The 69,151-nt window shown below is 37.6% G+C and overlaps 1 protein-coding gene and 1 long non-coding RNA gene across 2 annotated transcripts; both read right to left on the reverse strand.

Moving 5' to 3' along the window:
* Positions 1-9,023: 9,023 nt before the first annotated feature.
* LOC148780415 (uncharacterized) lies at positions 9,024-13,898 on the reverse strand. Its single transcript, XR_016041527.1, has 3 exons — positions 13,576-13,898; positions 10,219-10,771; positions 9,024-10,128 (listed from the first exon to the last, which is right to left on the reverse strand). It is a non-coding gene; the product is annotated as an uncharacterized LOC148780415 (long non-coding RNA).
* A 1,674-nt stretch (positions 13,899-15,572) lies between these two features.
* On the reverse strand, positions 15,573-17,179 carry LOC18424465 (uncharacterized). The gene has a single exon (XM_006829052.4). It carries the CDS (start codon positions 16,691-16,693, stop codon positions 15,815-15,817), a length of 879 nt encoding a protein of 292 aa, XP_006829115.1. The 5' UTR covers positions 16,694-17,179; the 3' UTR covers positions 15,573-15,814.
* Positions 17,180-69,151: the final 51,972 nt, after the last annotated feature.

The following is a 69,151-nucleotide window of genomic DNA, read 5'->3' on the forward strand; positions in this document are numbered from 1 at the left end:
AATATATGGGATTTGAAGCATTTGCTTCGGGGTAGGTTATTTGATGCATAGGAGAGTGTGAAGGTGAACGGATTGCCAAAGGCGAAGGTTCTCCTTCGAATGGTATTATATTGGTCATTGAGCATTTGTTGTGGCGAGAATTGCTACGAGAACCCATTATAGGTGTAGGTGAAAATGTAACAATATTATTATTTCTATTTTCTTCGAATAGCTGTAGTGCAAGGGACACGGGTGACTCTTCGTCGTTGCTGTCAGTGTTGCCCCCCTGCAAAAATTCACGGGTTAAGAAATCAGGTAAGGCATTGGAAGACCCGGGAAGGTGTTCGATGGTAAAATCAAAGGCGGATAGTATAGCCTGCCAGCGAGCAAATTTTTGTTTGGAAACTAAATTTTGAACATCTTTTTGTAAAATATCTTTGGCTGCTTTGCATTCAGTTCGTATAAGAAATGATTGATTAAGAATGTCACTCTGAAATTTTGTGACACAATGAACAATGGCTAATAATTCTTTTTTAACCATTGAATAATTTTTCTGTGTAGGATTCCAAGCTTTATAAGTATACCTGAGTAGTTGTTCTTTGTTCTCAATTCGTTGTTTGAGAATACCACCCAAGCCTATATCAGAGGCGTCGCATTCTATAATTTTGAACGCAGTAGGATGAGGAAGAGAAAGGCAAACAAGAGTTTTTACCTTTTGTTTGATTATTTGTACTGCTCGAGTATGGATATTTGTCCATGGTGGAGGATTCTTTTTGAGTCTATCATATAAAGGTTTAGAATCGATGGCAAGATTAGGATAAAAATCACTAACATAATTTAAACATCCTTAGAACCGTTGAAGGTTTTTCTTATCAAGTATTTGATCAGGAAATTTATCAGCAAATTGAATTAATTTATCAATGGCAATAATTGTTCCATGGTGGATCATGTGTCCTAGAAACCTAATATTGGTTTTGAAATAAAGTAATCTTTTTAGCTGATACAACCAATCCAGCATTTTGGACTGCATTGATAAAAGTATGAATATGTTTAATATGTTGATCTATAGATTCAGAGAAGATCAAACATCATCAATATAAACAATCATGAAATGATGATAAGTATTGAAAACATCATTCATTATTTTCTGAAATTCTGATGGAGCATTTTTTAAACCGAAAGGTATGACATTCCATTCGTATTGACCAAATGGGACATTAAAGGCTGTTTTATATTTATCTTGTTCTTGAATCTGTATTTGCCAATATCCAGACTTCATAGCAAATTTAGAGAAGAAACAATCATTAGCAACTCTATCTAATAGATCTTTTTTATTAGGAATAGGATATCTAGTCCATCTTAAAACTTTATTAAGAGGTTTATAATTGATAACTAGTCGAGGAACTCCTCGTTTTTTTTCAGCATTTTTATTAACATAAAAGGCTGCACAGCTCCAAGGTGAGGAGCTTGGTCTTATTAACTTTTTTATTTGAAGATCCTTGATTTCTTTGCGACACATATCATGTAGGATAGTATTCATCTGTATGAGTCTAGCTTTTGTAGGTATTTGGCTTTCATCAAAACCTGGTGCATATGGTAGACTAATACTATGCTTTTTTCTTTCCCAAAAAGTATTGGGATGCTCACTGCATATAGAAGTTTCTATTTGTTTTTGTATGCTTTCAATTTTTTGTTGAATCAGAGGATTGTTTATTTGTTCTTCGATATGCTTATATTTCATTTCTTGCTTTAATGTACAAAGGAATTTTTCTTTATTTTGTAATTGGCTTTTAACATTATTTATTTCCTTTAATTTGGGTTTATGTATAAAGTCAAAGTGTATTGGTACATTTTGATAATTAGAAGATATTCTTGCTTGATCTATTGTCAATGGATATAAAAGGGTAAGGAATAGGACTCTAAGTATAAGCGATTGGCTTAACCCTTTAACCATAATAAAAGGTGTATTAATACATTGATGATTATTACAAATAGAAGCATTTGATAATTTATAATTTATAAACAATCTACTTCCATCGGCTGTATTCAATATTTGAGTTGTCTTATCAAAATATTTTGAAGGTACTAGACATTCATTAATACAATTAAGGTCAGCGCCTGAGTCTATTAAGGCTGAAATTTCAAAACTATAATCTTTTATAACTATAATTTTGACTTGGACAAACCATTTTTGAATTATGATTTTATCTATTAAATTGACTGAAGGAATAGTTACCAGATAAGGTTTCTTTTCTGATGTTTCTGGAATTTCTTCTGGTTCTTCTATTATGATTTGATCAAAATCTATTTCATCTGTATCTGTATCTCTTGGAGATACTTGTTGTAATTCTAAAATTTTAATTTTATTTTTTAATTGACATATTTCTTTCTTAATTTCTTTGATTTCTTGTTTTAAATCAGAAATTGAAGGTTCTTTTTGTTGAGAAGTATGTTGTTCACTTACTCTCTTCATTATTGAAGCAAAATTGTATTCATCAGGAGATTTATTGATGAGAAGTGTTTTTGCTTTATTTTTGGTTATCGAAATGAATTGAGTAATTACAGATCTTTTTTCATCTGGATCAGTAATTTTTTCAATATTATCTAAGATGAAATTAGCTTCTTGGGTAAGTGTATGAAGATTATGTGAAGGTATGGGACAAGTACAATCATTATCTTTTATTGGAATGGATGATTCTGAGTCTGTTGATGTATTGGAAGAGTCAGATGAGTCTGTCCATAACAGACCATTATCATGTATATTGTCTATATGAGAATCGGAGGAAGAATCTGAAGATGTGTCATCATAATTGATTATATTGTATAATTTCGTTTTTACTGTATCATCCAAATGTAATGATTCTATTTTCTTTTTTAATTTACATTGATGTTTATAATGACCAACCTTGCCACACTTATAACATACTAGAAGTTTTCTTTTATGTTTTGTGTTGGGAGAGAATTTATTTAAAAGTTTTCTTTTAGATTTTTTGTATTGTTTATGGACTTTATTAGATTTGGATTTATATTTGTCATGTTTATATTTTTTCTGTTTCTTATAGAGTTTTTCAGGCATATTTTTTCTATCAAGGTAATATCCAAATTGTTCACAAAAATCACTAAGTTCTTTAGGCTTCGTGATTTGTTGTTTATCCAATTGTTTTTTAAGTTTCATATCTGTGCATAAGGCTAAGCCTTCAGCACATATTTCTGCTGAAAGTTCTCCAAGTGTATAAGATGAATATATAATGATTCCATTATGTTTTTTCCTAAGTCTTTCCTTGACTTTTTCAGCAAATATTTTGAACAATTTGGATATTACCTTAATAGAAAAAATATGCCTGAAAAACTCTATAAGAAAAAGAAAAAATATAAACATGACAAATATAAATCCAAATCTAATAAAGTCCATAAAAAATACAAAAAATCTAAAAGAAAACTTATAAATAAATTCTCTCCCAACAGAAAACATAAAAGAAAATTTCCAGTATGTTATAAGTGTGGCAAGGTTGGTCATTATAAACATCAATGTAAATTAAAAAAGAAAATAGAATCATTACATTTGGATGATACAGTAAAAACGAAATTATACAATATAATCAATTATGATGATACATCTTCAGATTCTTCCTCCGATTCTCATATAGACAATATACAAGATAATGATCTGTTATGGACAGATTCATCTGACTCTTCCAATACATCAACAGACTCGGAATCATCCATTCCAATAAAAGATAATGATTGTAGCTGTCCCATACCTTCACATAATCTTCATGCACTTACACAAGAAGATAATTTCATCTTAGATATTATTGAAAAAATTACTGATCAAGATGAAAAAAGATCTGTAATTACTCAATTCATTTCGATAACAAAAAATAAAGCAAAAACACCTCCCATCAAGGAAAACAGGCAGAAAGAATAGAAAGACTAGTGTCTAAGGAAAAAATAACTCCTTCTCCTCCTAAAGCAGTTTTGTTCAAACCACCTCCAGAATTAAATAAAAATAAGTTTCCTATTGGAGACAATAATAAATCCTTAATGGATCAATTAATAGCCAAACTAGCTCAGCTAGATATTAAAGGAATACCATCTCCCAAACTTACTATTCCTACACCAAATATACCTGAATCTTCAGACAAAGGCAAAGCTAAAATCCCAGAGCATGAGACAATGATGCTCCAAGAAGAACAAATAATAGAAGATACTATCCAAAATCAAGAAAATGCATTTATTGATACCACTCCTATGAATCTGGACAGAATAACTTATGGAAAAAATTGGAAACCAATTACTGCCCTTCCATATCATAAAAGATCTACACCTGTTGATATCCAACTTGAAGAAGATGCTATACAACACGTAGTATCATACTCAGGAAGGTCAATAGTCAATTGGACAATAGATGGTTTATCTGAATTGAAGATTTTAGATGTCATGAGACATATGACAATGTTTGCCTCTGCAAATAAAATGGCAGGCAACCCAGATCAAGAGGTTGCAAAAGCAATAGTTAATGGATTCACTGGCTGGTTAAGAGGATGGTGGGATTTCTATGTAGATGATGAAACAAAAAATAGAATCCTCACCAATACTAGACAATGGACCGCCAGAAATGAACAAAATCAAGAAATAATTTATACGAAAAGTGATGCCGTAAATACTTTAATATATACCATTACACTTCACTTTGTAGGCAGTACAACACTGTTAGCAGCAAGATCAGAGGATCTGCTCTCCAATCTTCGCTGTCCTACATTATCTCATTATAAATGGTATAAAGATGTATTTTTCTCACGATTATTAATACGAGAAGACTGTCAACTAGACCACTGGAAAGAGAAATTCATAGCTGGTCTACCATATTTATTTGCTGAAAAAGTCAAGGAAAGACTTAGGAAAAAACATAATGGAATCATTATATATTCATCTTATACACTTGGAGAATTTTCTGCTTATTCTGTTGGTGGTGACAGTGCCGCTGATATTTGTCAAGGTCTCTGGCTAAATTCATCTGGATCATCTTTTTCTGGATCTGTTTCATCATCCGGATCTGTTGTAGGAAGGTGCAAGTACTGATTGGTGTGTAAGGGTGAAGATTGTACAGTTTCTTCAGAAGAAACTGGTTTTCTTCCAGCTTCAGCAAATATTTCTCTCATTTGTTGCTCTAAGGCTTCCTTTGAGGCATTGGGGTTGGACTGGAGCATATTTTTCAAATAGGTTGGGAAATCAAAAGAGGTGTTGGCAGTATTTGAGCTTGATTGGTATATAGGTGTTTGCGGAGGTATCCTTTTGGGTGTGATTGTTATGGGATCCATATTGAATATGTCCCACCATTTTACAGAGATAGTTTTTCCCAATCGAGGAATATAGGTATAGTCAGAAGTATTATTGACTGAGATAGTATACTCCCATTTCATAATCCATGGGATTTTATACAAGGCCATGAAGTATAGGTGAATATCAATGGTATTATCAATATTATTGTATTCCACGAATTGTTCCTGCACTGTTTTGAAAGCAGGAGGTAAGATTGAAGATGTTGAGCCCCACACTAAGAACCAGCTTTTAAACCATGTGAGGAATCTTTCAAAAATAGGTAGCCGGAACTGTATGTATCAGCTGTGTGTGTTATTTGGATTTTGGTAGTAAAAGAACTTATGTCAGGCTTCAATATATTCGGCATACTTATAGTATTTATAAGAGAAATCTGGGTTGTGCAGTTTCTTTCCTTGCGCGGGATTACAACCCCACTCATCATAGGAAAGTAGTTTTTTGATTTGAACCTTTGAGTACGCAATGACTCTGGTGTTTTGCTGGTAATAATGGACAACGGAATGGGATCCCGTTTCCATAAGGATGGCTTCATAGTACTCTCTGGTTTTTACACCATTGGTTGGATTTAGGTGATTGAGCAAATATAATGGAGCAACTTTTATCGGATCTGTATTGATGTGTTGTTCATCAATAGTAATGTCCATGAGATAAGCTCGTTCAATATATGAGGATCTGGGTATATTAGGTCTTGAAGCAGACTTAGACTGGGCTGGAGAATATATGGGAGTTGAAGCATTTTCTTCGGGATAGGTTATTTGATGCATAGGAGAGTGTGAAGGTGAAGGTTCTCCTTCGAATGGTATTATATTAGTCATTGGGCGTTTGTCGTGGCGAGAATTGCTATGAGAACCCATTATAGGTGTAGGTGAAAATGTAACAATATTATTATTTCTATTTTCTTCGAACAGTTGTAGTGCAAGGGACACGGGTGACTCTTCGTCGTTGCTGTCAGTGTTGCCCCCCCTGCATTTTGAACACAGTAGGATGAGGAAGAGAAAGGCAAACAAGAGTTTTTACCTTTTCTTTGATTATTTGTACTGCTCGAGTATGGATATTTGTCCATGGTGGAGGATTCTTTTTGAGTCTATCATATAAAGATTTAGAATCGATGGCTTCAAAACCAATATTAGGTTTCTAGAACACATGATCCACCATGGCACAATTATTCCCATTGATAGATCAATTCAATTTGCTGATAAATTTTCTGATCAAATACTTGATTATATATATATATATATATATATATATATATATTGTATACAATGAGACCATTGACCTTTTATACAAGGTGGTTACAATTATGTACAACCATCCGATATGAAATTTGAATGCTTTCGTGTGTCACAAATTTCGAGAAAATTTCCTTTGAAGTTTCGAACTTGGTCAATGGACTGGATGTAGCCATCTAATTTCACATTGAATGGTCAAGATTAATTATGACCACCTTTTCTATATATATATGGAAAACTCTTCCCAACGCCTATAGGCCGAAACGAATAGTAATTTCGCTTGCCCTCACCATCCAAACTTCATAGCACGGTCCCAGTTGTTTGGTAATATTTCAATTTTCATATTTTTTCTAAAAATTCAAATTACGTAAAATTTGGAACTTGTGTACATCTTAGTGAGGCGCACCTAATAAAAATATAAAAAAGAATTCATAAAATATAAATTGACCAAAATACCCCCGAAAATTTACGGGGGTATTTTGGTCAATTTATATTTTACGAATTATTTTTTTTCATAGTTTTATTAGGTGCACCTCACTAAGATGTATACACACGCCAAAATTTAAATCATTCCAGTTAGTAAAAAAAATAAAAATTGAAACACTACCGGATAACTGTGACAGTACGACGAAGTTTAGATGGTGATGAGGGTAGGCAAAATCACTGTTCATTTTTGTCTCTCGAGCATATTGTATACTTATTACTTCAAGCGACAGAGCTACTTAGAAGTATTTTCTTATTAAATTTTTTGGGATCCACCTAATAATCAGTGGACACTTATTTTCAAAATGAAAGTTCAGATTGTTTCTTCCTAAAATACTTAGATCTAACTATCAAAATATTAGAGAGTCTCTATTCAACCTTAAGGCATCATTTTTCCTGGCACATAGTTCATTTTATTTTATTTGAAGTTTCATGACTAGATTGAAGAAGTTATATCGGGGGACGAAAATATTATTACCATGTTAGAGTTTTACCCATGGGAGTGAATGGAGAAAATGCTACTGAGGGACCATGGTAAATTTTGGCTAAGAGAAACGAAAACACAAATGAAGCTCTAGATTTTCCACTCACCGATCTTATCATTTAAATTTTTTATTTTAAAGGATTTCGAATTTTCTTTATACAATAATAAAAACCTAGAGAGCACATATACTTTACTCCCGCATGAGTATACTATACGCCTACTCCCTCAGGCAGAAGACCTGATTGGGATTTTTTTTTTCTAATCCAAAATTTTTGGATCTATCTGAGTATCATAAAATGATTATTTTCATTGAAAGTTTTTTGAATTTTGTGTTCTTAAACACCTAGATCTTGCACTCTGAATATTAGACGGTTCTTGTTCGATCTTTCTATTTAATATTTTTTCTTCTTCGTTATTAGGTTCTAGCGGTTATGTTTCCAAATTTTGGGTCCAAAAAAGGAACACTAAGTTGCGCTTTACCCTTAGGGAGCCAACTCACAATATTCTCCCCCAGGAGCCCTAAATCTTTTAGCAAATCTAAATAATATAATATTGAATACTCGATATTTCTTTCAGTAGGTACTCGATTCACACCAAAGGCAAGAGCTAAATAAGGGGCCCATTTGATTTGTGCCCGGTAACTTGGAACTCAATTTTTGATTGATTAAGACAGGAGAGCCCTCCAAAACATCTGCAAATCAATTTAGCAAATCAATTTATGGACTTTGAACTCCTACAAAGCTGCAATATCTCATTGACCTGACCTCATTATTTAAATGAATGGTTCGTCTTTATGCTTAAGATGGGATGTAGTTGTGCAATTAGGGGCTCCAAATCCATATTAGTTTTTAGCTTTTAAAAATTAATGATATTGTAGAGTAACAAGATAGTTTATAGGAGAATGGGTGTAAAGATTGGAAAGAAAATCATTGATTTCATTGACCCAAAGTGAACATTATATACAACAATTACATGCCAAATATGATCCCTTGATTAAGGGGATTTTACAGAATATGATATATGCTAAATATATTTGACTGATGCAATCCCTGAATTGTAGGGATTTACAATTTCAAATGAAACCGTCTAACATTCCCCCTCAAGTTGGAGTATGAATATCGAGAACACCAAACTTGCGAATCAAAGAATTGTGTGCAAGGGCTTTAGTGAATACATCGGCAAGCTGTCGTGATGTGTGAATGTAAGAGGTTCGAAGAATTCCATTTTGGATCTTTTCTCGAATATAGTGATAATCAAGCTCGATGTGTTGTGTCCATTCATGAAACACTGAGTTGGCAGCAATGTATAATGCAGCTTGATTGTCACAATAGAGAACGACAGGTTGTGAGTGAGGAACTCCTAAGTCATGTAGGAGGTAACTAAGTGATCTCACAGCTTGCAGTAGCCATAGCTCAATATTCGGCCTCGACTGAAGATCAACTAACAATATATTGCTTCATGGTTTTCCAAGAGATAAGAGAAAGATCAAGAAGAGTGCAATATCCCGTGGTAGAGAGGTGGGTATCAGGGCAACTTGCCCAATTAGAGTCACAAAAAAACTCAAAAGTGAAGAGGGTTGTCGGAGGGAAAAAATAAACCTTGTCTTGGTGCAAGTTTTAAGTAGCGAACAAGGCGTAGGGCTACTTCATAATGCGGCTGTTGTGGTGCACTCATATACTGACTAAGGATATGAACAAATTAAACGATGTCTAGTCTAGTGAGATTCAGATAAATGAGACGACCCACAAGGCGACGATACATGGTGGGATCAGAAAGGAGTTCTCCATGATCATGATAAAGTTTGAGATGTTGCTCCATGGGGAGGTGAACAAGTCGGGCACCAAGGAGACTCATTTCTTCAATTATCTCAAGAGTATATTTATGTTGTGAGATACATAAACCTTTTTTAGACTGTGCCACTTAAAGACCAAGAAAATATTTGGGAGGGCCAAGATCTTTTAGGTGAAAACGGCGATGTAATAAGGATTTGAGAGACTATATGGCTTGGGAATTGGTGCCTGTAACAATGATATCATCGACATAAATCAGGATAATAAAAAAACCATCATGGTGATTGTGAGTAAACAAGAAATAATCCACTTTGAGGAAAACCAGCATCAATAAGGGCTGAGGAGAACTTGCTAAACCACTGACAGGATGCCTGCTTGAGTCCATATATAGATTTGTGTAACCAGCAAACCCTTGTCTGCCCCTGTTGAGAAAGTCCCGGAGGAAGACTCATGTATACCTCTTCTTCCAAGTCACCGTGAAGAAATGCGCTCTGCACATTTAATTGGTGCAAAGTCCAATGACGAACCGAAACAATGGCTAATAAACAACAAATAGTGACCAACTTTACAATTGGTGTAAAGGTCTTATGGTAATCCAATCCTGTACGTTGGGTGTAACCCTTGGCAACAAGCTGAACCTTGTAGCGTTCAATTGTACCATCAAATTGGTACTTGACTTTATATACCCACTTACATCCAATGGACATTTTCCCTGGAGGTAAAGTTGTAAGGGTCTAGGTATGATTCTCAAGTGCCTAAAGCTCACATTGTATGGTCTCTTGTCATTTGGGGTTTTGCACAGCTTGAAAATAGGAGGTAGGCTCTGAAATAGAAGAGACGGCTAAAGTAAAATTATGATGAGAGGGAGACAAGTTGTGATAATAAATAAAATGAGACAGGAGATGATGTGTACCTTTGGTGGAACCAGTGCCAAAGGAAGATGTGGAAGTAGCTCCAAGCTTGCCGTGAGAGCAGTGAAAGTCTTTCAAATAGGAAGGTCGTTGAGAAGCTCGTTGAGAACATCAAATGGGTGGTAGAGCGATTGGTGTTAGTACACAATGGGAAGGGGTGCCATGAGATTGGTCTTGATGAGGGGAAATAGCATAATTGGGTAGGACAGTGATGGGATCTGGTGCAGTGGTGTTTGGGGCATCGTGTGAATCAAGGGGTGGGGAATCATCGGGTATTTGCAAGGGTAAAATGATAGAGGAATCAACAGTAGGTAATCTTATTTGTTTCGCAAAAGGACAAACATCACAATGACTAGGATTGAGAACATAGATCCCATCAACAGTCTTAGCTGTCAAATTCAAACGAGTAGAAGAAACATGACCTAAACGTCTATGCCATAAATCAAAATCAATTGAAATGGATGAAAGAGCAGGACGAGTCAGTGGAGGGGCGTCAAAATAGTAGAGACCACCAAGCTGCTTTGCTGTTCCAATCATCGTCTTCTAGTACTGGTCCTAAAAAATGTACATATCATGAGAAAAAGTCATTGAGCAGGGATAGCACAAAGACATTTCATGAGACTAATGGATCTTTTCTGGACACATAAAAATAAATGCCCGGTGCAAAGTCTATAAAAAGGCTAACTGTCTCCAAGCCAATAGAGATGGATGGATACATAAACATCTAGAGGTATATACAGAGATTGAGAGACACACAGATATATATATATATATATATATATATATAGACATGTAGACATGTAAATCAACAGATTCCACAAGGCTGAAGGCCGTTCTTATGTGAAGGAAGTATCATGTATCTTACTTTTCAAACTACTACCGTTTGTAATCGATTAAATAGAGGTATCTTTCCCCTCCAATGGTTGATGAGTGAATGTAATTAACATAGTATCTGAGGAGCCTTAGAATCTTTTACCCAATTTTTTTTTTTTTAAAAAAAGCCTTGTTTAAGGCTAATCACCAAAACTGGGTGGGGTGTTTGTGCATTTTTTGAGTAACATTAGCCTATCCACGCACCGTACTCCAGAAATTTCCCTACAAATATCTCATGATATGTAAGAGTTAAGGAATTCGAAATGCCATGGAAGGACTTCTGTGGATACGCTATGTTAAAACATGGCCTTAAACCGGTCCATTTTATCTTTTAAAAAATATATTCATACATATGTTTCCGGATCTCCCTTCCCAAGAAACTTGTTGTGGAGTTTAGGTAGGGTGAATTTGAGTGAGAGGTCTTCTATGTCACAAGAGTTTCCTCCTCATATTTTTTATGGGAGTCTGTCATGTATTCTCATCCTAGCCAGAGCACTGGATAAGGTTTTCCCGTGTCCCTTTATGTTGGCCAACTTGCCCGTAGGCATTAAGTTGAGGCCTTCGCCTGACTAATCAGCAGATTTTAATAGGTGAGTCTACAACTGAGGCATTGTAAGTTGTTAGCGAGTACTTGATTCGTTGGCCCTAGTCATAGGCTAGAGTGGGGGTGACTCTCCAGGTTGGGATATGCAATTGGGCTTGTTGTGCTATAGATGTTGGCTGACTCACACTAAGATTTCGAGCGAGCTAACTTAGGCCTCTAAGCTAGGCTTGGATTTGACCCTGTATTGTAGGCTGGAGACTATACCATTGACTAGCTAAAGCATACAAGAGGACTTGAACTAAGGGGTTATCTAGGGGTTCGGCCATACCTTGACCTACCCCTCTTGTGGTGTTGTACTAGGGATAAAGGTTCCCTCCTTTGCACTATGACGCCTAGGAATATGACTAGGGGTCCTAGACCTAGACCCATACCTTTTCGTTTTGTGGTTTATCAACCCTTAGCCCTCGTAGTCCTTGAGGTTATGGAGATTCAAATGGTATGATTGTTCGATGTTGTGGATATTGTTCTCCACACGACTTTTACGCCTAGACTGGGTATTAATCACTAGTTGTTTGATAATTATTCCAGGCCTAATACCATGGCCGCTGAGGGTGGTTCTAGCAGCGCGCACCCCTTGGCTAGTGGTTCCCCACGAAGGGTTGACGGGTCACCTACCTAATATTCAGGTTTGCTAATTATGGACCCACCTACAATAGAGCCAGATTGGCTACAGGTTTAGTAGGTTCGAGGGACCCTAGACTATATCGCTTCTAGGCAGTTAGGGTGTTTGACTTATGGTTAAGGCTTAAATGAGGTGGTTGACTCTAACTAAGACTCACCACATGATGAGATTCGACTATGAGAAATTTTCTAACCTATTTAATGATAATAACACAATAAAAAACTGTTTGAAATAATTTACCCTATGTCTCTAGAGTGAAGGCTAATATGTGGGAACCTTGCTAAGAAAATTTGAAGAAGTGGCTATGTTCACAATATGCCTACATAAGTCTGAACGTACAACTTAAGAGAGAGCATCGATCTCACTATTATGGAGTGCTCTTAAGGCTGAGGATTACAGAGAGGTGCTCACCTTAAGGTTGTGCAGGTCCCAGCCGCCCTCTCCTAAAGGCTAGGTGTCCCCGCATGACTATAACACCAGTTTTCTGAAATGGTATTCTAGACAAAGCCGGCAGTTGTGTGCAATTAGTGTGGAAAAGAGCACTCATTGGTGGGTGTAAATTAATGTGGCTAAACAAGTAAATTTCACACTAGAAAGCGGGGTGGGTGTAAATTAATGTGGCTAAACAAGTAAATTTCACACTAGAAAGCGGTAAAAGATACTAGGAATGGGAATTGTAAATAGAAATCTAAACTACGATGCAAATGGAATCGAATAGATAAAGCATGAAAATGTGGACTAACAAGGAGTTAAAAGGTGAAGTAGAGAGCACCAGTGGCAAGATACATGCCTTGGAAGGGTTTTTGGGGCATGTGTTTACTACGAGAGGAAGTGCGGTGCTGAAAGAAAGACTCCTATTGCCCACCTCGTGATGCACATGACTCCCGAACCCTAATAGGATCTAGAGTGCGCTAGGGTGATTCCTAATTAATCCAAGGACTTTTCAGACATGAATCTAATGTGTCGACAGCTCAACATGCCCCGCAGTGGGTACTAAATTGTCTATAGCTGAATATTTGATGAACTGAAAGCAGATTGAACCCTGATTTTCTCAAATCTTTGTTAAGGTGTGGGGTCCTTATGAATTCCAGTCCTAATACAATTTAACCTCATAAAGAGATCAATTTTTCTATGGATCATCGGTATTGTCGGCTGTGAATCACATCTAAATAAGAAAGGAAATCAAAGCAACTGATCTAAACTAAAGAAAATGCAAAAATACTTAAAATATGCAACAAAAATAAAATATGGGTTACTTACTGACTGCCGGGATTGTTTGCTCAGAACCTGGATTAGGAACCTCAACCAAGTCAAGGTTAATAATTGAATCCATATGTTCTTTAAAGAAATGCTTCCTCCAACTTTAGATTGTATTATGAGATGAAGATTCCTATAAATTTAAGGTTTAAAGCCATGAAGAGATATAAAAGATTTTATGCTCTAATAACCATGGACTGCCAGGAAATTAGGGTACTAGGGTTAGGGTTTCTAGGGTTCCTACGGAAAACTAGGGTTTAAATGGTGAAAATGAATTTGTGCTTTCTAAACATCGCTCCTAAGTTTTCAAATGTCTAATCCCTAAAAACGTTGAAGAAAAGCTCTATTTAATGAAAAATGCTTCCAAAATGGGAGGGACCAATCTTGAGCTGACGCATGGCAGCGACACATCTTGCAGCGATAATATTTTCTTTCAAGTGATGCACTCTGCATTGCAACAGCCAATCAGATCCGGTTGACATAGATTTTCTCTCGATTTTGATTTTCCAATATTTTCTTGACATTTCTGATCAGGAATCTCGAATTTGATAGATCTTACGGTATTTTTTGCCTATTTTAGGGGATTTGGCTTTCTACACTATAGATTTTACGGTTTAGGGGATATTCGCTTGACTATCGATTTGGTATGGGCTATGTACGACACTAATGTGGTCTCTATCGATTGAATTAGGTAATGTTCCTATGCCTTAGTAAGGAACACCCATTAATGCTAGGTCATGATTTAATCGAAATAATTAAAATATTTAAAATCACAAATACATAATTTCGAAATCTTCCACTGGTTATACATTTGGAGGTTTGAAAATCAAAAGTAAGAATTAACCCATTGAGAAATCAGAAATTAATAAATAAAGAAATTAAAAATGATGAACTAATAAAAAAAAAATTAGGAAGCTGAAATTATGAATCAAGAAGTTAATAATTAATATATTATGAATTAAAAAATAAAAGAGGATAATTTTGAAGAGGGACGAGATTTTTTAAAATAAAATAATCAACACTTCTCCCTAAACAGTTTAGTGTCATGCAGTTCAGCATCCTGCAAAGGACAATAACATACAGTTTTATGTCTTGCCGAAGACAATTGAATGAGGTATGCCTTTCCTTTTAAAATAATACGGTCTTAGACATGATATACCAAACCTTTTACATCATAGATAAGAGTGGAAAGGAGTGGTAAGCCCAGCTCATCTGCAACAACGGTAGTGATTCTACTTACTCACTCAGGAGTGGGATTGAGAGAGAGAGAGCTAGGGCACATTGCTAGAGGAATGAGCTCTAGGCTGCGAAGCCCGAGAGGTTTAAGGTAGCGATTTACTCGGATGACACAATCGAGTCCACGAGTATATAGGAGACTCTTTGAAGGTTTTCTTGATTTTATTTCTTTGGTTTCTTCTGCTTCGCCGGTGTGGGAAAATGTACTATTTCTATAAACAACTTTGTAAATAAGTCATTAATCTTGACTACTACAATCATGACTTTGGAAAAAATATATTAGATTTTTAGTAATAAATGGCTTAGAATTTTATTTTTTAATTATTTTTACCATTCATTTTGACTCTTTTAAATAATAAATTTTACTTTTTAAGTCCCATTTTTTGTATATTCATGGTAGTGGCTAGTGGCATTATAGACCAGTGGAATTTTGCTGCAAACTCCATGCCTAATATGGAAATTTGGAGGACACCATAGTTCAATAAAAAAACACCAAATTTTCTTTCCAAAGCCTAAAAAATGTCCGAGACTGTCTAGGGTTTGAGTATCCTTTCCAGGTAAAACTGACGGGTTTGTTCATGTTCCAAAAAAAAGGATGCATTGCAAAAGGCTAAAAGCCGTCACAGCTACAAAAAGGTCGACTTTTACTGCAACTCTATCGAAACCCATGACCAAGCTTACTTGGGGTCAGTTCTCAACGCCACATCTGTGATTTCTGAAAGCTATTGCAGAAACAGAGCAACTGTTAGCAAGCAACCAATCGATTAGAAGGACCAAAAATTTTCCTTTGCACTATAATAAATTAAATCTCAGCCAAAGAGAATTGCCCCAAAATCCTTTCAAAAGCCCCAAAGAAAGAATGGGAAAAACATCTACAATTTAAACAATCAATCTGTGCAAACAACGAGGAGCAATCAATCTGTGCATGTGGATGGGTGAGTTTTATGCATCGGATTCTTGTTCTTCCTTCCGAGTGTCACGGGAAATGCAGTTCCAGTGCTGTTCCTCAATTCTGAGGGACATAGTCATTCTCAATGGTGGGCATTGTGCGAGTAACCGTTGCGGTGGGTGCGCGCAGATGCCCCACCATTGACACATTGAGTGCCTCCTCTTCGTATGCCCGCCTCTCCATCTCTGCGATCATCGACCGCTTCTTGAATTTCAGGAGCGCAACCAGAAGAAACCCCAGAAGGACGGTCCCCAACAACCCCCCCACGCTTGACCCAACCACCACCTTCCAAGTGCTCGACCACCCTCGTCCCCTGCTCGGCGATGGCGGTGCCATGACAACAAGCCCAACATGCCCTTCCCTCAATGTGAGGCACTCGCCTCCCCGGCTCCTGTTCAAGAACCTCATCACTCCTTGAGAGTCAAAAAACACACACATAGCAGCTTCGGCTTCTCCACCAAAGGTCACAGAGATCGGCTCCCCGGTGGCTTCCAGCTCGAGCGCTCTTGGATTGGTGGCATTGAGATCGGACGCGTCGTAGACTAAGAGGCCAACAATGGGGCTAACCAGAGTGAACCCAGTGAGGTTGAAGAATTGCGGGGAGCGGTCGCCCAGGTTTTGGCGGACAAGGACGATGCGGCGCACATAGGGTCGGATAACACCACCACGGCGGATTGAGAATTCAGAAAGATTGGCACCGTAGCGGCGCAGGCTCCCACTACGGAAGCGCACAGCAGAAGCGTCTATGCCCGACATGTTTGCAGGGAGAGGCACCGGGTGGATCAAAGCCGTCTTGGGGTGTCGGCCAAAGGCTCGGAAGGCGTAGCGTTGGAGGAGTTCATCGATGCTGGGTTGCTCCTCCTCTGCAACTAAATGGCGGAGGAATAGCACGAACACGAGGGCCCAACAGAGGAGGGCGTTGGTGGGCTTGGCCATGGATTCAGCGCTCCTCCATGAGAGCAATTCAATCAAAGGTTTTGGAATCTAATAAGTCAAGAACGAAGAAACAGAGGAATGGATAGGGAACATTTGTGGCCTCTGGTTCAGATTGAATTGAAAAAATTGGAAGAAGTGTAAGGAGAACAGAGGCAAGTCTTCACAGGAGGTCACAATTGGATAGACCGATGACGATTTCCCTTCTCTTTCTTCCTTCTTTTTTCTGCCTTTTTGCCTTTCCCTTTCTTTTCTAAGTTTTTTTGGGAAGCCAGCGGTTTGTCCTTGCAATTTTCTTCGCCTTTTTTTCCCTTTGGTTTTCACACCCTTCCGACAGGATTCAAGGACGCATTGCCCAATTATGTTTGCGCCATAGTAGTTGCGAAGAAAATATGTTCCACAAATGACATGTAATTTTCGAATAAGGATGTCACTATTTAAAAGTGAATAGTCAGTCTTCCAGTATAGAATCCTGATGGGAGAAAGAGTCTCTAATAAGGATGCGGTTTCTATAGACCCTAGCTCTAAACAATCAAAGTGGACCCTACCTTCGAATAATGTCGAGAAACATGGTTTCAATATTGTAAATCTTTGTGATAGCCTTAACATAAATTTTTACCTTTATTTATTAAGTTTAAATCTTCAAAAATAATGTAGATTGAGCAGATCCATGAAAAGTTGAAAATTTTAAAAATTGACTGTCCAAAAATGCGTTACAAATTAGACTATTTCTAAAACTTGAGATCTATTTTTTTTTTCATGTCCATGCATCTTGATGTCAAGATGATCAATTTGAAGATATTTAGACATCAAAATGATCTTTTCTAGTGAAATTTTTTATATTGGTTCTAATTTGATTGTTTAGAGCCTCGAGTCTATCTAAACTGTTGCCCTCTAATAATCACCTAACTCTCTCTCTCTAAGTTGATGAGTTAGAGAAATAAATCTAAAGTCATCAAGACTAGGTCATCTATCATCAAACAATTTTTTAGAACGGGCAGTCAATGGATGCGGTATATTACATACCGGCCGTGTATAAAAAAGTCTCCTATTTAGATAGGATGAAGTTTCTATAAGTCTTAGGTTCTAGGAAAACAAAATAAAGCCTCAACTCAAATCCTCATTTAGAAAGCACTTTCTGCCTTATAAATCTTCATGATGGCTCTAAAATCAATTTTCAATATCGATAATAATTTTTGAAACTCAAATAATCATATAGATCTTTAACATTTATTTTTAGGGCGCAATAAACAGTCTACATGATTTGTTAAAGGGTGCAGTTGGCATACAGATGCATCCGTAGCTGTAGACGCAAGGTGCACCTTTAAACTTTATCACGGTATATAATTTTGATGTAAGATGTTTTTTGGATCATCTCAAAATCTATTTTTATAGTTAATTATAAAATTTTAAATTTAAAAAATAGTTAAAATCAAGTAGATCTATAAACATATGAAAATCTTGAAAATGGATGGTATAGATAATATGTTGTAAATTGAACTATTTCTGAGACTTAAAATCTTTTTATTTTTCATGGTCATACATCTGGATGTTGAGATGATCAATCAAAGGATTTTTCAACATTAAAACAACCTTTTCCGATGGATTTTGAGGTGCATCCGTAGTTCTACATTATAAAATTGCATCCTTATATAAATTTTTTCCTTTGCTAAAATATATGCTATTTTTTAGAGTTTAAAATCCTAATTTTTTTCACAATCATAATGTTGAACTTCAAGTCCAGATGATCAATATAGAGGTATCGTAATAGGTGATATTCTTTTCCAAATGAATAATGGCCAATTTCGTTTTTTTTATTCATCGATTTTTTTGTACTTTTGGTAGGTAGAAATGATTAGCAGCGGGGCAGAAGATTGCTTTAATTGAAAGGAAGCGTGCTTAGTTGTTTGGAATGAGGGGAGGGCCCTTGCACAAAGAATCATCACCCAAAAAAGAAAAAAAAAAATATATATATATATATATATATATATATATATTTTTTTTTTTTTTTTTTTTTCCTCTTACAACATGATACCCACTAGAGTTCCTTAGGGGCTGACATGAGAGAGAGAGCATGTGAAGTGTTTCATTTAATGTGGGTCCACACCATTCAAAGGGCTTCGAGTGATGCTTGATAGCACATCAATGAAGAGGTAGAGAGAGAGAGGGGTTTTGTGAGCTCAAATGTGCCAAGCAATTGACCGTGATTTTTGGATTTGGGCTTGGACTTAAGTGGTTAGTAGTTGATGACGGTGGTAATGGGGTTGAGGTTGCGGTGGTTGCTACTACTCAAGTTTTAGCTATCAATCTGGGTTTTTATTACCACTAACACATTAAAAACTTAATTTTAAAATTTACCCAAAAAAAAATTTGTTGACGATAGTAATGCTATATTCCATGTTCAATTCCCACCGCCAAATAACTCCCAAAAATCAAAAAATAGAAAATAAAAAATAATAAAAAGGGTAACTGCCCATTTAAGCTCTAAGAGCTTCTCTCGAGCCCAGCGGTCTCACCAACACGGACATGCGTAAAAATCACAGCAAACCTTGGTAATGTCCATTGTACCCGTCGTGAAGGGCCCCTCATTTTGGTTAGGAAAGGGCAATTTGAAAGTGAAAAATTTAAAGAAATATTTAACTCTCGGCTTTTTTTAGTTACTATTAACATATGGGGTGAGGTTTGTATAAGGGGCCCCTATTTTGGTTGGGAAAGGGCAATTAGAAAATGACAAATTTAAAGAAATATTTAACTCTCGGCTTTTTTTAGTTACTATTAACATATGGGGTGAGGTTTGTATAAAGTTGCCCGTAGAAGTCATGTGCACCCATAAAATTTACTTAGAGATAGTCGTTTGGGCATTGACAATTTTATGGTGGCTTCAAAATCTTTTTTTATCTTCAGTTAGAAAATTTAAAATTTAAAATATGGTATAGATTGAACAGATCTTGAAAATCTTAATAACAGGACTATCCAGATGACTTTTTACAAGATGTATTATTTTTTGTACTTGGAATTCTTTTTTTTCTTCATGTCCATTCATCTCAAGGTCAAGATGATAAGTTGGAGGGTTTTCCGATGTAGAAACACTCTCCACTGTAGGATTTTTGAGATGCACCTTTCCTCATTAGTATAAAGTTGTTACCTTATACAAACTTTTTCCTAACATATGTGTACTTTTTAAACATTCGAGTATTGCATTATTAGGGTTGTTTTTATGGACAGTGTTGCTTAAAGGAAAATACTTAAAAACAGTCATGAGTGAAAGTTCTATGGGACGCTACTCACCTACCATCACCATTTAAAGTCTATCAAACGATTATGATTGTTTGATAGTATTTGAATTTTAATAATTTTTTTACAAATTTGATGAACTTTGAATTTTGTGAGTGTACCAAGGCACATATAAATAAAATTTAAAAATAATTTAATTTTTTTTATTATATTATCCCTATAATTATTTCAAAGCTATTTTTGTCGTTTATTTTTAATAATTATTTTTTAATATTTTAATTAGGTACAAGTTGGTTATATATATATATATATATATATATATATATATATATATATATATATATATATATACACACACACAATCCCAAATTTTAGAGAAATTAAAATTTTAAAAATATTAAAATTCAAATACTATCAGACAAACATGACCGTACAATAGACTTAGGTTGGTGATGAGCCATGAGTGAAATACTATAAAAATTCACTCATGAGCGTTAATAAATGTTTGTTCTTTATTTAAATGGTCCAAATAAATGATAAAATCATCTCATTATGGTTACTTTGAGTTTTGTCCAGCTATGTACCTTCACAAAAATATGAATGGTGAAAGAATTTCTTATTTAGAAATTGGAAACTTAAACAAATACGAGAATTTTGGTAATTTAGCACCACTTAAGTGACCCAAACCAAATAACAGTTAGAACTCGTGTTGTTTAAGTTTAGAAAAACCAAACTAAGGGTTTCCAATAAAAAGTCATGTCGATCTCTAGACAACCAAGGGCATTATTATGATTTGGTGGTATTTTGCGTTGCACCCTGATGAAACAAGGTTGTCATCCTTATTAGGCATGGGCCATTGAAGTGATGTTGAATTACCAAAATATTTTTCCTTATTCTTGAATTGGGCCAAATTTGGCCATTTTTTAACATATGTTGTAAATAGGTACTTGAGTGAAATAAAACTTAAAAACAATTCATATTAGCATAAAATGGATGATTTCATTCATTTGACTATTTATATGATATTTTCCTAGTCCTTAGTAGAGGTTGTTTTAATAAATTTTGAATATGTCAAGGGAATTTTTGTTGTAATTGATGTTGATATATTAAAATATGGAAAAAAATATTGTATAAGGTGTCGACCTTATACTATAGAAGTAAGGTGCACCTAAAAAATCCACCTGAAAATGTTGTTCCGATATTGAAAACCCTATAATTAATCATCTCAACCTTGATATATGTTTATATGAAAAGAAAAGGGATTTTCAGTAATAAAATAGTGCACCATACCACACACTATCTTGATCATCCATTTTCCAAAAATTTGAGGGTTTATAGATCTATTAGATCTAGAAATCAAACTTTTTTACTAGAACAAATGAGATATACAAAATTGTACAAACTATCGGGAGATCAAACTTATGAACTACACTATGAAGGAGTGAGAGAGGATGATTGAGTAATGACTAAGGCATGAAATGAGTGTATCAAAAAATCAATTCGGTTTTATACCAGGAAAGTCAACAATGAGGCTATTTTTGTACTTAGACAACTGATTGAGAAGTTTAGGGGATGAAAGCAAAAAGACATCCACATGGTCTTTATTTATCTAGAAAAAATATATGATAGACTACCACGAGATTTAATTTGGTTGGAAAAGAAAGGAGTCTCCATATATTATATCGACTTGTTTAGGGATATGTACAAGGAATGCGAACTAGTGTACGAAGACTAGCAAGTTTTTGGTGACAATACTTCTACATTTAGGATCAATATTGAGCTTATATCTCTTTGTCTTAGTAATAAACGACTTAACTAGGCAACTACGAGATGAGATATTGTGGTGTATGTTGTTAGGGATGACAAAGTTGTGATCAATGACATATGTAGCAGTGTCAACATAAAGTTATAACTTTGGAATATTGCTCAAGAATCTAAAGGTTTTAAAATTAGATGAAGTAAAACAGAGTATGTGGAATACAAGTTTAATAATAATAGGAGTAGAAATGAGGAAGTAGATAAGATTGACGACCAAGAGATACAAAAAAGAGAACACTTTCAATACCTGGGTCGATAATCCAAGAAAATGGAGAGATTGAGGATAATGTCTCACATAAAATTAGATTTAGGTATGTGAAGTGGAGAATGTAACAGGAGTTTTTTGTGATCGTCGCATACTAATGAAGTTGAACAGGAAGTTCTATTAGATAGTTGTAAGACCAACTTTTCTCTATGGGGCGAAATGTTGGGTGGTTAAGAAACAATATCTCATAGGATGAGTATAGCGGAGATGAGGATATTGAGATGGATGAGTGACAAGACAAGCAGGGAGAGAATTTGAAATAAATACATTTAGAAAAACTTAGGTGTGGCTCCAATAAGCATAAGATGAGAGAAAGTAGACTTAGATAGGCTGACCATGTGTAGTGTAGACACCAGTACAATACCTATTAAGAGGTAATTAAATGGAAGGCAAAAAAATGACTAGTGATATGCCTTAAAGAACATGGTTGGAAGTAGTGAGAAAAACATGCAGACGTAGGGCCTCATTGAGGATATGGCATTTGATAGAGTAGAATAACAAACCATGATTCGTGTAGCCAACTCCAAATAGTTTGAAAAATACTATGATGATGATGATAGATCTATTTGATCGATACTATGTTTTATCATTAAATTTCATATAAGGGTGAAGATAGATTTCTAGGTCATCTTAAAGATTTTTAGCACCAAATTGAACCTTTTAGCATGAATTAGAGGTGTGCTTACTTTGATTATTTAAGGTTGATACCTTATACAAACAATACTTTTAAAATATTATTGGGAAGCAATTTACTTGGAAAAGATTCGGCTGATGTTGCAAGGAATTTGATTACACATTATGTCAACATATTTCTCAAGTTTCCAAATGTTTTTTGAAATAAGAGGTAAGAAATTAGGATTGGATAATGATAAAATTCACTTAAATAATTTCCCCTTTATGACTATTTATTTTTGGTATAAGATGATCACAATTAATTTTGACCATCATATGTCAAATTGGGTGGTTGTATTCATTTCATTGGCCAAGCTCAAAATTCAAAAGAATTTTCTCGTACTTTTGTAACACATCCAAGCTATCAAAGTTCACATTAGATGGTTATAAGTAATTGTGACCGTACAAATATTAAATGAACAACATTTTTATAAGTATTGGAACTCGTATGTATATGCGTCCCCCAATCATGATCCATTTTTAGATAGATTTTGGACAATTTTTCTTGATATATATAATCTTTGATATGGGGACTTTATGACCTCACTGAGGATATGACCTTTAATAGAGTAGGATGGAGAACCAGGATTTATGCAGCCGACCCCATTAATTGGGAAACGGTTAAAATGATGATATAATCTCTAATATGGAGAGTATGGATGTGTGAAAATAAATAAATTTTCAAACCAAAAATAATTATTTTTTTAAAATTTTTTCAAACCATTGATTTTTCCATTTCTTAGAGAGACCACAATTCTACATCTAGGGGTGGCAATGGACCCATACCTGCCGGTTATACCTGACACAGGTCCGAGTATGGGTCCAAGTTTTCAACTCGTGGGTAGGGTCCGGGTCTAATAAAGGATACCTGGATAGTCCTGGATTCGGGTAGTACCCAACCCGGTGGGTACCCAGGCTCGAATTTCTAGTTTACCCAAAGGCCAAAACCCCAACCCTAAAATTATTTCAATACTTTTCGTCTTACCCTAGTTTGCCACACGACCAAACCCCATCGCCATCCTCCCTCCCTGCAATTCTCCTTCTTTGAGTTTCTTGGAGACATAGCTCTCTCTTTGGATATCGAATGTCTATCTCTCTCTTTCTCTCTAATCACCCACCCCTCAAAAATTAGTTCTTTGTTGTTCACCATTGTAGGTGACAAAAAAGGAAGCGCCGAATGAGGGTGGCAATGGACCTGACCAGACCCGAGACCCGATGGGATAGACCCGATATCCGATGGGTACGGGTATGGGTCCAACTTTTGGACCTGACGGGTCAAGACCGGGTCCGCGTCCAAAACCTGGACCCAAATACATTTGGGTCTGGATTCGGGTCCGAGTCCAGCAGGACCCGACCCATTGCCATCCCTATCCACATCATCTTTAAGACGGATGTGGGATGCCTCAAGGAACACAAATTTAGTTATGCGTACTCCGATGTATAAATAAATTTACTAATATTAAATACCGAGTATAGCATTATATTGGTAGAATTTAATTACTATTAAAAAATAGGATTCGCCCCTCCTACTTCGTCCCGGAAAATGGAGTCAAATGAGGGCCCGTTTGGATAGGAGGAAATTAGGAATCCTAGATATTTGAAATCCAAGGAAATCTATGGATTTTCAATATCGAGGATTTTTGTCATGGATTTTTCAAATCTCTTGTTTGGATAAACTATAAAAAATTCATGAATTCCTTGCAATCACTTCCATTCCATTGTTTGGTAACAAAACTTGATGCAATTTCTCTCTCTAAATTTTTGTATACTTTCTCTCTCTAAATCTTTTATATACTTTCTCTCTCTAAAATTCAAAATTTAGGATAGTGTTTCTATAAAAATTTTGAGATAGTTTCTCTCTCTAAAAACCACAGAGAATTTCAGTATGATCTAGAAGCTATTTTTAAAGTAGACTCACACATCTTTCATATAGAAGTGATTTCAACTAATTATGACATAATTTAGTCAGTGAACAATCTTACACAAAAAAATGTAATAGTTTTGGAAAAGTTCCTGCATTCACAACAGTGACATCTTCATAGAAAAAGGAGAATAATTTCGAAACCATAGGGAATTTCGTTTTGATTCCGGGACTACATTTAAATTAGACTCCCTCATATTTCATGTAAAAGTGATTTGAACTCATTCTTACATAATTCGATAAGTGAACAATCTTATACAAAAACATGTAACAGTTTTAGAAAAGTTCATGCATTCACAACAGTGGTATCTTCATAGAAAATGGAGCATAATTTCCAAACCATAGGGAATTTCATTTTGATTTCACAACCATATTTTAATTAGACTAATTCGTTTTTCATTAAAAAGTGGTTTGAGCTCATTCTGACATGATTTGGTCAGCATACTGTTCAATACAAAAACATGTAAAATTTCTGGAATTTCTTTTCACAATTTCTAGCATGTTCTAGCAAATGGCTCATAACTTTCCAATCATAAGAGATATTGATATGTTGTCTTTTCCCTCTTAAAATAGACGCAAATGGATACTTCTCCACAAAATTTCATAATCAACGGAGATAATTTTAGTACTCAAACAATTACTCAAAAGATAGTCACAATCTTGGAAAAACAGAGTGCATACTTAACTAAATTTCATAAGCATCTTTCCACAATCATCCAGATCCCCACTCAATTTTCATACTTTAACAAACAAGTTGAATATGCATTAAACACGTCATGAAACATGGGATCTTAGATCCACTTACAATACTAAAAGAACTCCAATTGCACTCCAAAAGGCCAAGCTCTAAGGATGGGTTAAGGGTATCAAGTCCTTAAGGCTAAGGAGGGTGGGCGTGAGTGAGAGAGAGAGAGAGAGAGCAAAGACTTAAAGAAAGGTGAGAAGGGGTTTAAATAGGCCAAAGGGAGGAGGTGACAGCATGCAAAAGCCAAGTGGCATAAAAGAGACATGCAAGTGCCACTTGGCGACAAGAAACATGCAAGCAATCATGGGAGAACGATTCCTCTATGCTCGGCAGCACCACAATCTTTTACGCATGACGGCATCCTTGTGCACAGCGGTGTCCTCACACACGACGGTGTCCTCACGTACTGCGACGTCTTCATGCATGGCTGCCTCCTTTGCTCTCTGCTGCGCACGGCGGTGTCCTCTGCTTTCTGCAGCGCACGGCGGTGTCGTCTACGTCCTTTGCTCTCTGCAGCACACGGCGGTGCCCCCTCTCTGCTACGCATGGTGGTTCCCTTTCTACTGCGCACGGCGGTGTCCTCTTTGCTGCGCACGGCGGTGTCCTCTCTGCTGCGCACGGCGGTGTCCTCTGTTGCACACGACAATGTCCTCTACTCTCTGCTGCGCATGGCGGCGTCCTCTGCTCTCTGCTGCGCACGGCGGTGTCCTCTACTCTCTGCTGCGAATGGCAGTGTCCTCTACTCTCTTTTATGCACGGCGGCGTCCTCTGCTCTCTGCTGCGCATGGCAGTGCCCCCTCTCTACTACGCACGGCGGTGCCCTTTCTACTGCACACGACAGTGTCCTCTCTATTGCGCATGGCAGTGCCCTCTACTACGCAGGGCGGTGTCCTCTACTCTCTGCTGCATACGGCGGCGTCCTCTACTCTTTGCTGCGCACGACAATATCCTCTGCTTTTTGTTGCACATGGAAGTGTCCTCTCTACTACACACACCGGTGTCCTCTACTCTCTACTGCATATGGTGGTGTCCTCTTCTTTCTGCTGCGCATGGCGACAATCACATTCTTGCACTCGGCGGCATACCTAGCCACTATCACTCGAGAAAGTCTCAGTCCTTATAGTTTTAGTCCATAAAGATAATTAATTTACAAATTTTGTTCTCATGACCAGATATAACAAACCCTTCGTGTTGTACTATATAAATTTCTTCATCTAAGACACCATTTAAGAAAGCGGTCTTTACATCAATTGTTTACATCTATTTGATGTATGACTATATGTTTAATAGAGGCTATTGCTAAAAGCAAACGTATAGTAGCAAATCCTGCCACAGGTGCACATGTGTCAAAATAATCAATGCCACCTTTTTGTTTAAATCCTTTGCCCACTAATCTAGCCTTGTATTCATTAATGGACCCGTCTGCATTTAATTTCCTTTTAAAAATCTATTTACAAGCAATGGGTTTAGAACCAGGTAGAAGACCTACTAATTTTCAAGTTTTATTGCAAGTATGGAATCCATATGACAATTAATAACCTCTCTCCAATAAGTTGCATCTTGTGATGCCAAGGCCTCACTTAATAATGTAGGATCTTCCTCCACATTTGAAACTATTCGTCTTGAGTCGCATACCTTATTTTCATTGGTATTAACTAGGTAGATATAAAAAACTGAACCAAAATTATAAAATAGATCACCTCTAATTCTTTTACTTCTTCTAGGTTCTATTTTCCTATCATCAATGTTTCCACGGGTCCTTCATTATTGTTTTAACCAATTGCATGATCATCTCCACTTGTTAGACCACTTGATTTATCCAGTTCACTTTTACAATTGAGATTTTCAAAAAATTCAACATCTCTAAATTCTACTATAGTATTAGAATTTAAATAAAAAAGTCTATATGATTTTATATTTTGTGAATATCCTATAAATACACACTTTGTGGTTTTAGGATATTTTTTTTTTTTAAGAATCCGAAAGTCTAACATAAGCTAGGCAACCCACACTTTAAGAAAATTTAGTGATGGATTTCTATTAAACAATACTTTATAAGGGTTCTATGACGCTTTTTATATGAAATTCTATTTAATATAAAACACATTTTCAATAAAGCTTCACCCATAAATTTAATGGCAAAAGAAGAACTAATTAACACAACAATTACCATTTCTACTAAAGTCAATATGAAAAGCACTTTTTGTTGCCAGCTTTTGAAGTTCATACCATTAAACCGCTTCAATCTTGTAACACTTTTTGTTGCCAGCTTTTGAAGTTCATACCATTAAACCGCTTCAATCTTGTAATTCATGATTCATGACTCTCAAAGAAGTCACGATACTCAAAGAAGTCATAACTGTTTGCTTGCTTTCACCCATGAATGTTGTCTTTAATTGTTAGAAAAATATGGGTAAAATTGGAGCAAAAATTAAACAACCACCTTCTTGAATAGTGCTTTCTCAAGACAATATTTGTCTCGTTTATTAATTGGAAAATGACCTTGTGAGACCCTCCCACACCCATGTGTGTAGGACCCCAAAGGATCACCATTAAATTTAACATAGATATATAGAAAATTCAAGTCCAACACCCATATGATAACTTTTCTAAAGATCTGTGCTAAATTTAATGGTGATCTTTTAGAGTCCTACACACATGGGTGTGGGAGGGTCTCATCGGATAACTACTCTTATTAATTATATACAGTGTGGATCAAATAGGTAATTTATCCTAGGATACAAGAAAGACGAAGATCTCAAAAATTGCTTTCCACTATTTATGCACCTGGTAACAATTCGGAAAGAAAGATCAAAATTTAGAGAGAGCGTAAGTAAGACGGGTTGTGAGAGAGTATACATGAGAGAGAGAATGAGAGTCAATAGGAATTAAAAAGGGGAAAAAATGAGCCCCTTTGTAGTGAATTTGGTGGCGTTTGGCAAGTGATTGTTTAAATGAACATTCACATGGTTTCAATGCACGATGTGAGTGTAACGTTGGATGTGCGAATAGTCACCATGCACGATCTCGCATGCGGCATGCTCGCACCCAGCCGTGTATATGTACGTGCACTAATCTAAAATTGGACTGAGCCTCAAGCCCGACCCACACATGCACTCGGGCAAGGGGCGCCTCATATGCCGATGTAAAGTGCAAAGTACACTATCAAACGACCTTTGTCCTCCATGCATACGGGAGTGTACGTTCTCCACATGTACCCACATTCACACCTTTGTTTTATGAAAATAAGACATGATATGTACCATTCAACTCTCAGTCTTCTTCAATGTGGGACCGAAAGCCACACCTTTCTCTCTCAAAGCTATTTGAAACTTAGGATATTTACAGTAAAAGTTTATGTTGTATTTGAAATACACAAAAGTATTTTTCAAAACAAAAATATTAACAAGTTTTAGACTAGAAAAATTGAATATTATTATTTTTTTAAATAATATTCTAAAGTAGATAAAAAAATTTGATAAAAAATAGGTAAAATATGTAATGATACCATTTACCTTTGGTATAAGGTGATTACAATTAATCTTGATCATTGGATGTTAAATTGGGTCGCTGTATTTATTTCATTGACCAAACTCAAAATTCAAAAAAAAATAATTCAAACTTTGTGATACATCACGCTATCAGATTTCACATCATATGATTATAAGTAATAGTGTCCTCCTTGATACAAAGGTGAATGGTCACACGGTATACAATCTAAAAATCTGAAAAATAATACATTGTACTCAAGAGGCAAGTGCATAATGTGCACCTATGTGAAACCAAAACGTTAAAAATTTGAAAAAGTGCTTTTACAATTACTTCAACTCATTAAACTCTCATTTACACATTTGCTAACTTTTTTCTACAGGTTGTTCATGCATGTGCACGCTACATGCTTACCCCCTCAGATAAACGGTTTCTTTTATCTGAAAATTTTGGGATGTACTCCAAATTTATGCGATAATCATTTTTGAAGAATGGAGGTTGGAGTATGATTAAATTATAGATTTTGTTTTCGGAGTTAAACTTACAAATATACTTCGATAAGAGGACAATGTACTTCTTTTCATTTGGCTTAAAAAAATTCAAACTATTTTTTTTTTTTCTTTTTTCTTTTTTCTTTTTTTTTGGATTTTTCCTTCTTCTTTTTTGGGTTCGAAACTTCATGTGTATGCAGGTTAGGAAAGAGAGAGAGAGGGGTTAACTTTCAAGTTCCAAACTGAGTGCATTTTAAGAAAAGTAAATAAAGACATGAGCATAAAATATAAAATGTGCAAAATATTTTTTACTTCACAAATAATAGGTGATATTAGCTTAAATTTTGCAAAATTTTATTGTGAGCAACATGTTCATCCAAACACTCCTAAGATTTAGTCTCGAGAGAGTTCATGTTTCAGTGATGGAATGAAATACTTCTTATATCATAAACCAAGTTAAGGATACCATAGAAATTCACAACACCATTGCTTTTGGGGCATTGTCGCTATTGGAAGATATTACACATAAAAAAATGAATTAAAATAAAAGACACGGAAAAATAACGACAAACTTTTCCTTGGGTCTTTAATTTCAGTGCTAGTACTTCGACTCAATTTTAGTTCTTTTCTCACTTTTCTCTTTACGACGCACTTAAACCTCTTTTTGCTCTCTAGGGCTTTTCGACTTTTTTAAGAAAATATTTCAAACAATCACATTCAGAATTTTAGATCTTTTTCTCTTGAAAAAAATTGATTGAACCAACTGAGGGAGCTCGGGACCACGTAGTGAACGGTTCTACTCAGTATGAGGCACCCTCCTTATACTGTAGAAGTAAGGCGGACTTGATTTTTTATTTTTTTTTGAGCGTTAGACTTCTGAATTTTTCTTGGAGATGTTTCGGTGCCGGAAATTTTATGATGGCTCAAAAATCTATCGTTTTTCCTTAGTTGTGAAATTTAAAATTTTTAAAATAAATTAGATGGAGCAGATTGATAAATACTCGAGAATAGACAGTCTGGGTAAATTGTTATAAGATGCATTATTTTTAGAACTTGATATTCTTTTGTTTCTCTACATATGCAAATCTCGATGTCGAGATGATCAATTAGAGGGTTTTATATCCGGATACTCTCCTCTCGTGGATTTTTAAGGTTCATTTTGCTTCAATAGTATAAGATTGCAATGTTATATAATTTTCTTCTTTTACAATTTTTGATCGTCATAAATTCATTGCTTTTGGTTTGGCAAGCAATTTCTGTAAGGCCTAGTCCTTAAGAAAAGTAGAAAAGAAAGGTCTAAAAAAACTACGTATATGGAAAGTCACATCTTGAAATTGTGTTCGAAAAACACTACGTATATGGAAACTTCCTAAGATGACTGTAAAATCTATTTTTACCACCAATTATGAAATTTGTAGCTCAAGAAATGTAACAAATCTTATGGATCCACAAACACTTGAGAATGACAATATGGATAATATGTTACAACATACACCAGTTTAGAGGTTGAAATCTTAATTTTTTTACAACCATAATGATCAAGGTCGAGAATATGGCTTTGACGTCCTTCTTATACTAGAATTATAATTTTCATTGGGGTGCGGTTTGTATGGAACTGAAGCTCTAAACAATCAAAGTAAGCATACCTTCAAATAGTGTCGAGAAATGTAGTTCCAATTCTAGAAATCTTTTTGATACCCTTAAAATATATTGTTATCTTTAATTATAAACTTCAAAAATAGTGTAGATCAAGCAGATCTATGAAAACTTGAAAATTGACGGACCCAAAATGCATTACAAGATGTACTATTTCCAAAACTTGAAATCCATTGTTTCTCATATCAATGAATCTTGATAACGAGATGAACAATTTGAGGATATTTGGGCATCAAAATGACCTTTTCTAGTGAAATTTTTTAGGTGGGTTCTAATTTGATTGTTTAGAGCCTTAGCTATATATGAATTTTGTCCATTTCATTGAGGTGAGGTTTTATTTTTTGGTGCGGTTTGTATAGAGCCTAGGCTCTAAACAATCAAATTAGAGCCTACCTTCAAATAGTAATCATAAATGTGGTTTCAATACTGAAAATCTTTGTGATAGCCTTAAAATATATTTTCACCTTTATTTATAAATTTTAAAGCTTGAAAAATAGTGTAAATCAACAGATCTATGAAAATCTTAAAAATTGATGGTCCAAAAATGCATTACAAAATACACTATTTTTCAAAATTTCAAATACATTTTTTCTCATGTCCATGCATCTTGATGCCGAGATGATCAATTTGAGGATATTTGGGCATCAAAACAACCATGGCTAGTGAAATTTTTGAGGTAGACTCTAATTTAATTGTTTAGATCCTCGGCTCTATATAAACTTTTCCCTTTATGTTTTCATAAAACCCTTACTGCAATTTAACCTTTTTCCTTTACCTCCCCACCCCATGCGATGCCGAGAAATCTTTTCCATGTGGTGAAATCCACACGTAAGATATGCATAGCACCAACGAGTCACTTCTACATTGTCTTAGTAATTTTTATTGACAAATTTGGACAGTTTTGATCGTTTTAAAATTATTCTACTAGATCTATATCATTATATTTTTTATCTAAAAAGACGTTTCTATAGGGTTGAGGCCCTCAACAATCAAACTAAATCCCCCATCAAAAATTCACTAAAAGAAGCTGTCTTGATGCGGAAAAGCCCGACCTTGAGATGTGTGGAGGAAATATAAAATATGCTTCAAGTCTTAAAAATAGTGCATCTTCTAATACATTATCTAGGCTATCAATTTCCAATATTTTCAAATGTTCATAGATATGCTTCATCTATATTATTTTTTAAACTTTAAATTTATAATTAGAAATGAAAATAACTTTCCAAGCCATCATAAAGATTTTTGGTACTCCAAAGACATTTTTTTACCGCCTTACTTGGATTGTTTAGGGGCTCAACTTTATACAAACCATACCCTTTATCTAAAGGAAAAAATTTATATAAGTGCGAAGCTCTAAAAAATCAAATTAGGAAGCATCTCAATAATTTTACTAAAAAAGGTTGTTTTGATGCCCAAATATCCTCAAGTTGATCATCTTGACCTCAAGATGCATGGACATGAGAAAAAAGTAGATTTCAAATTTTGGAAATAGAGCATCGTATAATGTATTTTTGGATCGTCAATTTTCAAGTTTTCATAGATCTGCTCTATCTAAACTATTTTTGAAACTTTGAATTTTATAATTAGAGATGAAACTATATTTTAAGGCTACCACAAACATTTCTAGTATTGAAACCACATTTCTCGGCACTATTTGAATGTACGCTTTATGATGTAAAAAAAAATGGAGATTGTATACAATGAGACTATTTACTTTTAGTACAAAGAGATGACAATTGCTTATAACCATCCAATATGAAATCTGATAGCTTGGATGGGTCACAAAGTTCAAAAAAAATTCGTTTGAACTTTGTGCTTGGTCAATGCAACAAATGCAGCTACCCAATTTCACCTCCAATGGTCAAGATTAATTGTGACTATCTTGTACTAAAGATAAATGGTCTCATTATATAATTTTTCAAAAAAAAAAAAAAAGGTGTACTTTACTTTGATTGTTTAGAGCCTCGGCTCTGTACAAACCGCACCCTTTAAAAAATGAGGGTCTTTCTTGATTCAGTTTTTAGCACTATTGAGTTAAAATACGTGTTCTAAAGTTTAACTTGTGATTAAAATTTAGGTCAAGCTTTCTATGCTTCCCCTACAACATAAAACTTATATACTTCCTCTTATCCAACCGCCCATTCTGAATGGGGGGCTAAGATTGCCCCAATCACAATGTCACGTCTCTACATTTTTTTATTTTATATTTTTTTTATATAAACTATTTTGACACCAAATTTTAGATGTCCAATCCTCTATTAAACTCGCACTAGCGAAAAATATAAAAACAATACTTTCAATAAAATAAAATGATCAAAATACCCTTGAAAATTTGAAAGGGTATTTTGGTCATTATATTTTATCGAAAAAATATTTTTAATATTTTTTATAGGTGAGCCCCAATGTGAAGATGGCATTTACCAAATTTCATATTCATAAAATTTGTATAAAAAAAACTAAAAATAAAATACTTTGAGACATTAGATCTAAGATCAAACGATGAGTGGCTCTCTTGATCAAAATTGAACGGCTGGATGGTAAGGGAAGCATAGATTTTCTATGTTGTAGGGAAAGTATAGAAACCTTTCCCTAAAGTTTAACTCGAGATTTAAGACACTGATTGAAATTATGGTTCGCTGATTTAAATCAGTGTCTTAAAATTGTTTTAAAATATCTGACAAATCCTTTAAACATATCTGATTTCTTCAAACAGTTTACATTCACTTGAAAAAATTCAAGTAGAGAGTATATCTTTTAGAACTGTTTCACAAAAATAAAAAGAGGGGGATATTTTTTTAAAGGGTGCAGTTTGTATAGAGCCGAGGCTCTAAACAATCAAATTAGAGGATACTTTCAAATAATGATAAGAAATGTGGTTTCAATATTGAAAATCTTTGACTAGCCTTCAACTATATTTTCATTTTTAACTTAAAAAATAGTGTATATCGAGTATATCTATAAAGAGTTGAAAATTTTGAAAATTGACGATCCAAAAATACATTAGAAAATGTATTATTTTAAAAACTTGAAATCTATTTTTTTCTAATGTCCATGTATCTTGAGGTCGAGATGATCGATTTGAGGATATTTGGACATCAAAACAGCCTCTTCTAGTGAAATTTTTTAGGTGGGCTCTAATTTGATTGTTTAGAGCCTGGGCTCTATATAAACTTTTTCCTTTTTTAAAAGATCATCAAAATTAAGTCATTTCTAATGCATTGATTCGAACATAGTAAGAAAGATATTTTTAAAAAAATTGTAAAAAAAGATTTGATTCAGGTGCAGTGATTTGAAAAGTTGTTTAAGAACGATCTACGAAGGATCTAAAATGAGCCTCTCTGGTTTTTCAACGTTCTTGGTTGGATTTTCTAATGAGATGATCTGAACCGGAAACACTAACCTGTTTGGGTGCATGGATTTTAAAGCATGGATTCCTAATATCTTCGATATTGTCAAATCTACTGTTTGGATTGTTTAATGCTTAGGATATTTAAAATCAAGAAAATCAAAATTATGGAAATAAGACCTACTTTTTCATGATTTCATTTCCACCCCAAAACTTGTTTTTTTGCATTTTCAAGGCCCATGGATTTCATTCATTGGCTCCGTCGACCCGAAATATAGGGAGCATTTGGTAGATATGAAAATTTTAAAAAGAGAAAGGACTAAATTTTTTAAAGAGAGAAACTATTTCAAAATTTTTAGGGAGAAAAACTATCTCAAATTTAAAATTTTAGGGAGAAAAAGTACCAATTTTTTTAGAGAGATGAACTAACTCAAAATTTGGAGAGAGAAACTATCTCAAAATTTTAACTTTTAGAGAGAGAAAGTACATGCAAATTTTTAAATAGAGATACAATATCATTTTTTTTTAGAGAGAAACCATTTCAATAATTTTAGAGAGATAAATGATCTCATATTTTAATTTTAGAGAGAGAAATTATATCAAATTTTAGAGAAAGTACCTAAAAAGTTTTAGAAATAGAAACTATCTCAAAAAATTTTAGAGAGCAAAACTATATCAAATCTTAAGTTTTAGAGAGAGAAAGTATTTTTAAAATTGTAGAGAGAGAAAATATTATTAAACTTTTAGAAAGAAACTATTATAAATTTTAGAATAAGAAATGGCCAAAAAAAATTTAGAAAGAGAAATATCTCGAATTTTGAGTTTTAGAGAAAAACTATCTCGAATTTTGAATTTTAGAAAGAGAAAATATATTAAAATTTTAGAAATAAAAATTATATCAAATTTTAGAAAGAGAAACTACCTAAAAAAATTTAGAGATAGAAACTATCTCAAAATTTTTGGAGTGAGAAACTATGGCAAAATTTTTGTTTTAGAGAGAGAAAGTATATTAAAATTTTAGAGAGATAAACTATACCAAATTTTAAATAGAAAAAGTACATGAAATTTTTACAGTGAGAAACTATCTCAAAAAAATTTAGAGAGAAAAACTATCTCAAAATTAAAGTTTTAGAGAGAGAAAGTATATCAAATTTTAAACTTTAGAGAGAGTAAGTATATCAAAATTTAGAGAGTCACTATATCAAATTTTAAAGAGATAAACTATTTCAAAATTTTAGAGAGGGAAACTGTCTCAAACATGAAGCTTTAGAGAGAGAAAGCTTCTTAAAATTTAAGAGAGTAACTATATTAAAATTTAGAGAGAGAAAATACATAAAAAAATTTAGAAAAAGAAACTACCACAAAATTTTTAGAGAGAAATTATCTCAAATGTTTGCTTTTAGAAAGAGAAAGTATCTTAAAATTTGACAGAAAAACTGTATCATATTTTAGAGAGAGAAACTAGACTAAATGATATGTCGGGTACTTAGCCTATGTAGTAGAGAATCGGGATGTCCAGTCCAAGTTAGAAGATATACCAATAGTAAGAGATTACCCAAAAGTTTTCCTGAGGAGTTGTCCTCTTTGCCTCTAGTAAGGGAGACAGAGTTTGAGATAGATATGGTCCTTGATACTGCTCCCATCTCTAAGGCCCCCCAGAGGATGGCCCGAGCAGAACTGAAGGAGCTAAAAGAACAATTGCAGGAGTTGTTAGAAAAGGGGTTCATCCAACCCAGTGTGTCGCCTTGTGGTGCACTGGTCCTTTTCGTAAAGAAGGAGGATGGGTCCATGAGAGTTTGCATAGACTATAGGCAGTTGCATCAAGTAACAATGAAAAATAAGTACCCTCTGCCTAGGATTGCTGATCTCTTTGATCAGCTTCAAGGGGCCCAAGTGTTATCTAAGATCAACCTCTGAATGGGTTACCATCAATTGCGTGTTAAAGAGGGAGACTTTCCCAAGACCGCCTTCAAAACCCGATATGGCCATTGTGAGTTTTTAGTGATGCCATTCAGATTGACTAATGCTACAGCTGTTTTCATGGACTTGATGAACAAAATTTTCAGACCCTTTTTGGACGATTTTGTTGTGGTTTTTATTGATGATATTTTGGTGTATTTGAAGAGCCTAAGGAGCATGAACAGAACCTAAGAGTAGTCCTTCAGGTTTTAAGGTCAGAAAAGTTGTATGCCAAGTTAAGCAATAGTGAGTTCTGGCTTCCTAGTGTAACCTTCCTTAGGCACATTGTTTCTAAGGATGGGGTCATGGTGGACCCTTCTAAGATTGAGGCCGTACTCCAGTGGGGATGAACAACAAAAATGACGGAGGTCTGTAGTTTTCTGGGGCTAGCGGGTTATTACAGGCGCTTTGTCGAAGGATTTTCGAAGATAGCGCTCCCTCCGACTCGCCTAACCCAGAAGAAGGTGAAATTTATGTTGTCAAATGATCGTGAGAAAAGTTTTCAGGAACTAAAGAAGAGGCTGACCATGGCCTCGACTGGCCTTACCAGAAGGAAATGTGGACCTTATAGTTTATACTGATGCCTCTCATAAAGAGCTCAGATGTGTACTTATGCAGTGACAGAAGGCCATTACATATGCTTCCAGAAAGTTAAACTCGTATAAGCAGAATTATCGAACCCATGATTTGGGGCTTGCTGCAATAGTATTCGCCTTGAAAATTTGGAGACACTACCTCTATGGAGCCCAATTTAGGGTGCTTACAGATCATACGAGCTTCAAGTACCTGTTTCCCAAAAGGAGTTGAACATGAGGCAAAGGAGATGGGTGGACCTATTAAACGATTATGATTGTACCATCCAATATCATCCGAGCGAAACCAATGTAGTTGTCGATGCTCTGAGCAGGAAACCCGTGATATCAGTGGCTCATCTAATGCTCCGAGAAATGAAGTTATTAGAGGATGTAGTGGCATGACATCCAGCTCCACCCCTGGGTAGTGGGGTAAGTATGACAACTTTGCATAAGGGCACAAAATAAGGATCCCCATTTCATGAAGATTTTAGAAAAAATGAAACTGGAAAACAGAGAAGATTTCTCTATGAGCAGTGATGACTTGTTGAGATTCAGAGATCGAGTCTGTATCTCGAATGATGAGGATGTGAAGAAAGCTATATTGGAGGAAGCTCACCGCTCTTATTATGTTATACATTATGAGAGTACTAAGATGCATCAGGACCTGAAGAAAACTTTCTGATGGACTGACATGAAAAGAGAAGTAGCACTGTTTGTTTCCAAGTGCTTGACATGCCAGCAGGTGAAGTTAAGCATCAGAAACCCGTTGGGTTGTTGCAACCCTTATCCGTTCCAGAATAGAAATGGGAGCACATTGCTATGAACTTTGTCTCTGGTTTCCTAGAATGAGTTTTGGGCATGATAGCGTTTGGGTCATTGTGGACCGGCTGACCAAAGCTGCCCACTTCTTACCGATTCGCATGACTTACACCTGGGATAAACTGACCTAATTATACTATAAGGAGATAGTGAGGTTGCATGAAATACCAATCAGCATCGTGTCCGACAGGGACATTAGATTTACCTCTAGATTTTGGGCTAGTCTGCAATCAGCCTTGGGGACGAGGCTTACTTTTAACACTGCCTTTCACCCCTAGACAGATGGACAATCAGAGAGAACTATTCAGACTTTGAAAGATATGTTAACGGCTTGTGTCACTGGTTTTAAGGGAAACTGGGATGACCATTTACCCCTAATTGAATTTGCTTATAACAACAGCTTCCAAGCTAGTATTCAGATGGTGCCTTTTGAGGCCCGGTATGGAAGAAAGTGCAGGTCACCCATTTGCAGGGACGAGATTGGTGAAAGAAAGGTTTTAGGGCCAGAAATTGTCCAAGTGACCTTAGAAAAAATTGCTTTGATTCGTGAGAGGCTCAGGACAGCTCAGAGTCAGCAGAAGAGTTACGCCGATAACCGAAGAAGAGACCTCGAGTTTGAGGTGGGTGATCGGGTTTTCTTAAAGGTGTCACCAACTAAGGGTGTTATGAGATTCGACAAGAAAGGGAAGTTTAGCCCATGTTATATTAAACCTCTTGAGATTCTGGAAAAGTAGGAGGCATGGCATATCGACTTGTCCTGCCACCCGAGTTAGCGAACATCCACAATGTCTTTCATGTATCTCTATTAAGGAAGTATCAGCTCGACCCATCACATGTTTTGAGATACAAACCGGTTTCGATCAAAGAAGACTTAACCTTCATCGAGCAGCCAATTGAGATACTGGAAAGAAAGGTATAGGTGTTGCGTACCAAGGAGATCCCTCTGGTCCCAGTGTTGTGGAAATACCATTCCCGGAATGAGTCAACCTGGGAACGGGAAGATGAGATTCGCAGTAAGTACACCCATTTGTTCGATTAGCAGAAATATGATTTTGATGACAAAATCCTTTTTAAAGGGAGGATGATGTAAGGATTGAGACTTTCTTGAGTCATAGCGGCTAGGTACGCCTATGTGAGTGCAAGAATGTGATTGCTGCCGTGCGCAGCAGAAAGAAGAGGACACCATCGTGCGCATCAGAAAGCAGAGTACACCGTCGTGCACAGCAGAAAGCAGAGGACAACACCATGTGCAATAGAGAGCAGAGGATGCCGTCGTGCACAACAGAGAGTAGAGGACACCGTCGTGCGGAGCAGAGGACACCGTAGTGTGCAACAAAGAGGACACTGCCATGCGCTGTAGAATAGCCACCGCCGTGCGCAGTAGAGAGGGGGCACCGTCATGCGTAGTAGAAAAGGCACCGCCGTGTGTTTACGATGAAAATCTGATAGATCTTTCAATGAAGATCTCTCGGATATACTCACCTAACCAATACGTACATATCAAAAAATATACGTTTTGAGGGTCTGGGCGACACTACCTATGTCGCTCAGTCCATGTTGGGCAACACGGCTAGTGTCACGCAAGTCAAACTTGGTCAAAATTAAAATTTTAAACTTTGACTGTGTTTTGCAGCCTCTTGTAAAGCTCTCAGAAAAAATTTGGGTCAAAATGGATTTGTTTACTATTTTTAATGAGTTTTTGGTAAAACATGGAATTTACAGGAATCTGGGTCAAAACAAGGTTCTTGCAGGGTTCCGGGTAGGCAGACTTGTTCCGGGTCACAACATAGGTTGTGTGAACTATGCATTTGGGTTTACTAGGTTAAGTGTGGTCCTAAGGGTTCGAGAAACCATAGAATTTGCTAGATTTAAAATGGGGTGTCTACAGTTGCCTATCTTTCGCACTCCCTGTCCTTCGAGGAACAGGTGAGTGGCAAAGAAGTAGATACTCTGATGTTCCCTATCCTTCGAGGGGTAGTGAACGTCAAAGATTTCTTTCAGATGTCACGTGGTCAAAGGGCACACCAACTATCCATCCAAGTCATTGCGCTCATGGAGCTCACCCACCTAGAGCATTTTTCCTCCTAGGATTTTCGGCGTGAGATGTTGGTGAGTAACACAAGCTTGAAACTCGAGTTGGATTTTCTTGCCATGCCACTTAACTTCAAGGCTTTTACAGTTTGAAAATTTTTAACCCTGGCATCATCTTTGATCTCCTTAGGGTTTCCTAAGGCTGTCTATAGGAAAAGACTTTCTATAGGAAGAGAGTTGTCGGGCCATTCCGAAGAGAGAGACGAGGCAGCAACGCGGTAATCGTGGCAACATAGTAATTATCATATATGGGTGTCCAAGCTCATTCGTTTTAAAAGTCGTTTTTGAAATTTTGAAAGTAGAGGGAGATTTGAAATAAAACCCAGAGCAGGGATAGGTTACGATTTTAATAAAGAAATTAAAGTTTTTGAAAACACAGACGTATACTGAAAAGGGAAAGATATTTCGAAAAACAGAGTTGGTTAGCAGTTTTAACTCTTGCAACCATAGAGCCCTCTAAGCAGTTTAGCGTCATGCAATGATGGACCATATACCCGACCCTTTTACGTCAATATGGGGATAGATGGAATACACCTAACCCTTTTACGTCATACGGGGATAGACGTTTTCATTGAACAGGTTGGTTGTGCCCTGAACACACTCAACATTTTGTATCATATAAGGCTAGACGTTTTCATTAAACAAGGTGTTTGTGCCCTGAACACTCCCGACCTTTTGTATCATACAAGGCTAGACGTTTTCATTGAATAGGGTGGTTGTACCCTGAGCACACCCAACCTTTTGTGTCATACGGGGCTAGACGGTACCTGCCTCTGCTCTTTTACGTCGCATGAGTTTGACGTTTTTCCATTGAACAGGGTGGTTGAGCCCTGGTCACACTCGACCTTTTGTGTCATACAGGTCTAGAAGGTACCTACCTCGGCTCTTTTACGTCGCACGAGTTTGACGTTTTTCCTATCTCGACTCTTTTATGTCGCACGAGTTTGACGTTTTTCTTTTCTCGACTCTTTTACGTAGCACGAGTTTGACGTTTTTCCTGTCTCGACTCTTTTACATCGCACGACTTTGACGTTTTCTGAATTGGTCTTTGGTTGGCAGTTTAGGCTCATGCCACCGAGGAGCATTTTCCTTTTGAATTTTATTTTATTTTTGAATTTTTTTGAAAATTTGTTGGCAGTTTTAGGCTCGTGCCACCGAGGAGCATATTAACTTTTTTTTATTGATTTTTTTGAAATTTTTATTTTTTTGGAAAACTGGTTGGCAGTTTAGGCTTATGCCACCAAGGAGCACTTTTTTTCTATCATATTTTTTTGAATCTTTTTTTTTTTTGGGAAAATTAGTTGGCAGTTTAGGCTCGTGCTACTGAGGAGCGTGTTATTCTTGAAACTTAATAAAAAAATGTTTGAAAATAGTCATAAAAGACCATGACAAACCTAGTTTGATCCCTGGAAAACCCCCAAACTTGAGTAGGGGCTTTTTTGGAAAAACATTTGTGCGCGACACTAGGCGTGTCACCCGGGCGGCACCGGTGGTGTCGCCCGGGTGACACGAGTCATGTTGTCCAAGTCTGAGTACGGAATTGGGCGACATGGAGCGTGTTGCCTAAACCCCCGACCCTCAAACAAAAAATATTTTCTTGGTTTTTGGGTTATCGAAACTCACTGTATGCCGAAGTAGATAACTATAGGACGCATTTTGGGTCGGGTTTCTTTCTTTTCTAAAAAAATTAACCCCCTCCCATTCTTCTCTCTTCTTTCAAACTTGATTTTCTTCTTACCAACTTCATCTTCTTCCTTCATCATCTTCCCTCTATTTTTACAGATTTTTCTTACTCTCATCTTCAGGTTTTCGTGGCTTGTAGGAAGGACAACGCGATTTCAAAGGGCAAGGGGACAATTGTCGAACGGGTGGACAAACAGAAGAGAGGAACAAGCCTCCCCCCTTTTTCCTAGGGTTAGGAACTTCCCTGAAGGTCTGCCCTCTCATATCTCGCAGGGCCTTCGATCAAATGAAGTACCTCGATGCGTCAATCGCTTTCCCATCATCGGACCTTGGTTTCGGGATTGGTTTCTTTCTGCTCAGCAATGGCCCGAGCTCATGGCCATTCTGGTTTCAATTTTTAATGATAGGCATCTTAAACATGACCTCTTTTCATGTGACTTTCCACTCCTTGAATCTCTTGCTGAGAGGTTCAACCATCAAACAAACACCTTCTTCCTTCCTACAGGCAAGACAACGCCAACTTTGGAGGAAGTTGCCAGGATTTTTGGCCTGAACCTAGTTGGGATTGCATACCGACGTTCTGCTGCCACCGATGACCATTCTATCATGAGTGCGTGGCTGTTGGGGGCTGCTTATTCTTCACATGGTTAGTGGGTCGATATGGAATTACTGGTCTGAAATCGGGAGCAATCTTGAGCTGCCGAACATATCAGTATATTTGTTTTTATGTTGTTGGGCTCTGTTCTTTTCGACTGGTCACAAGACGATTCGTAATTCCCTTATTCCTTTAGTCCATGCCTTCTGGGAACGAGCGGGTTATACCATTGTTCAGAACGTGTTGGCAAGCATTTATCGAGGTCTTCACGATCGGGTCACACGAGGTGACCGATTTATTGAGAGCGGTGTCCTGATTTTGCAGGTATATTTTTTTAACGTAATTTTATTTTATTTTGTCTCTGGAACTCAATTTTTTGTCTGGTTTTGAGCTCTATAACCCATATTTCTCCAATTGGAATTTTCTAGAAAAAGCCAGAACTGAACCAGGAAGGTCTCAGTTGGGCGACACGGCCAGTGTCGCCTAAATCTGGGTGACACACCTAGTGTCGCCCAGTCTGGGTTGGGCGACACTGCCAGTGTCGCTCAGGTCAAACTATCCCGGATGGTTCCGGGATTCTGGGGTGTTGTTTTGTGACCCTTTGGGGTAATTTTGAATTCTGTTTCCTGCATATTTGAGCTTATGAACACATCACTGTCGTCTGCCCTCCTTGATCAACGACGGCTGTATCAATTGCTTTCAAACTGGCGTATGTCAATGATACCACCCGGCCTCGTGTCGTCAACCATTATTGCAAGATTCTTGATGAGTTGTTGTCCTTTGATTGGGTGATCTGGGACCTTGAAAATGTTTCCCTATTGCTGCCTGCTATGGGGCATTCATGTCTTATTCTGGTTGGGCAGCACTTCACTGTGGGGTATTTCCCTCAAAGGGTGCTTCGCCAGTTTCGCCATACTCAGAATTATACTTCTCCCAAAGAGGCGATCGATCGTCGCCTATCTTTCCGCTTCGACGACACTCTTCCACACTTCTGGTCAAAGCGGGTTTGTCATGGAAGTGGAAGAAGTCTTCTTCTAATGAGGGGTTAATCAAGTAAGACAAGCCCACAACCATGTCCAACTACAATTCCTGGTGGGAACGTGCCTATCCTCGCCCATTATGCCCCAGATCTTTGAGACTTCATGACGAACCTTCTGCTCTTGCTCAGGATCTCATGCCTCATCGAGAAGATGGTGCCTCTTGTTCAAATAAAAGAATCAAATTCAGTGATGACGTGTCTGATCTTAGCTTAGAAGAGGCTGAAGTTGAATTGGCTCGGTGGGTGGCCTTCGTGGAAAAACTCAAGGAGAAGGATGTTGATCCGAAACCGAATAGCGAGATATTTCCTTTACCTTATTTTTCCTGGCATGAATAAGTTGATCTCAAGATCAGCATTATTTTTTAGTAGTTTTATTTTTGTTGAAGTCCATTGGGACAGTAGGAATTTCAGTCATAGGACCAAGTTTAATTGCATAAATGCATGTAATAAGCTCATTTCAATGGATGAATAAAATCAGAGTTTTGAGATACCCGAAGTTTTATTTTCTGTTCTGCTTGATCTTTTTTCTTTTTTCTTTTATTGCCCCTGTTGGGGGGTCTCTTAACTTGTATGTGTGCAATTGAGGCTTTCGGTGAGATACTTCCAATGATATAAAGACCCCACATGGAAAAGGGCCATACAGGTGGTGTTGAGTTAAGTGGCACAAACAGTGCATGGATGAGGTCTCCATAAAGTTGACATTTGGGATACCTCTTAATGAACTTCCAACAATCTTCAGCCATGGTGGTCTAGTAATAGCCTTGGCACTAGATTTTCTAAGCTAAGGCGGCTGCTCCAGAATGACCTCTTTCATTATGTGACTCTGTTAATACTTGGTCGATTTCGGGCTGATCGAGACATCGTAGAATGATGCCATCGAAGGTTTTCTTGAACAGGAGGTCACCTCTTACTAAGAATCCCATAGAAAACCCTCGAAGGGCTTCTTTATTCTTTTTGGTGGCACCTTCGCGGTATAACACATCTTTCAGTAGGGACAGAACTTCGTGAAACCATGGTTTTGCCTTAACTAGCGCATCCGAAGCCACAAGAGACACTTCGCCATAGTTCTCATTTTCTTGCTCTATTTATTCTTCTATCGTTGGTGGGGAAGGATCGCGTTTATTCCTGATGTAGAATGGCAGCGTGGTGATTTTTGGAGCAATATCAACCATTGATGCAAGGGTCGCAAGGGTGTCGGCGAACCAGTTATTTTCCCTAGTTACGTGATGAAAGGTGATTTTCTTAAAATATGGGATCATCTTTTCCACCTTTTCTTGATAGGGTTTGAGTTTTTCTTCTTTCACCTTCCAAATCCCTTGAACTTGGTTTATGACGAGTAAGGAGTCACCAATCACTCGTATTTGCTGGATTTTCATTCCCATAGCGTTCTCGAGTCGAGTTATTAAGGCTTCATATTCAACAATGTTATTGGTACATGGAAAATTCAATCCAATGGCTGTTGGCATTAAAATCTTCTCAGGTGAGCATAGTATGACACCTATACCTGACTCGTATTCGTTCTTTGCACCGTCGAAATATAGCTCCCAAATTGAGTTCTCAATTGTTGAGAGGTTCTTATCAGGGAGATCCGTGTTGACGGGAGTGTTAGTTAAGTGGTCAACAATGGCTTGTCCTTTGATCGATTTTTTAGTAACATATTCGATCTCGAACTCCCTCAATAACATTCTCCACTTCGTCAAACGTCCATGAAGGACTGGTCTTTCCAATAGGTATTTGAGTGGGTCGATTTTTTATATGAGCTTGACTGAATGAGATAATACATAATGTCTTAATTTTCTGCATAGCCCAGACAAGTGTCAAGCAGTGCTTCTCCACATCCGTGTATCTCGTCTCATAGTCCACCATGGTTTTACTGATGTAGTATATCGTTTGTTCTTTTTTATGGTCATCTTATTGTCCTAACATTGCCCCCATGGACTTATCTTTCACAGATATGTACAGGAATAGGGATTTATCTGGACTGGGAGGACTAAGGATGGGAGGTTTCGTGAGGTACTCCTTGATTTGATTGAACGTTTCTTGGCATTCATCATCCCATATGAATGGGGTATCCTTTTTAAGGAGACTATTGAACGACGAGTACTTGTTTGCCAGTTGTGAAATAAAACGCCTTATGGCTTGTATGCGACCTTGAAGCCCACAGATTTCTTTGATGTTTCGGGGAGGAGGCATTTCAGTGATGACTCGTATTTTGGACAGGTCCACCTCAATGCCTCGTTGGCTTATTATAAAGTGTAGTAATTTTCTAGATTCAACTCCAAAAGCACATTTATGTGGATTTAGTTTGAGTTGATGTTTTCAGAGTCTTTCGAAAATAGTCCTCAAGTTGGTTAGATGATCAGACCTGGTCTTCGACTTGACCAGAATGTCGTCGACGTAGTCTTCTATGATGGTGTGCATCAAATCGCGGAAGATGCTAGTCATTGCCTGCTGATAAGTTGCCCCTGCATTTTTAGGCCAAAGGGCATGACTTTGTAGCAATAAGTTCCCCATTGTGTTATGAATGAAGTCTTGGTTTGGTCTTCTTCTGCCATGATGATTTGGGTGTAGCCTAAGAAGCCGTCCATGAATGAGAACATCTCGTGCCCCGCAGTGTTATCGACCAAGGCATCTATGTTTAGTAATAGAAAATTGTCCTTTGTGCATGCCTTATTGAGGTCTTGGTAGTCGACAAGCACTCGGATCCTCCCATCTTTCTTGGGTATGACCACTATGTTGGCCAACCATTCTAAGTAATCGATGAGGGTAATGAACTTCGCCTTAAGTAGTTTACCGATTTCTCTCTTAATTTTGAGCTCAAGCTGGATCTTCTGACGTCGGAGTTTTTGTCTTACAGACTTTGCTCCTTTATTGAATATTAAGTGATGTTGCACTAATGTGGGATTTAACCCTAGCATATCATCGTATCATTAGGCGAAGACATCGCGATATTCCTTAAGAAAGGAATTCATATTCTCCCGCTACTCAGGAGATAGGGAAGTTTCAATCTTGGTTAACCTTGAGTCCTCTGTTTCTAGATTTACGTCGATTGTCTCTTCAACGATAGCCGTTGGGTCACTATCGAACCTCTTCTTGAATTGCTCAATATGGGAAGTGAGTTCCTCAGGTTGAGAGACTTCTTTAAACTCTTGGCTCTCTTGATCTTCGTCTTGGTCGTCCAATTCATCATCTTGGGTATTATGCATCGTTATTGGGGTATCTTGAATGTTTGCCATTTTTGAAAATTCATTTTCATTATTATCAATTTTATCATGTTTTGAATTTTCAACAGATTTTGAAATGATACAAGAAGTATCCCTTATGGGACTCGCGAGAGATATGCTGGGGACTGGACGTGTAGGGTGGTTAGATGGCCACCCTGCACTTATCCGTTTTTTGGCACCGGGACTTGAAGGTGTCGTTGGTAAGCTTCCAGTGATTCTCGAGATAGGGGAGTGATTGACCAGTTCCGTTCCTGGGTTTGTTTCGATGGATGTGCACGCTTGGCTGTGTTCGGGCCGCTTGTGCATACCTTCAAATCTAGGTCAGCAAAAAGGTCTTCAATTCCCAGTTCTTATGTATGCTGAGATGTGGAAGAAGAATTCCTGACTGTTGGGGAATTGAGGATCACCTTAGGCCGTTTTGAAGGATGGGCATTGAGAGGGTTGAGGCTTTGAATGTCTCCAGATAGAAAGCCTGGATAGCACGAAGGCTTCATACAACTTTGAAATAAGGTGAGAGAATACCCGAGACCTCTTCGATCCCTGTTTTTCAGTTTTGGCTTGGAGTAATTTAGAAACCTTCATTCAACATACTGTTAAGAAGACCGTGGTTGCATAAAAACCTCGTGGTCGCCTCTATGCTCCATCAATGCCTCAAATTCCCAACCAAAATGGCGTCGCAAAGGTATGTGCTGAACCCCCTACTTTTCTCAATTCTAGTATATATAATGGGAAGCTAGTTGTAGGGGTTGAGGTTAGAGAAATCCCGCTCGCCTCCTTCGAGCAAGCCAATTGTGCCACCTTATGCCTAGAGGGATGATATTAGCTAATGTCAACATCAATACGGTTTTGGGTCCCTCGAAGCTTGACACATGCTCTTCTCCCAAGGCTTCCAACCAGGCCAAGGTTTGGGCAGTTAAGGGCAAGGCATAACAGAGGCGTTATCACTTAGACGTTAGGGCCGATCTTGAGTGGGAGAGGCAGTATGCCTTCAGCTTGTTGTTTGGTCCCATATTATGCAGCGAAAGTTAGTTGACACGGCTCGAAGTCATCCGGGCTCTTACCTATCTGCTTCACTGTTTTCATAGGGCATATATTTAAGGATGCCCCATTTTCAACAAGCGCTCTCCATATCTCATATCCTTGCATAAAAATGGTGATGTGCAGAGGTTGGACATGAAAGTGACTGAAGCTGGCTGGGATGTCATCGTCCAGGAATACTATTTGTGTTGGTGCCATCAATTGGTTGATCTTCCGCACAACTCATCCGGCTGTGTGTTGCTTGGGATGTGTGTTTTGGCTTTCGATCTGGGCTCTGTGTGTTGGTCAGTTGGCGAGTAGCTCCAAGATGAAGATTTGAGCCTGGAACTTCCTGAGATGAGCCAATAGATCATACGTAGTTGCGGATCCTTGAATATCCTTATTTGGCTCGTGGTCTATGGCCCTTGCTAGCTGTTTAGCTTTTGAGGTGTTTCTCATTCTTTCATCGAGAGTATCGACCATCAATTGAATGGGTTTGAACGCTCGGCCTCTTCGGGTTAAGAAATTAACCTCACCAGCCTGAAGCTCAATAGGATCACCCCTAGCAAGAGTAATGAGAGATCTTAGGGTGTTGGCCTCTTATTCGGGAGATGACATCATTTCATTGGTTTTGACCATAACAATCTCTAGCGTATCATCTTCGCCATATTGGTCCCATTTGGGAAGGTCATTGAGGTTTGAAGATGAAGGGTTTCCTCTTAGAATGCTCAAGAGATCTTCTTCTAGATCTTGAAAGTGATGCTCACAAGCCAATATGAATTGACTAGGATCATATTCTTCTTCATCTCCACTCTCAACCATATGAATGACAACGTTCTCTTTTGAGTTGTCTTGAGCTCCCGGCTTTTCGGTCGTTGTGGCCATATTGTTAGGGAGAGGATTTGCGAAGATACCCATCTTTTGATTAGGCTTTTCGATGGGTTGATTTCTAGATGCAACAATAATGTCCCCTCTATTAATTAACCTTTGATTCACTCGTTTCAAATATATAAAATTTTACGTATCATGAGCATGGTTTTAATGCCATTTGTACCACTTGCTCTTATTGGTGACTTGAAACGGTGGTTCGGATGGTGGCGAGGCGATAAACCATGTTTCTAGCCAGGAGTAATTCCAGCACCTTTTCTAGTGGGTCTTTGAGAGGGATGAAATTATCCTATCTCCTTTAGTTATTATTTTGAGCGTGGGTTCAAGGCTGGTTTCTTCGGTTTTGGTTCTGATTTCTATGCTGAGTGGCTGAACCTTGAGCTGGTCCGGTAACGACAATCTCATTAACCTGACCGGAAGCCTTCCCCTTGTTATTGTTTTTGCTCTTATTTTAGGGGAGTCATTATTGATTTATTGTTGAGCCTAGTGCTGAGGGGTGTCCCTCTTGCCCTTTCATGTCGCACCACTCGCTCGATCATGGAGTTGAGTGGGGGATAAGACCTTGGCTAAAAAAGGTCCTGTATTTAGGAGCGGCATTCTCCAAGGCCATAGAGATTTTGGCTGGGTCTGTCAGTGAGCATTCTGTGACACAAATTACCGCCTCCTGGAATCGACGGATGAAATCCTTGAAGGCTTCTCCTGGATTTTGCTTCGTTGCATTGAGCTCTCCCAGGGAGAGAGATCTTGGTGTTGACCCGAGGTAGTGAGAGACGAATAGGTTGAACATTTCATCTGGAATGACTTGTGGTTGAGCGGACATTGTTCTCCAATGCTACTTCAAGGCCTTGCCGGTCAATGTTTGTGAAAATATGGCCTTCAGCTGGTTAGGCCTGTCTCACAAAGCTCTCACGGAGAGGAGGTATGCGTTGACGTGAGCATCTGGATCGCTCTTCTCATTAAACTTGTTTCTAAATTCTAAGACAACAAATCCCAGAGAAAGGTGATCCATGCATGCCCATTCTTACGAGCATATCCTGCATCGTTTTTAAGGTGCCTTCTTGTTGAGTATTTGACGTGACAGTAGGCCCACCGGTCGGTGGGTTCCCAAGCGTCGATTGGTAAGTTGAGATTTTGAGTACATGTTGGCCTGCATGGGCTTGAGGTTGATGGCTTGTGGTCATCGGGGCGGTTTGATACATTTGTGCTTGAGGGGTGTACTGACCCATAGGTGTCGGCACCGGTTGCATAAATTGCACGGTTTGTTGGACTGAATGAACTAGAGGGACCGATTGAAGAATCGGCTGACTAGTTTGTGCTAGGGGTTGACCTATACCACTAAGTTGATTTAGCATCAACCCGTAAGCTGTGGCGTGAACAGTGTAACCTAGGTCAACTAGACTTTTAAGGGTAGCTTGGAAGCCTATTTTGCCTAGGGGTCGGTTTGGGTCGATACCTCTGCTTTGCACAGTGTTCTGGACATCATGAGTTGTACTATGGGGGCTCGAGGTTGGGTTAGATCCCCTAGACCTAAGTCGGTCTTGATTCATAGATCGATGCACCTTAGGGTTATCTTGGTTCGAGTAATGGGAATTTACGTTAGATGCTACATGAATGTCTTCCCTCACTTAACTTCTACTTTGGTTACCTAGAATCCCCTATAGGACGATGCCTGGTCGGACCCCCTAATTATTTAGACTCTTTCGGACTGAGTTAGCTTTTTGGATCACACCGATTTCAAGATTAGGGGTGCACCCTTGAGACTCTGCCTCTAACTGAAGACCTGGGCATTAGATAATGGATTGGCCTGAGGTCTGTTGATAATTCCAAGGGATTGCAGTATATTGGTCCCTAGGTTTGGGCAGGTTAGGCTTATAGTTAGTTGTGGAGCAATCATCATGGTCAACTTGAGCAACTGACACGGTGACTCTCTTTTGGTAGGGTTCTAGAATCTAGACTTAAGGTGAGATCTAGACTCGATAGCTTAGGGCAGATCTAGCCTAACTCTAGGGGTAAAACCTTAACTAAAACCTAGGCTAAGACTATATTGGAACCTATACTTGCTAGACTCGATGGGTCTTGGGCCTAGTCTAGCTCTAGAGGGACCTCTACGCCTAGACCTTTGCTAGAACCTAGTCTAAGATCTAGACTAGCTGGATACGAGTCTTGGCTTGGACCAAGAGTGGGTCTAGGTTTGGACCTAAGTGTGAGCCTGGTTGGGTCCTGGATTGAGCTGGGTGCAAGCCTGGGCTTGGATCTAGAGGGTTGTGAAGATCAGATCGAGTATGGACCCGGACTAAATCAAACTTGGGTTAGGCACGAGATCTTGGCTCAGACCAAAATGGGGCCTAGGTTTAGACCTCGGTGTGAACTTGCTTCGGACCTTGGCTAGGCTGAGTATAAGCCTGAACTTGAACCTAGAGAGTTTTAATGATCAGACCAAGTGTGGACCAAGACTGGATCAAAGATGAATTAGGAACGAGCCTTCGGCTTAGACCAAGAGAGGGCCTGGGTTCAGACCAAGGTGAAACCTAGTTCAAACTTGGGCTAAGCTGGGTACAAGCCAGGACTTGGACCTAGAGGTTTCAACTCGAACCAAAAGTGGGTCCGGACTGGAATCTAAAATTACCAAACAAAAATAAGCAAGCAAGCACACAAAAACTTTTGACCTAGTATTATTATAGGTAGGCTTGACTTGAGAGTGGATTCCTAACTATTGAAATGTGGCTAGGCTGATATAGGTCCTGGCCTCCTATTATAGGATGTTCACCAGGTCCTATTATACATGGAATTGCTTTGAGGCAAAGGATTACGGAGGGGCGCTCACAGTTAAAGTTATGCGAATCCCAATCGCCTCGACTCTCAAATCTAGGTTCCCCTCACACCGTTAACGTGAATTTTGGGGGTTTTTGAAATATTTGTTTGTTGGTTTCCTGAGCATTCCTGGTCCGGTGTGTGCTGGAGTGTGTAAAGGAGCAAGCAATTAAAAATGAAGTCAAGCACGCAATGCACACAAAACAAGAAGGAAATAAAATGAGCACTTGGCACTGATGGCGTCTAGCAGTGGTTTAAAAAACGGATCGGTGACCCGGATCGGGCATCCCAAAAACCGATCCAGATCGGTGAATCGGCTATCTGAATCGGGAATCAGGCATAATCGCTCGGATTAAGCCTTAAAAAAATTTAAAAAAATTATTAAAATTCATTATAAATGTTGTTTTTTTAGGAATCCAATAAGAAATAGGGGTACTACATTATTGACTTTCATTGTTTTCATCAATTTATGAATATTGAGATGTTCTTTCCCTATATGAACTTATGTTGACCATTAAATTTACATCACACAAAATAAATCATAGAGTTATCATGGATTAAGTATATAATCATATATGGACTACAATAAAGAGTTGACTAAATCAATGAAAAATTGGCCACTAAAATCTCAAATTGGCAGAGAACCCTAATCCGCTAAAAAAACCCAAATTATTTCAACCTAACTAACTATAATATTATATACCAACAATATTTTATAATTATTTTATTATATAAATAATAACAAATCCAAAATATTTTATAATATCATCTAATTTAAAATGTATTATTGACAACTGTAAGAAAAATAGTACACTACATGATTTATAATACAAAAATTAATAAATCAAACAAAAGATTTGGTTATCAATGTAGAAATTATTAGAACGCGTACCAATTGTCTTTAATTTTTTAGGTTTCTAGAATAAACTAGTGAAAGAGATTGTTAGTACAAAGAGAGAGATTTCAAAAGGCCTCATTGTATGAATCCTATCTTTAAATTAATATTACTAAATTTATGTTAAAGACCATCATATTATAAAAACAAAAAAAATAATTAGATCATTTATTCCTAGGTTGTATTAAGAAATACCTTTTATTTTTTTGACAAGAAATACTTATTGTGTTATCTTTTTTTTTTTTTTAACAAGTAAAATATGATACTTGTTGATAATCTTGTTTTTTTTTTTTGACAAAAGAAGAAGATGTTGTACTACATTTTTTTTTTGCTTGTTGTATTACTTTTTATTTTTTTATCCTATGAGCTAGTACTAATTTTTTAATCCTAATTAACTAATTAATTAATTATTACTCATATAATGAAATAATACCATGATATAATAGCTTAATAGAGTTTTTATGTTTTTTTGGTAAGTAAATTTAAATTTTTTTTGTGAAAGATAGGGGTGATGGGCACCTAATTATTATTTTTAATAATTTTTTTCTTTTTTTATCATCAAATTTCATTGCCACAATCGGACATACAACTTTCTTATTCATGACGGGCGTACACCGTCGTGCATACACCATCTCACTGCAATTTATCCCAAGCTATTTGCCTGCGTTTTTTCAACTCACAGATATATCCCACATGGAAGCGATGTGAGAAGAATGAATACTACGAAAAATCCAACGATCTAGTTATGTTGAATGTTGTCTTGGCCATGTGAAGCGTGCGTATTGCACGTAGAGACTTTTTAAGCTGGCAATCACGTGGGGGGAGTAAGGTGGAGAGACAGTTGGCATAAAAATCTGGCAATTATGTGGGGGGAGTAAGGTGGAGTTGCCAGTTGGCATAAAAATTTGGCAATCACGTCGGGGGAGTAAGGAGTAAGGTGGAGTGCTAGTTGCCATAAAAATTTGTCAATCACATTTCAAAAAAACTAAGGCGGGTGCATAAAACGAAAACCGGATTGAAAAATAAAAAAGTAGGAACCGCCCGGTTTTACCGATATTGCATTTGGATCGGTTATCACCGATACCCGATCCCGATTGCCCGATTCCGAATCGGATCGACGATTTTTGAAACACTGGCGTCTAGCGATACGTGCTTCGAGGCGAAACTTGCTCGAAGCACAATATAGATGGAGGGGTAAGCAAACTCTAAGAAGGTGAAGTCAAAACAGTGAGACCAGGCACAGTTCGTGCTAAGTCGAGTGAGGCCCGAGTCGAGGGTGACTCGAACGAGACACAGTTTAGGGAGGCTGCAAGCAACCCTCAATGTATTTTTTTTATTTTTTCATTTTTTTTATCTTTTTAACTTTGATGAAACGCAGTTAAACTAAGTATGGTGAAAGTAGGGAAAACATGGTTTCATTCAAAATTAACAAACTAAAATAAAATAAAAAATTCAAAACCAACACAAAACTATCTGAAGTAAAATATTTTTTAAAAAATTATTTTAAGTCAAAACTTTGTCAACAGGGAACCCAAAGTCCCTGGAATATGCATGTGGGGTCCCAGAAGTTTTCTGGGACACTTGCAGTTGGGCGACGCGAGTGGTGTCGCCCGAGCGACACTACTGGTGTCGCGCTTGCAGGGTGGGCGACACTGCTAGTATCGCCCAAGAACATATTTTATTTTTTTTATTTTTTCTTATTAATATTGATGAAATAAGACTACTTTAAACTTGGAAGAAGCTAGAAAAAAATAGATTTATGATGAAATAAAAGTAAAATATATTTTTTGTATTTTTAAAAATTTTATTTTGCTCTGAAAGTTTGTGAAAAGTCATAAAAGAGGCCCTATAACAAATATACAAAGTTTCAAAAAATTATGAAAATTTTGAATTTGGGCGACATGGGGAGTGTCACCCTGAATCTGGGCGGTACGAGTGGTGTCGCCCTGAATCTGGGCAGCACAACGAAACCCTGAATCCTGGTTACTTCCGACTTCTGGGACTTTTTGTGATTGACCATGGTAAAAAGCAGTGAATAAAAATTGTATTTTGACGCTTGGATTAAGCTTGAAATGCCACACGGTGGGCGCCAAACTGTTTGCGATAGATATTCCGACGAAGATCTCTCGGATCTGACACCTTAAACTGATGAAAATGAAGTAAATAAAGTGCTAAATAAAGTAGGACAATTCGAATTCAGATTTGAGGCCAGATCTACTCGGAAATGAGCAGATCTACTCTTAGATCTGTGACAGTGCCAACATGATCCAAGGCTTTACAAAATACAATTTTCAAGCAAATAAATAGATCAGAATAAAATGAAAAAACAATAAAGAAGACAAAATAAAATGGAAGAAAGTGATACCGAACAGGGCCGGATGGCCTGGGACTTCCGAGCCTTCTAGGGCTCTCCCGTATCAGAACCAGTCCTCTATTTCCTCTCCGATTCGGATGTCGATCAGCCAGTCTTTGGTGTAAAGGGTTAGATATAGGGTTGTTGTGCCCTAGGTCTAGGTTTTCTCAAGCTTACGGGTTAGGGTTTCAGGAGGCTAGGGTTTTTTATTTCTCTCAGGTTTTTTATCTCTGTCCCCTGTCAAATGGCCACGAAAAGAGGCTTTATTGGGGTCCAAATTGGCTGGGAAGGATATACTTATGTAACCAACACGTACATATCAAAAAATATACATCTTGAAGGTCTCGAATCTGGGCCAGTCCAGGCTGGGCGACACAGCTAGTGTCGCCCAAGTCAAACTTGGTCAAAATTGAAATTTTAAATTTTGAGTGTGTTCCCCAGCCTCTTTGAAGCTCTCAGAGAAAATTTGGGTAAAAATATATTCTTTTTACTACTTTTAATGATTTTTTTGGTAAAATAGAGAATTTATAAGAATCTAGGTTAAAACAGGGTTCTTGTAGGGTTCTGGGCAGGCAGACTGGTTCAAGGTCACAAGATAGGCTATGTGAAATATGGATTTGGGTTTATTAGGTTAAGTGTGGTCCTAAGGGTTCAAGAAACCATAGAATTTGCCAGATTTAAAATGGGGTGTCTACACCGTGCGCAGCGCAAAGAGGGCACCGCCGTGGGCAGTAGAGAGCAGAGGACGTCGTCATGCGCAGCAGAGAATAGAGGACACCACCGTGCTCAACAGAGAATAGAGGATGCCACCATGCGTAGCAAAAAGCAAAGGACACCGTCGTGCGTAGTAGAGAGCAGAGGATGCCGCCATGTGTGGAGATGCCGCAATGTGTGAGGACACCGCCGTGCGTGAGGATGTCGTCATGCGCAAAAGACTATGGTACCGCCAAGCACAGAGGAATCTTTCTCCCATGATTGTTTGCATGCTTCTTGTGTACCAAGTGGCACCTGCATGTCTCTTTTATGCCACTTGGCTTTTGCATGTTGCCACCTCCTCCCTTTGGCCTATTTAAACCCCTTCTCACCTTTCTTTAAGTCTTTGCTCTCTTTTTCACTCACACCCACCTTCCTTAGCCTTAAGGACTTGAGACCCTTAACCCATCCTTGGAGCTTGGCCTTTTGTAGTGCAATTGGAGTTCATTTAGTACTATAAGTGGATCTAAGATCCCATGTTTCATGCCTTGTTTGATGTATGTTCCACTTGTTTATTAAAGTATGAAAATTGAGTAGGGATATGGATGTGATTTTGAAAAGATGCTTCTGAAATTTTGATTAGTATGCACTCTGTTTTTTCAGGATTGTGACTCTCCTTTGAGTAATTATTTGAGTACTGAAATTATCTATGTTGATTATAAAATTTTATGGAGAAGTATCCCTTTGAGTCTATTTTAAGAGGGAACATACCACATATCAATATCTCTTTTATTGGAAGGTTATGAACCATTTGTTAGAACATGCTAGAATTGTAAAAAGGAATCCAGAAACTTTACATGTTTTTGTATTGACTAGTTTACTGATCAAATCATGTCAAAATGAGCTCAAACTACTTTTGACTGAGTCTAATTTAAATATGATGGTGGAATCAAAACGAAATTCTGTGTGGTTTGAAAATTATGCCCCATTTCTATGAAGATGCCACTGTTGTGAATGCAGAATCTTTTCTAGAACTATTACATGTTTTTGTGTAAGATTATTCGCTGACCAAATTATGTCAGAATACATTCAAATCACTTTTACATGAAATATGAGTAAATATACTTTAACTATGGCCCTGGAGTCAAAACAAAATTCCCTGTGGTTTGGAAATTATGCCCCTTTTCTTTGAAGATGTCACTGTTGTGAATGCATGAACTTTTCCATAACTATTACATGTTTTTGTGTGAGATTGTTCACTGACCAAATTTTGTCAAAATGAGTTCAAATCACTTTTACATGAAATATGAGTGAGTGTACTTTAATAATGGCTTTTAGATCATACTGAAATTCTCTATAGTTTGGAAGAGATGTTCTTAAAGGTGGACTGTGTTCACTTCTCAAACCAGCAAAATAATTCGAAAAAGTTTTTATTGAGCCTTGTGATTTGTGTTTTTCTTTGGACATACATGTGCGCATTAAAGTATGCTATGTGGTGGTAAGAATGCCTGATAATGAAATGGGCTCTGTTATGATATAAAAGCATGTTGTAAGATATGCCCTGTTATGATATGTGTACGTGATTATGATACACGTTCTATAGTGATATGTGTGCATGATTCAGAGACAAACTAAGTGACATGTGATTTTGTCGGCATGCTTTGAGCGTATCGCATGGTCATAATGTGCTCTGATAAGAATGTGGTCTGATATGAATGTGCTTTGATATGTGGTACTATGCAACGGGTCATCCGTTGATAGTGTAATGTGATATGATATGAAAGTTGTGCCGACAGTTCAAATATTTCCCTAATTCACTATGATAAGATGGGAGCTATGATGATTATGTGTGTTGGGATGGGTCATGCCCTCCAAATTTTTGTCTGAGGCACTATCCATTGGGGACCCCTTTGGTAGTGTAACGCTCTCTCGCCAAAAGGGCACATGAGATGGCAGTGTCTTGCAAGGCCAGTGCCTATCAAAAGCCCCAAAGCACGCTGGGACTGTATGTGTGTGTGTGTGAAGGTATTACGAAGTGGGTCACCCATTTGTCATTGTCTTCCCTCTTGAGTGATGATAGAAGTCCTAAACAATGGGATTGGCTTGGCTTGATGAATAGGGCCTCTACTTAGGGAGTAAGTGAATTAGGGAGTGAGTTAGTTAATGCCTGTTAATGTGATTTATACTTGTTATGGGTGTTGAGTTATAGTTATGATGATTTGTTATGATGCTCGTGAAGGAAAGATTTGATAAATTGCTAATTGATATAATATCTGCATTATAATTGCTTATCCCTGAAAAGAATCATTCATGACACATTGCTAGATATAATTGTGACGCATGGCCTCTGGATTTACTTACTGGACTTTATAACTCATTCCTTTAGCTTCCATCTTTGTAGAGCGATAGCCGCAGGTCAGGGACGAGCGATACAGGAATCGCAACTGGCAGTTGAAGCCCCATGTTACTTACAAAAGTTTCTTTCTATTGTATGTTTCTGATGGCAGATTGGCCATACTTTTTGTCTAATTTTGAAGTTATGTAATGATTTGGTCCTTTAATGCTCGTGACTCTTTTGTAATACTTTGAAATTTTATGTACAGTGTATTTACAGTTTGGGGACTGGGTTATCTAGCTTTTGGTGAATGTGTGATATGGAGTTTTTGTTTTATTTCGTGGTTTGCTTTAATTTTGTCTTTCTAAAGCGTTGAGCGCACTCCCACCTGAGTGGCATTCACTACCTTGTGATCATGATCTCGCACCTTGTTACTATCTGCCAAGTAAGGTAGGGGGTAGGGGGCGGGGCCCTAATAAAAACAAACACCAAAAAATGTGTTTACGATGGAATCGGTGAGATCCCTAGTGGAAGATCGCTCAGATTTAAATACCACAAGTTGATTTTTAAAAGTGTGATAGAGAGTGGGATAATAAATTTTGATATGAGGTCAAATCTACTAAAAAAGGAGCAGATCTATTCTCAGATCAGTGGTAGAGCTAACATTGATCCGAAATATGAAATACAATATAAAAAGCGATAAAACTAATTTAATTCTAATAAAATAAAAAAAATATAGTAGAAACACAAGTAAGAGTAAAAATGTACCAGACTGGGCCAGTTGGCCTGGGACTCCTGAAGGTTTGATGCCTCACCCGTATCAAGACCGACTAAGTTTATTTCGTATGTCCTCTGTGTCTCTCTTCAGGGTTTGACTAGGCCTTGGCTTGATTCGATGGATTTCTTGATCTAAGGGGTGCAAGTGGCTAAAGCTAGGGTTTACTTAAGTGTAGGTTTTTCTCAGGTCTCATAATCTCTAAGTTTTCTCTGGGCACACACAAACTAATCAGGTTTCCTGAGTCTCAAGAGTCTAAAAAGTTTAACTTAAAATGATCCCGAAATAACATTTTATAAGCTGAGACTCGTCTAGAATGGGTAACTTGCCATAACCAGATGATTTCCCAGCCTGGACTGCTGTGTTGGTGGTCCAAGGCTTGGGCGACATTGGGAGCGTCGCCAAGGCCAAAATGGTCTAGGTTCATTTAACCTAGCCAAAAAAGATCCGGGAGGTGTTGGCATACAGAAACTGCCAATTTGGGGCAGCTGGGTTTGGGCGACACTAAGAGAGTCGCCCAGACCAAATCTACTCAAAATCAGCAGATTCCAGTCTGGGGTGATTTTGGGATCATCTGTACGCTGCCTACCAAAAATCAACCGATTTGGGTCAGTTTGGGTTGAACGACACTACTGGGTCGCCTGGTAGTAATGTCACCCAGGCGACACTTCTAGTGTCACCCAAACAAAAACTGTCCAAAATCTAAAATTTTCAATTTGGAGGGATCTAGGGCTATCAAGATGCAACCTGCCAAAAATCTGCCAATTTGGATCAATCTAAGCAGGGCGACACTACTGGAGTAGCTCGGGCGACACTGGTAGTGTCACCTAGACCAAAACTGCCCAAATTGGAAAATTTCTAGTTCTGGGGGGACCTTGGAGTTCTTGTGATACTTCTTGCCAAAATTTGGGCCAAAATGAGTTGTTTTACTATTTTTAATGATTTGTTTACTAAAAATAGGGCATTTTGCAAGATTTTGGATCACAGGGCATGTATTATGGGCTATGGTGGTCTACGATCTAGGGGTCTATTGAAATAGTGTGATCCTATGGGTTTAAGAAAACCATGGAATTTGTTTGTTTTAAAATGGGGTATTTAAAGTTGCCCCTCTTTGGCACTCCCTGTCCTTCGAGGGACAGGTGAGTGACAAAGTAGTAGACACTCTTTGACGCTCGCTGTCCTTCAAGGGACAGGTGAGTGGCAAAGATAATGTACAAATTTTAAATTTCATCATGACATTTCATGGTCAGAGGTCGAGGGCACACCAACTATCCCACCAAGACATTGCGCTCCCCGCTCACCCACCTAGGGCATTTTCATCATAGGGTTTTCGGCGTGAGATGTCAGTGAGTTGCACAAGCTTGAAACTCGTGTTGGTTTTTCTGGCCATGCCACTTAACTTCATGGGCTTTCACAATCTCAAATTCTTAAACCTAACATTTTTTTTAATTCCCTTAGGGTTTTCTACGATCTTCTATAGGTTTTACTTGTTTTAGGAAAAACGTTTGCATGGTTAATTCTGAATAGAGAGATGAGGCGGCAATGCAGTAATCATCATATACGGGTGTCCAAGCTCCTTCGATTTTTAAAATTCTTTTCTAGAAATTTGGAAAACAAGGGGGAAATTTTGAAATAGAACCCAAAGCTTTGGACAAGTCATGATTTTAATAAAGAAATTAAAGTTTTTGAAAACACAAGACATATAATGAAAATTTTGAAATGAGAAAGATTTTTTTAAAAACAAATTTGTAGTTAGCAGTTTTAGAAAGATTTTTTGAAAAACAAATTTGTAGTTAGCAGTTTTAGCTCCTGCAACCATGGAGCCCTCTAAGTAGTCTAACGTCATGTAGTGATGGACAGATACACCCGACCCATTATGTCATACGGAGCTAAACGGATACACCCGACCTTTTATGTCATACAAGGCTAGACATTTTCTAAATACACTAGACCTTTAACGTCATTCGGGGTTAGACATTTTCCTGTCTTGGATCTCTTACGTAGCACGAGTTTGACGTTTTCCTTTCTCGACTCTTTTACGTCGCACGAGTTTGACATTTTCCTGTCTCGGCTCTTTTATGTCGCACGAGTTTGACGTTTCTGAATTGTGATTTTGGTTGGCAATTTAAACTCGTGCCACCAGGGAGTATCTGGAAATTTTTGAAAATTAATTAAATGTGTAAAAACATTCTTTTTCGTGAGAAAAATGCATAACAAAAACTAATTTTTGTCCCCGGAAGGCTCCAAAATTGGAGGGGGGGCATTTTTGTCCAAAATGTTTTGGGTGACACTACCAGTGTTGCCTAGGCGACATGCCCTGCGTCGACCAATTCTAGGAGACACACCCTGTGTTGCCCAGGCCATCGACTTCCAAAATCAAATGACTTTGATTCCGAAGGTTTTTGGGGTTTCCTTATGCTTTTTTTTTTTGAATTTGTGGGTTTTCTTTGGAAATTTGTTTGGTAACTTAGGCTCGTGCCACCGACGAGCATCTAACAAGCTGCTTGAGACTAATTTCTTTTAAAAATCATTTGAAAACAGTTAGTTTAAAAAAGAAAATAGATGAAGAAAGATGCTTTTGGACCCAGGAATGCCCTGGAGGTTGAGGACGGGCATTTTTGTCCAAATAAATTTGGGTGACACTATGGGTCTCCCTGTGTCGCCCAAACTGGGCATACAGATTTGGGCGACACACCTTGTTGTCGCCTGGGCCACCAAGCTCTGAATCTCAAAATTTTTGTTTTGGACGCTTTTGGGGTTGCCTAGTCCTCCTGGATCTCGAATTTGGAACCTATAAGATGGGATTTTGGACGAGATTTCTCATATCTTCCATTTTCCTCTTAGAAAATCCAAGTCTTATTCTTTTTCTTTGTTCTTTCCATCTTCATCTTCTCCCTTCTTCTTTTCATCTTCGTCTTCTTCCTGGTTTTCCATGGTTTCTAGGAAGAATGCTAACCTTTCTAAGGGTAAGGGAAAGAGTGCTAATCAAGTTGATGATAGGAGAGAGGAAGAGGATCTCCCTCCTTTTGCTAGGGTTAGGCATTTTCCCAAGCTCCCCTCCCGTATTTCGCAAAGCCTAAGAACGAGTGATGCTCCTCAGCGAGTTCAAGGTTATCCTATAATCGACCCTGGTTCAAGGGTTGGTTCTTCTCTGCTTGGCAATGACCTAAGCTCATGGCCTTTCTGGCTTCGATTTCGATGGTGGTTATCTTGAGCATGACCTCTTGTCATGTGAATTTTGCCCTTATTGAGGCCCTTACTGAGAGATTCAACTTTCAGACAACCAGCTTCTTCCTCCCTACGGGAGAGACGACTCCTACGGAGGAAACTGCTAGGGTCCCTCGCTTGAGTTTGTCTGGTATTGCATATCAACCCTCCACGACGACGAACGATAATTCCTTATTGGGTGCACGACTGTTGGGGCCTCCTACTCTTCTCATGGTGATTAGGTTGACATGGAGTCCCTGGTCCTTAATCGAGAAAGATGCCGATCCATCGAGCAAATCTGTATTTTTCCCTTTGTGCTATTAGGATCGAACCTCTTTTCGAGTGGTCGGAATACTGTTCGTAGTTTTCTCATCACTCTAGCCCAAGATTTCTGGGAGAGGGGGGTTTATAATACTATTCCGGCCTTGTTAGCGGGTATATACTAGGGTCTTCACAAGCGAGTTACCTGAGGCGACCGATTTATCGAGGGCAATGTCTTGATATTGCAGGTGTGCGCTTAAACTCAATCTTTTATTCCATTGTGCTTCTAAAAAACAGTTTTCCCTCCTTTTTGTTCCTGGAATCCAATTTTTTATCATAGATATTCACTGGAAAGACCCGAACTGATCTGGGGGTGTCTGACTTGGGCGACACTGGTGGTGTCGCCCGAGCGACATTAGTAGTGCTGCCCAGCAGTCGGGGTGACACTAGTAGTGTTGTTGTCGCCTAGGTCATCCTGCTCCAGATGCTTCCGAGGTTCTAAATTTCAGTTCTCTGACCTGTTGGGGTGTTTTGGCTCTTTCTTTCTGCGAATTTGGGCCTATGAACACATCGCAGTTGTCTGTCATCCTTGATCCATGAAAGTTGTATCTATTGCTCTAGGACTAGCGTATGTCAGTGATACCACCCGGCCTTGTGACGTCAATCATTACTACAATATTTTTGATGAGTTGTCGTCATTCGAATTGGTAATGAAGGGTCTTGAGAATGTGCCCATGTTTCTGCCTCCTATGGGGTATTCGTGTCTTCTCTTGGTGGGGCAATACTTCACAGAAAGTTATTTTCCTAAAAGGGTGCTTCGCCAGTCTCTACACATTCAGCACTATACATCTCCTGGAGAGGCAATTGATCGTCGCCCTGTCTTTCTACTTCAACGACATTCTTCCACTCTTCGGGTTAAAACATGTTTATCGTGGAAGGGGAAGAAACCTTCGTCTGACAAAGGGCTGATCAAGCAAGACAAGCCCACAACCACCTCCAACTATGATTCGTAGTGGGAACATGCATGTCCTCTTCTACTATGTCCCAGAGCTCCGAGACTTCGCGACGAATCTTCTGCCCCTACTCAGAATCCCGTGCCTTCTCGAGAAGACAATACTTATTTTTCAAATAAGCGAATCAAATCCAATGAGGATGTGTTCAACATCAGCTTTGAAGAAGCTGAAGTTGAATTGGCTCAATGGGTGGCCTTTGTGGCGAACCTCAAGGAGAAGGATGTTGATCCCAAGTCAAAGACTGAGTAGTCGTAGTTTATTTTTTTTTTCGTGAATAAGTCGATCTCATGATCACTTTTATTTTTCAGTAGTTTTATTTCCATTGAAGTCTTTTAGGACAATAAAAATTTTGGTCTCAAGACCAGATTTGATTGTGTGAGTGCATGTAATAGACCCATTTTCAATGGAAGAATAAGATCAGCATTTTGAGATATCTAGAAATTTTTTTTTGATGATTTTTTTTATTTTTTTATTTTTTTTTGGAACCTCTTGGGCTTGGCGACATGGGTAGTGTCGCCCACCATTTTTTTTTTTTTTGGAACTACTTAGACTGGGTGACACAGGTAGTGTCGCCCACCATTATTATTATTTTTTTTTAATTTTTTTTTTAAGCTCTTGGGATTAGCGACACGGGTAGTGTTGCCCACAAATTTTTTTTTTTTCAATTTTGTTTTTTGAACCTCTTGGATTGGGCGACACAAGTAGTGTTGACCAAAATATTATTTTTTTGTTCAATTTTTTTATTTTATTTTTTGGACCTCTTTGGCTAAGCGACACAGCCTGTGCTGCCAAGGCGACATCGGTAGTGTCGCCTACAAAAGAAAATTTTTTTGATGTTTTTTTGGAAGAGGAGTGGGTTGGGCGACATGGGTAGTGTCGCCCACCATATTTTTTTTTTTTTTTTTTCCCCACTGCCGTTGTTATGGGGTGTTTTATTTGTTAATCTTTATGTGTACAATTAATTTAACGAGGTAGATAGGGACATTTTATTTGCACACACTTTTCATATTGAATTTTGACAAATTCAGCCCCCTAGTTATAGGGTTTTTGTCATAAAATTCCAGGTAATGGACTGTCGTACACACACATGGGGATGTGTTTGCCTCTGTTATCTTCAGAGGATCTAGTTGCCAAAGAAAAATCTCCCAAACTAGCCAATATCGTCATTGGCGAGGCTCACCCATCTCCGATATGTGGTAGCTGGCAGTTATACTCATACAACCATGGAGTGGCTAGTTAGCTTCAAGCCTTCATAATAGGCATAGAAGTTGGCTTCGAGAGCGATGCCAGATTAACTAACAGTTTAATGTCTTGTAGTGATGGAGGAAGTATTTTCTAAGAAGGGAAGATTTTTTAAAATGGATGATTTTAACAGTCAATTTTATAAAGACTTTTCAAAGAGGGACGGGCCGTAAAGTTTTTTGCCACCTGTGGCCTTTGGTGGTCATTTTCTTTATTTTTTTATTCATTTATTTAAAGATAGTGAGGGCTCAAGAGTCTTGACGTTTCCGTTGGCCTTTGGAGCTCCCATCTTGTGTTTCACATAACCAAGAGGAGTTCTTTGGGTAATTACCGCGTTCCTTAATGGAGAGGTCTCGACATTCTTCCTGGGGTTCATTGAAATCTTAAGTCTCAAATTCATGTTGCTTCCCATATCTTCTCGAGGTTGGTTCTGTTGGGAGCCTGTAGGGATTAGGAGGAGTCTCCATCCTCAGGGTCTGCTTAGGCAGTATTATTGTGGCTTGCAAGCACTTATTTCGTACTTGATATTTTGGACTAGCACCTCCTTTTTGGAGGAATTATTTTTTTTTACCCTTGATTTTCAAGTTTTCACCATGTCCTTTATTTTCATTCTTTTTTTTGTTTTTTTACCCATGATGCCTTTTCAGGTTTTCACCATTTTTTAATTTTTTTTAGCCCGTTAGGGTAGTATTTTCTGAGATACATTGCATTAACGGGGGTCGTTGAGTTTATACCCCTCCCGATTTTTGATTTTATAGGAATTACCTGTATGCACTCGGGAATTGATTTTATAGGAATTACCTCTTTATTAGGCTCAATACTATTTAGGATGATTATTTTAGGGCTTGAATATGTCTAAAGTTTGAGTCTTATGTCTAAAAAGGTTACTGGGGTCTACTAGGTTGTTGTGGTCCCTAGGGTTCAAGGATTCAAAAAAGATAAACCAATTCCGAAAATGGGATGTCTACAAAGATACACCTCATTGCGCTATTATATGGTGAGATTTCCTTATGCTCTATCTCTCAAACACTTTAACCTTAGCAGGCGACGGATTCAAAATATGTATCGTACGGCATCAAACTCCACTAATATCATGTGGATAGGTGTATATTGGCCTTTTGAGAGTATATGTATCCCATAGCTTATCTCAAATTGAGATGACTTGATGGTCTCTTGCGATCGATCATTAACAAAAATACACATGTGATTGACGACGGATTAGAAATTATATTGTACAACATCAATCTCCTCCAATATCATGTGGAGACACGTACATTGGCTTTTCTAGAGTATATATATCCTAGAGTTTGTCTTGAATTGAGATAGTTTGATATCTTTTAATGATAGGACGTTACTCAAGATGCCCATACTTGACTGACGACAAATTGAAAAGTATGTCGTACCGCATCAAATTCCTCCGATACCGTGTGGAGAGGCGTATATTGGCTTTAGAAGTATGTGTACCTTAGAAGCTGTCTTGAATTGAGATGGTTTGACACATCTTGCTATTATTGATCGTTAGCCAGGACATATATGGGTTGACCAATGATTAGGATTCTAAAGGCATATTGGGGTCTTCATATGATGAGTCTTAGACATATCATATTAGCATATTATATCAGGAGTATATCTTCACAAGTATCTGCAAGAACCATGTTCAATAGGTTTAAATGGTTTATCTGCTGTCTGTCAAGACATCAATCTGGCGTCAGTTTAATATCTCTCATGATCACGCTGTTAGGTTTATTGGCATATCAAAAGTGTAGTTAGTCTCATATAATGACTAAAAATACACCCAATAGTTGTGTTCTTGCCTAAATAACCCAAACATAGTTGCACAAAGTTGATGTATCATTGCCCACATTTTTCTAACACTCCTACATCGTCTTTGCTTGTCACTGTAATGGTTTCATTGCCACTATTGTCAGTATTCTCTTTCTATTCCCTTTTGAACTTTAGGCACTCTTTCCTAATGTGCAGGTTCTTGCCGCAATGAAAATATGTGATCAGTTTTCCTATCTTTATTCATGGATCAGTTACTTGACGTCGATCCCTAGACCTTACTCGATTCGTGACATGGGCTTGTAAGGTAGATGTGTCAGAGGATATTCTCTTGCATCTTCATTATAAAAACTACCGGTGACTTGACTCTTGGTCACTTTCCCTTCTTGTACTGAGTTGCCCAGAGAATCACCGAAGGTCTCCCAGCTGTCAAGCAATGCACAGACAATAGAGCCTGTTGCTCATCATTTAGAGTCATTTTTAAGCTAGTTGATGATGCTTTGCAACTTGTTCATGTACTTTTCCATAGGGCCTCCGAGCTTCAAGTTTCCATACTTTTGGATGAAGAACACTATATTTCAGGCAGTCTCTCATAAAAGTCCCATAGCTTTGGCGGCGGTTGTCTCTCTCATCACATGGTTGAATGCACATCACCCAGCCTTTTTGGACTGTCAATGTAGATTTTCTGTCAATCTTCTTTCACGCTTCACTTGTCATTCATGTGGCCATGTATTCTACCCCTTAAGTGGTGTATGTAGGACCTTGAAGTACATAATATCTTCTCTCTTGATCTAATTATCCCTGTTGAAGGTGATAGTCAAAAAACAGCTCAAAATATTGGATAATGGAATTCTTCTTTGGGACTAGAAGAAAGGCAAATATATTAGTTATCAAAATAAAAATGTAGATTTTATCAGATATAAATCATTTAATATTCTTTATTATTTAAAAATAGTGCCCAGAAAAAATACATTTCCATTTATTAATTACAATAAAATAGTGCTCAGAGAAATCCAACTCTATTTATTAAATGCATGAATATGTCACAAATTGGTAGTAAAATGACAAAATGCGCATTAATATTGATTTTTGGAATTTGGTAGTTTTGTTTTTAGTTGATTTTTTGGGCATGGGAATCCATACATACGTGGACCAGCTCTTATTTTGGTTGGGGATTCTTATTTCTCTTTTTCAAGAAAGTGCAATGCCATGTTCAAACCATGTAATCACCTTCTAATTGCAAAGAATGGTTACCTCTGTCACTTCACCATTTGTTGCTCTAATTCTTGGCACTAAAACCATTGAAAATAAGTACTAGACATAAAGATTAACACGGTTTACCCTAATAGGCTACCTTCAAGGGAGTGAGACAAACAATTCATTATAAAAAATGAAAATTACAAAGATTCCATGGAACAATTTTTCTTCCAATATTTCTGTTCTTCTCTTGGGTTCCCTTCTTCAAGATGACCTCCTTCTCTCTTAGGGCACAAGTTGAGGATCTCTGCTCTTTAGGTTTTCTTTCTCTAGTTGGGCTCTCTCTCCAGCTCTGTCTCTCTTTCAAAGACGATTTTTACTCTCTTAGGTTTTCTACCCCAATAAATAGGTTTTCAATTTAGATCAAGTGAGCTATTGACCGTTTGATCTAGATCCGACGTCTTAGAGTATTCTATTTGTAATTTTTTTCAACAAATCGAATGAATATGAAATTTGGTACGTGCCATTTTCTCAATGAGACACAACTCAAAATAATATTAAAAAGAGTTTTTTGATAAAATATAATGAACAAAATACCCCTTGAAGTTTTCAGGGGTATTTTGGCTATTTTATTTTATTGAAAATATTTTTTTTATATTTTTTACAAGTGTGAGTTTAAGAGAAGAGATAAAATAGTGTAGAGACTTGACATTATGATTGGGGCCATCTCAGTCCATTTAGAATGGAAAGTTGGATAGGGGAGAATATTTATGCACTAGGGGAAGCATAGAAAGCTTACCATTTAAAATAAGTACTAGACATAAAGATTTAACACGGTTTAGCCTTTTAGACTACCTTCAAGGGAGTGAGACACACAATCCACTATAAAAAATGAAAATTGTGAAGATTTGATGGAACAAATTACCTTCTTCCAATATTTTTGTTCGTCTCTTGGTTTCCTTCCTTTAAGAGGACCTCCTCTTCTCTAAGGTCACAAGTCGAGGATCTCTGCTCTTCAGGTTTTCTTTCTCTAATTGGGCTCTCTCTCCAACTCTCTCTCTCTCTTGTTGTAGGTGAATAGGTCTCTTAATGACTTGGCCCCTAAGTCATTGAGACCAATCCCCAAAATAACCTCCTAGTGAGATTGGGGTCCTTTACCCCTTCTACTGGAATGATGTTGGACCCCAACCTTTTCAAACCTTGGAATCACCTTCTAATGGCAGAGAAGGGAGAGAGGAGCCATAAGTGAGTTATCTACATTGTATAGAAAGGGCCATTTCTAAAACACAGTTGCAGCTATGAACGACAATTGAGACAGTGTAGTCAAAGTGGTTATGAACTGTCTTGGTGCAATTTCTCAATGATAAGAACAATTTGTTGATGTCAACTGCTTCTATTCAAACTCTTAATGGAAATCACAGTCCCAACGTAGATTATGAACCATAGGAGTTAAACCCTAGGGGAAACAAAATGGAAAATCAACCTTAGCTTTATGATTGAGTTGTACTGTTTCTCAAAAACTCATTCACCATTATAAACTAGAGGCCCCAATAAGCCCATTTAACAAATCAATGTGAAATGGCTTGATGTACAGGATAAAATCCAAGGTTTGGCAAAAATAAAAGAAAAAAATTAGTGCAGAAAAAAGTTGCCTAGGGGCAGCAAATTTGGCAAAGTTCGCTTCAACTAATCAGAAAAACGCCATGCAAGGGATTGAGATTAGGTTCTTTCTGGCACTAGAATACCCACCCAATGACTAAAGAACTCACCCTTCTCTCCTGCATAATATTCTCTAAAGAACTAACCCTTCTGTCTTGCATGATATTCTCTAAAGAACTAACCCTTCTCTCTTGCATAATATTCTCTAAAGAACTAATCCTTCTCTCTTGCATAATATTCTCTAAAGAACTAACCCTTATCTCTTGCTTAACCTTTAAAGAACCACGTGATTCCATTTATCTCATTCCTACTTCTCATATATTTCCTAGATCTACAAGGAATTACAAAAGGTTTCCCTCTCTCACATAGGTGTCACGTGATTTCCATCTTTTGTCCCATTCGTAATTTGATTTAGTTGGCTTTCCTATAAAATAAGAACTCCTCCAGCAATCACGTGCTAGAGGAATCCATAAGTATTCAAGCCTCCTAAAACTAGGAAACCAAATGTTATCACAATATTTCATGGATACACCAAATCCCTAATTAAGGAAACACATTATCCCAAACATGGTAACACTTGAAACCCATTTCAACTCCGTTGATATAAAATATGAACAGTGACCTTAACCTATACATGATATCGTATTACTGCTAGATCCTTGGTTGTTTAACTTGCTTGCGTGTCATCACATTATTAGTGTTTTTAGTATA

This window comes from Amborella trichopoda, chromosome 9 (genome assembly GCF_054954075.1).
Source record: "Amborella trichopoda isolate Santa Cruz 75 chromosome 9, AtrichopodaSantaCruz75HAP2 v2.0, whole genome shotgun sequence".
Taxonomy (NCBI): domain Eukaryota; kingdom Viridiplantae; phylum Streptophyta; class Magnoliopsida; order Amborellales; family Amborellaceae; genus Amborella; species Amborella trichopoda.

Coding starts and splice junctions, on each gene's coding strand:
- LOC18424465 (XM_006829052.4), bottom strand. CDS start 16,693: ATGGCCAAGCCCACCAACGCCCTCCTCTGTTGGGCCCTCGTGTTCGTG.